Source organism: Dermacentor albipictus, chromosome 10 (assembly GCF_038994185.2).
Source record: "Dermacentor albipictus isolate Rhodes 1998 colony chromosome 10, USDA_Dalb.pri_finalv2, whole genome shotgun sequence".
NCBI lineage: Eukaryota > Metazoa > Arthropoda > Arachnida > Ixodida > Ixodidae > Dermacentor > Dermacentor albipictus.
The window spans coordinates 14,458,092-14,530,180 of record NC_091830.1 but is presented as its reverse complement, the minus strand read 5'-3'; the positions used below and the strand labels follow the sequence as shown (position 1 = coordinate 14,530,180).

Below are 72,089 nucleotides of genomic sequence, written 5' to 3'. Positions count from 1 at the left end.
AGAATGTTAATCGCAATAACTTCGACAGTCATCGCCGGAACGGGTTCTGCCCAAATTTTGCGCTCTTGGTTCTAGGTGAAATCAAAGCCTAAAATAACTATTTATTTTCTCGTGTTTTTTTAGCGCATGTCTATAAAAATTGTACGCGCACGTACATTAAAAATCGGCTGCAAGCACGGAGCATGTGTTACGTGACTTTCTGAACCACGCTGACATGCATTCAAACTGATTATCGCCGCTTCCTCTGCAATCCGGCAGCCCTAGAATCGAAACGTGCTTAGTACGAGGGTTCCTGCGATAAAACTTTGTGTGATTATTAAACGCACGGGATTTGAAACAAACTGTCTCTCGAGGCCCTCCAGCTACCGGGTGCGAACCGCTCATGCGCCGTCTACAGCTGTGTCTACGCCTAGCAGGCCTGTGCATTCTGCTTCATGACGTCATGCTACTTGGACCGAAACTCGCATTGCCAAGCCCAGCGTGACGAAAGCGGTGGAGTCTAGATCACCACGACTTACTCGGAAGCATGCCGACCTACGGGGCAGAAACCTGGAGGCTTACGAAAAGGGTTCTACTCAAATTGAGGACGACGCAACGAGCTATGGAAAGAAGAATGATAGGTGTAACGTTAAGGGATAAGAAAAGAGCAGATTGGGTGAGGGAACAAACGTGAGGTAATGACATCTTAGTTGAAATCAAGAAAAAGAAATGGGCATGTGCAGGACATGTAATGAGGAGGGAGGATAACCGATGGTCATTAAGGGTTACGGACTGGATCCCAAGGGAAGGGAAGCGTAGCAGGGGGCGGCAGAAAGTTAGGTGGGCGGATGAGATTAAGAAGTTTGCAGGGACAGCATGGCCACAATTAGTACATGACCGGGGTTGTTGGAGAAGTATGGGAGAGGCCTTTGCCCTGCAGTGGGCGTAACCAGGCTGATGGTGATGATGATGATGATGATGATGATGATGATGATGATCCCCATTAGATTCTGCGACAGTCGGCAAAGGTAGCATGACGTCACGGATCTAAGTGCACCGGCTTAGTGCTATCTAGAAGGCGGTGGATGCATACAGCATAGCTGCACCCAGTGGCAATGACGGCGGGAATGCGCTTCGCAAGTGTTATCGTAATAGAATGTGTCTTTGGTGTAAATACATGACAAATTTGACTGTTCATGCTAGAAAAAACCGTTAGTAGTTCTGACCCGGACATATGAGGAGGGAAAATGACAACGCAAACGTGTTTTTCTCTTCCACAAACCTCCATTTCCCTAGCTCTTCCTGTGCGGTGTCAGCACGCTTAACTTCTTTTTTTCTAACATGAATCCCTGCCAAATAGTTAAACTTTCTGCCGTTCTGAGCTATGTTTGGCTGACAGTTCTGCAACAAATTTGTGTTTATCGCGCTTGGGCTGTTTCCTGCCCCTCGTTTCCCCTTTCGGACATGAAGCGAGGTTGTGTTGGGCTTGGCGTGGCGTTTACAAACTCGTATGCATTTCACATGGGCACGGTGGGCAGCCCCGTTTGTGCAGCGCGTGGCTGTGTTGGAAACCGTAGAACACGGCTTGTGCGGTTCAGAAGAGAAACGACTGCTTTCTTTTTTCATAACATGAGAGAGAGAGAGAGAGAGAGATGCCGTCTTTAATGAAAGCTGGACCTGCTATCACCGAGCTGATGACCTGTCATGCTAATCCAAATAATGGGTGAAATATATAGCATACTTACTGGACAGCCTTCCCGTATAGCTTACTACCGCATAGGCCTGCTATGCACAGAGATTGCGCCCCTGCAAGGTAATAGTGATGTCAGCTTACCTGCAGTTTATAAATCGCTGAGTAAATTCTGTAACGTCTGCCTTCTATACCTTGTTCTCCCCGCATGAAACAAGCAAGCCCAACTTGCTCTTTTTATTTTTCTTTCCCTTCACTGCAGTAAGTGTTGCGCCTCACTGACAAAATTTATTTGTAGTCTGCCCCCGACCACAGAAACTTTAGGTGGTCCGCATAGGATCCAAGAAAAAAAAAACGTGATGTGTCTGCCCACAAAGGTTTAGGTCCGCTCCTATAATTGCTTTAATTTACGACATGCAGGCAATTAAAAGAACAACCTTGCAGCCCCCCTCCCAACCCTCCATATTTAACTCCTCTCTATTTCGCTTCCCCAAAAAACAGCCGCGCGTGCCAGACACGGGGAATCCCCGCGCCTGGATCGATAGTCACTTAATCGAATCCGCGATCTGCCAATTGGCACAAGAGGTGAACCGGCGCGAAATCGAATTCTCTTTGGTGGGCGTGCCACGCGCACGCTTTGGATTTTCGGAAACGGAATAAAATTCACAAACCAGCAAACCGGCAGCAACCCTTGGCAGGCTTTTTGACAAAACAGAGGCGTAGACGTAGACGTTTCGCTTGGGCAAATGGATACGCCAGTGGCGATCCTTACATATAGGATCTCCCGCCTTAATAGGTTACCGACATGTGCGTTGAAAGTGACCTCTCCGACTTTAACAAGCTGCCATTCCTTGCAAGTCCTTGAAAAAAAAAATGAATAGTCCGAGGCGCAGAGGTTACTTGAAATACGCTGATAAAACATGATGACACATGTATGGGATCTCTTGGATGTGACTGAATAATACGGGGTTAAGTAGCCATGAATACTTTAGCCAATTTTTTATTATTTCTAGTTCGAGTGTTGATTAAAACTTCGCTGATAAGAATTGAACCCTTGAAGCCGAAAACGATTACACATTTTTGGAAATCATGTTTAGTCCCTCCCTTCACATGTGCTCAGTACATGTGCATGTGCTTAGTACACAGATCGACCTAAGCGAGTACTCTCCTTCTAAAATTTGGTTTGATCCCACAATCAGTGAGTAGTAGGTTATGCTCGTCTGAATTCTGTTTAAAGCACCAAACCACCTCCATGCAAACTCTGAAGCCAACCCTATTTACACTACGGCTAGCAGGCTTTCAAGTGAAGATGTAGGTGTATTCAACGAAGAAATTAAAACATTAAAGGGATTCCTGCTGCGACTTGCTTCTCGTGCGTTATTCTCCAATTGCAACAGCGGGTATCGGAGTTGTCGTCCACTCAACGCACACGGAGAAACGGTAGGGTGTGTCCGTGCACATCGGTAAACGGTAGCATGCAGGCGCCCACAATTAGGCACCGTCTGGTCGTGCACTTATTAAAGAGACCGTGATACAGAGAGCTCTGCGCATCTCTGCCCTCCCCCCCCCCCCCTCCTCCGATTCTGTAATCGTCCAGCTCCCGGTGTGGCCTACCCAGAATACACGGTAGCATAAGCAGGCAGGTTCCACGCACGGAGGGAAATTATCCCTTTCGGCGTCGTCGTGTGCGATCGACCGAAACACTTGCGGTGCGCGGCTCGTTTTGGATTAATGAGTGGCCCACGAGTTCACGGAGCCTTGTCAAGTACCGAGCCCGTGCCGGCATTCGATTTCGGGGAAATAATGCCCAAAATGTCCTGAAGGCGCGACGCTCTCCGAGGCTGCGAAAATTCCTAGGCCGATTATAGGACAGCTTTCGTGAGGAGTGTTTTTCAAAGTCCGCTCCTCAAATCCGCTCCTTAAATGAAATCAATCAATCAATCAGTCCAGTAATTAATCAGCCAGTTACACTTATTGCGTTAACAGCCCAATCCACAAACAATCTTGCTTGCACTGCACTTCAATACAATAAACAACCAGTATCTTCAATGAATTCCATATACTTAGATCAATGAAATAGAACAAGAAAAGAGAACAACGCACGTATTCCATGATGAGTGGGCAGTTGGTGGCTCTTAGAGAAGCAATGATTGCCCGTGTCTCGATGTGCAAGATAAATAATGTGGCTCACCATATCAAATACAACAGCTTCCTCGGAAAAACCTTGCACGTAATAGGCTACGCCGCGACAGAATGGCTGAACGTTCCGATCAGCAGTGCAAACAGGTAAAATGTTCGAAGCGCTACAGGTGGCGTGAGGTATGCAAGTCTTCAGGGATCCTGGCAGGTACAATTTACTGTGCGTGATTACGTGGTAGCAGCCGTGATCTCGGTGATGTGTTATGCCCGCGCTCCAGGTTAACGCATCATGCAGGCGCGGAAAGATGAGCCAGGGCGGCGTTATATTCTCTTCTTTCTTGAAGCCGACGCACAAGGGTACGTTATAAGCACCAACAGCCCTTTCGTCCAACACACACACGTACTTATAGCTCCCCTGATTAAGCGCGATCTTATCTTTCGTGATCAAGGGGGAGGATAGGTCGTGCATCTGCCTCTAAGTGATCGCCGGCGCATTTGTTATCTCAAGATAATTGCGGGCCTTTATAACGACCACTTGTCGAGTTATCGATGGTCAACATGAGATCACGACTTTCGCTACTGGAAGGCACGCGCAATAGGGCTAATCTTCATGCTTGTCGGTTTGAGAAACGTGACCGGCGAACTTGTCGAGTCGATGAGCATTTGAACGAAAACAGGTAAGACAGAGAAAGGAAACTAAACGTGTTTCTTAGATATAAAGCCTAGGCGTGCGACGTGATTGTGTGGTCTCGCTTTGTAAAAAGGTTTTATGGTAGCAATCATCCTTCTGTTTCAGCCCACACACAGTAGCAATCACGCAATTGAGTCTGCATACGGTAGCGAGGGTTTTTTATTCCTTTCTTTTTGACAAACAGTGTAGGCAGAAGTGAGAAAGACAGCAGGAAGGGGATGGAGGCAGAGGCACCCTCTCCTGCATTTATGCCCAAGGATGAAATTTTTTGGCCAGAATGTACAGTAAGTCTACTGCCCAACTTCGGTTAGCATTTGTTTCATACAGTTTGTACTGCGCTGCCAAGGAAATGTCTACATGACTAAGGAGACAGCAGCAGTGCACAGGGACGCTTCTATAAGCGTCACTGATCAGTACTGTTAGATCAAAAGCTTGTGTTTCTGAAAGCGGCGACTCTCACACAATTCGCATTCACTAAAACGACACATGCGCATGTGCATGTGACAGGATACGTAAGATGTTTTCAGAGTGTAGCCGTTCCGAGCCATTCTAAGGTTTGGGCATGCCGGTGATTGAGCACGTGACGTTGATCGCTTTATCTTTATGAACCAGGCTAGCACGCTCGTGAGAACGCTGATATTGTGAACCGCTTTCGTACAGCAAACCGACTAGATCTCTGCCTAGAAGTGGACATGTACGATGCAATCTTGTCATGACCCAAGCTCCTGAGAACAGGGAGGATACTGGCACGACTAACGGATACGATTCCGTCATGGCGGGCAAGGCTGAACGCAAATTACATTCCGAAGGAGGGTAATGATCACCAGGGCGTGTCAGAGCCACCCCTTCGCTGCTTATCCGAGTAATGCACGCTCTGCAAACAACAGGCTTTTCCTGCCTTCGCCAAAGCCTACAAGCGGATCTTCATGACAGGGGCTGGGCACCCACGCATTCCCACTCACCCGTTGGTGATTTGCGGACCCTTAGACTCCGAGATGCCTTGCAGAAGAGCGCCCTCTGCCTGGCTCATTTCTCATTTCGTCCCACGCACCATGATTACGTCAAGGTCTAGAAGTGCGGCGTTCTGTTGGACGTGAGAGAAAAGGGGTGAGACGCCCTAATCCGGATAAATCGCTATCTGTTTGCCTTTCGAAGAAAGGGTACCGTCTACGTTCGAGGAGCACGCGTCGCATGCTGGCAACTTAGTGCCCCATCATTAGCTCCATATTCAAATGCCCTCGAAGTTTTGAATGAACTTTCCTGCACACAGTTCTCGATGCTGTTCCTGCGCGCACGTAGTAGCCCAAAAGTTGAGAGAGCTAAATGCGATGAACGAAGCTTTGCGCGGCCGCTCAGGTCGGTACTCCTGAATGCTCCATGTTTAAGCCCAATATTCAAATTTTTCGAAGTTATGAATAGCGCGTCCCTCCAGTGTATGTGGATACATACCAAGGGGTTCGAATCACAACTAAGTCCTGTTCATTTACAGCATGCACAGAGCACAGTGTTGACAACAACATTGGCAAGCAAGCTGTGAAAATACAGCTCGACGAGGCCAGATGGCCACCACCAGGCAGCAATAGCAGTGAGCATAACCTAGAACAATAAATGGAGGAAAGTGCAAACTTTATTTATTGCCAATAAGCACATCAGACGTTCCTAGTATATGTTCGAACCTTGGTTAAAGACAGAGACCAAATTGCAGTACGGCTTCCGTCAGGGGAGGCAGTAGAAGTTTATAGCACACTTCGAGTTTCCTGTTCCGCTAGGATCCCCGTTTTCCCAGGCATGGTAGAACCCCGCACGGTACGATGTGGGTTCACATGGTTCGAAGGCACTTGTGCCTTGAAACTAAGTCAGTGGTATCGTAATGCAGCAAATGCTTGCCGATCTTAGACACCTGTCCCACGGTCGAAATTGTACCATACGTGCACACGCACCTCTTCTGCTGGTTCACGCGAACGTTTACCCGTGTGCCTAAGTTCAATAATTTTCAAACTGATTCTTTTGAATTATATTTGCACTTGATTTCAGCGTTTGTTAATCATAGCAGGGGTCATACAGAATCATATTCTGTAAAACAATAGAAAAATGCGTTGATGGCACCACTGGTGATATACCAAAATCCTCTAAACTTGACTCGAAAACAGATGCAAAATGCGAAAGCGCATTTTTGTAGCCGTGTTATTGAAATGTAATATTTGTAATTTTTGTATATGTGACCCATTGTATTTGTATACCCTAATAGATCAGTGTTTCCACTGTTGACTTACTGCTGCCATGTGAGGGCCTTCAGGCGCATTCAAGCTGTATGTCGCAGCTTTTCGCCTGGAGTATCCCCACGAAGTTTGTTGGAAATTAAACATTTCATTGATTAATTGATTGATTGATTGATTGATTGATCTAAACGTACGCACAAAATTAAAGAAAGTAGCGAGGGTCTCGCCTTATCGAGCAATAGAAACAACGCAATTATTCTGGCCTGCGCACATGCCAATACAGCGGGCACACTTGGCACTCGTGTTCTCTCATTTTGCGACGACACCCTTTCTTGCAGTGCACGCATTGCTGTCCGTCATCGTGTGTGGTCTCGGCGCGATAACTATCTCGCCAGTGTAGGGGGATCCTTGCCATGGGAGCACTGGACACCAAAGGTGCGTCCGTTGCCACATTTACGACCCTCAAGCACGAAAGGTCTGCGTTGGGCGCGATCGTGCGACGCGTGTCGGGGACACGCAGTGTATGCGCATTGCAATTACAGAACGACGCACTGGGCGTCTCGGGGCACGCCCAAGTCATATTAGCGCGGACACCGCGTGAACCGCAACGTTGCTTCGCAGTGGAAAAAGCGTCGGCACAACCATTATGCAAACGAGGGCGGCTTCCAGTCAAGGAGGCGTGCATTGGCTCTGTGTCCACAGTTGTCCGCTCGTTGAGTCGAAGCCCCAACCACACGCGATGCTCTTTTCGGGCGTCAAGCCTTGCTTCAAGCCGTTCGGGGTCAGTTGGTCGTAACCCGAGATCTTGGCCGCTGGGAGGAACCCGTCGTAATGCAAGTGGGCCGTAATGATAATTAGCAAATTGGCATCATTTTGTTAGACCGCGTCGCACGGTGCATCTTCTAACGGTTTGCACCGGACAAAACCGCACTAGTGTTTGCGTTTAGGTTTCTTTTTTTTTTCAAGTTTTTTGGGACGTCCGAGGCACGTTTCTTTTATTGACAGCCCATGCGTGGCCCACATGTGGTGGCTTAGCAGGACTCCAGAGACAGGCAGTGCGTTTTGTATTACGTTGCTGGCAGGAGCGTTGCCCACAAACACGTCATAGCCTTACTTTTGAGGAGCTGTGCGAATCACACCGCGGTGAACATAGAGCAATGCGAATGGAATGGTTAGTAAAGGACAAGCTAGATTGCTAGATTTATCTTATCGTTCACTAGACCTTGACAAACGTCTATGGCTTTCTTTTTTCATCAGTCTCGTCTCGTGAAGCATCGAGGTGCGACGCCTGCAACTCGCCATGTCGCCTCCACCTGCTGTTACAACCCCGTGTCAGGAGCTTGAACGCGTCTAAACGTCGCTGTCACTCCCAGTGCTTCGCCATCGGGCAAAAATTGCCAATTTTGGGCGCAGAAGCCTTCTTTTGTTCTTTCGTCCATTTTTTCGTGGGTGGTGGGTTGGCTTATGCGGTTGAACCCCCGTTACAAAGGAGGCGATTCAAAGTGCGAAGAAAATTCATTAGAAATTTTAGTTTTACGTGCCAGAACCATGATCTGGTTATGAGACACGTCGCAGTCGGCGACTCCGGGTTAATTTTGCTCACCTGAGGTTCTTCAACGTGAACCTAAATTTGCGTAAAGGCGCGCTTTGGCACTTCACTCCCATGCAAATGCCACCGCCACAATCAACATCGAACCCGCGACCTTGAGGGCACGTGCTCTCGATGTCGCACTGCCGCGTAAAGTTAGAACACTCTACTATGAGTTGAAGCGCAGTGTTTCTGTCACTGTCATTGCTTCGATCCAAATGGTTATGCCATCCCCATATGTGGTATAGCAGGCGCCACCTCTTTAAAGTTCTCGGGCCATAGTGAGCATGCCTTCATTAAAAAGCCGGGGTCACAAAATCGAATAACCGAGGGACACCGAATGTTTTAAATGAACAACGGACTGTTCTACCCTGCGGGTGTGGCCAGCCTATGGTGTGACAAACATGAAGCAGATTTCCCGAGCTGGTCCGCCTTCAAGAGCGCCCTTGGCGATGTATTTGGTCGGCGCGTTGTTCGTAAGCTGCATGATGCGCAGCCATTGCGGGCAGGCTTTCAGCAGCCGCGTGAATCATAATACTGAAGACTAGAAGAGAAACTTGGGTGAGTTGGTGGTGATTCATGCTTAGGAAATTAACAGACATTCTGGATTTTCTCGATTTATGCAAGGAAGACATTCTGGAATACATCCTGGATTTATGCAAGAAGGCCAACTCGTCCATGGCGGACTCTGAACAGATCAGTCATCTGCTGAAAGGTATAGAGGAGCACCCACTATACCGTTCCAATTTTTCTCTGCATGTGTAATAAAATATTTACTCAACGACCGTTTTCTCCACATTATTATGCGTTATACGGGGCGTGCGATTGGTTTTTCCCGGTCTCATCGACGAATTATGCGAGGCACGTTGTTTAGGTTACTCCAAGTAGGAAGCACGTTGTCAGTGCCTACACACGTGTGTTTAACATGTGTGTAGGTGTAATCGCAGCCTCTACATAAAATTACTTATTCAAGCGTTCCCGAGGATAACACACGGTCGTTATCCAGCGTGTTTTACAGAGCCCCGGAAGAATTCTACAAGGTGCCGAGCTCACATTCGGTGTAAATGAGATGCATGTTAAGCGTAACGTCTGAGGAACGTCACTGACGATGACTCTGAGTAGACATGTATATGAACGTGAGTCTGAAAGGACGTAAGCATGCTTGCAGTGAGTGAGCTGCGGGTTAGTGCGAGTGGGTGCCAGCATTAGTGTGAGCGTGAGTGGAGGTGACGCTGAGCGCGAGTGAGTGAGTCTTGGTGAGCACGAGTGGGCGAGGGCAGGAAAGTGAGCGCACGTGAGTGTGAGTAAATATGTAGCCTGCGAAATAATTGGAGAGTGACTGCGAGTGAGTGTGAGCGAGTATTTTGCTTACTTTTGTCAGCGATACTCCACTGTTTGAAGTACTGTCAGCGTCAAATGAAAGTTGAACAGCGGAGCGCGTGGCCCAAGCATAAGTGAAAATATGGTGCGCGCCGTCCAGTCATCACCATTGACAAGCGCGCACATTCGATTTGGGTGCACTGCGCGATCCCTCTCTAGTGAGATAATTTCGCTTCTGTCCTGGTTCCTACATTTGAAAGGGAGGAAATAAAAAATAAAAACGAAGCTAAAATATTGCAGTTTACGGCGAGTCTTCTTGCACAGATCGCCGAAGCCACAAGTGCTGTCAGCGCGAATAGCGGTGCGCGCGGTGCAGTTTGCACCGTCATCGCCCACACCGCGCGGGCGAATCTACCTCTCGATGACGGTGCACGGTGCGGGCGATGACGGTGCAAACTGCACCACGCGCACCGCTATTCGCGCTGACAGCACTTGTGGCTTCGGCGATCTGTGCGACAAGACTCGTCGTAAACTGCAATATTTTAGCTTCGTTTTTATTTTTCATTTTCTCCCTTTCAAATGTAAGAACCAGAAGCGAAATTATCTCACTAGAGGGGGATCGTGCAGTGCGGCCAAACCGGATGTGCGCGCCTGTCAATGGGGATGACTGGACGGCGCGCACTATATCTGCACTTATGCTTGGGCCACGCGCTCCGCTGTTCAACTTTCATTTGACGCTGATAGTACACCGTAGTCAGGCTTGAGAGCAAAGAGTTAATTTGACGAGTTATTCCTAGCCACTGATGTACAGAACAGGCAAAAGCTAATCACGCGCGCCGATGCGCATGCCGTCACTGGATGTTATATAAGTAAGCCGGATGTTCACGCAGGAAATTGAAGACTTCAATTGAGCAACAGTCGTCGAAGAAGGCATGTCTCGGGCTGAGGCAGCTCTAGCTTGAGACATCCCTCGTTCGACCCCTCTTGACTAGTGCTACGCCACTTCGTCCCAGTTAAGTTACATTAAGTAAGCAAAACATATTTCAAAAATTTTGCGCCTAATAACTGGAATCTACGGGGGAAGGGGGCGAATACCTTTGTGCATCTGGTCTTCTACCAGCGGAGCTTTTTGCCCACCCTACATTTTTGCACTCTTAATTTCGGTTTATGTAAGTTCCATTAGGCGGAGCATATTTATTCTTGTTCAGCATAGGTGCCACTTGGCAAGTGGAACGTCCTTACAAAAAAACAAACGTTCCATTTTGTGGAACTATTGCGAAACGACAATAACGCGCTATACACATTTTCAGCATCCTGTTTGAAAATCTGCTCTCGGATAACTCACTCGGTCGAGCAAAGGCGGTGCGGAGATGGCGGAAGGTGCCAGCGAGAGTGACAGACTGTATGGGAGGGTCGGGAACTCGTTTTAGCTGAGATAAAGGCAACACGAAGCACTTTGACGCTTCGTGGGTGACGAGTGCGTTGTCCAAAACCATAAATCGCAACCATCGTGTGCGCGTCTATCTATACAAGACTTTATCACCCGAAGGTCGCAGCACATATATCCAAGTCTACGCGCAGAGACACACGGCAACACGCAAGCGGAGAATATCGACGCCCGATTTTTGGCGTCCACAGCAGACGTGAGCGTAGAAAACAAAACGTGACGGGGCTACACATGTGAGCATTCCGAAAGCGCTGGCACGCAAGTTCACCGCCAGCGAAATTCGACGGCGTCATTCTCTTATCGGCGTCACCTTTTGCTTGCCCGTTTGTTCGTCTGCGTCTGTACGCTGTTGCTGCTGGCTGCGGATGGTTCGCATATGGTGTGCTACTATTCGTCTGTCAGCATCCGGTGGGGCAGACGTACAAATGCGAACAGACATGTGCCGTGTGTCGTCTGCATGCACTTGCCGGCGTCCGTCACGGACTGCTTTCAAAGTGCCGCGCCGCGGTAATGGTCGAACACGGATTCACAGCTACCGCGCGTTATTCTTATCTCGATCGCGGTTTTCAAGCGCTGCGGGTTCGGCGACCCGTAATCTGGGACCGAGAGCACGCAATATTAGGAGCCGCTCTTCGGAAAGTCGCAGCTGTGGGCAACTTTTGGAGCTGCACCTTAGTTCCCTCCGTGTAGCGTTGTCGGGACATCGATCTACAGAAGCAAGCACATAACTCGCTCCGATGTTCTTACCTGCTTTCGAAACGCCGAGGGGAAAGCGATAAGCCTGTAGAGGCCATTCGAATGATGCTTGTCGAAAAGGACTCATGAATGCCGCATGAGCAGGCCAGTTTACAAAAATAAATGTGGCATAGGAAACGCACGAGCATTTCTCAATCCCCTCATTATCGAATGCACTCTTCTGGCGGCCACTTGAGTCCGTAACGTTACACAAGAGTGCATACATTGGAAAGTGCAGTAAGTCTGTACATGTAAGTGCAACATTGGGAATTAAAATGCATTGCTTTTAGTCAACTGCTTTTGATGTGAGCGCTGTGAATATATACTGCTTCCATTTTTTTTTTTTTGCTCAAGGCGGTGAAGGGTTCTATATAGCACTAGTTCTTGGGATGGTGCCGCTCATTCGAGGAATCCCCTGGAGTCTAGAAATTAACTGACCACTGGCCAGTATTCCCAGTAAGGTTGGTGTGTAGTTGTAACATATCCTAACCGGCAACCTAAGGAATGAGCTCGTCATCGTGATAGAGTCATTTGGCCCAGCTCAAGTTACGCTTAGGATTATTCCCTCTGCAGATTGCGAATCTGTTTACATCGGAGAAACGGGAAACTTCTAAAGGCCGCTGAACGAACAAAGAAAAAACTAGGTCATCCAGAACACTGTGGCATCAAACACCAACGCAGAGAACGTTCAAAACGCGCCCCACGCGATAAGATGAGGCGAGTCAGCGGTCATTATCACGGAAAGGAACATACAGGTACGGCTGCATCTGGAATCGCTGGTTATGCAAAACACAAAAGGCAAACAAAGTGGCCAGCTAAATGTGATGCAACCTGGACAACATGAATTTCAGGCCGCAGAACAAATCCTTGTTAACCGTACATGAGGTTATGTACCGAACGTTGCGGTGGTAGGTGCATTGTTGAAGGCACACCCTGTACGCTCCTTAACAAACTTGCACCCTTTGGGTCGTATTTTGCCACAGAACAATAATCGTCATCTGTCTTGCCCACATTTCCTCTTCTTAACGCTGCGAGCCCGGTACTTCCAATCCGCGAACTCGTTATCAGCATGACACAGCATTCTCGACAGGAAAGTAGCGAGCACAGCGTTTTAAAGAAAGGAAACGCAAGCAAGACAGATGACGATTATCGTTTTATGGTGCATATACACCCCAAAGGGTGCACATTTGCTTAAGAGTGTGCTGTACATATAGTTTTCGCGTGACGTCATGAACACAGCCTTTTCACTGTGCTATGTATAGTGCCTAATTATGGCGGATACAATGACGTCAACGCTCCATAATATCACGCGCACACTGTTTCGCATTTTCCCGGTGACCGGTTATTTTTTCAACAGATTCTCATTTTTATTGATGTTGTCGCTTACACGAAACCCGCATGTTGCGCTCTAACGTTTCTTCTTTACACTGCTTCTCCACCTAGAGTACAGCCAAGGTGACGGCAACGATGACGTCAATAAAAAGCCGTCTGCAGATCCCGAAGCGTCATTTCTTATTATGTTACTCACTTACGAAGTACTGCTAATTGTATGTTCAATAATTTTGTGCGTTTTCTTTTCCTTTTTTTTTAAATATATATCAGTCTGTCGCAGCACTTATACAGTTTCACGGACATGAAACATGCGAGCGCGAATTTACCGCATTTTACATCCTGCACAAGCACACGAAATATGTACGGTCTCTCCTGCCTCATAAATGTGATTGTTTTACCGGTTTCTTAAGCTCGAAGAAGCGATCAATAACGCGATATATCACAGACTAATTCCCTAGACACTCCCTGCAGATCTCGTTGACTACTATAGCTTTTATACAATATTATGCAGTCTTCACTGCTGAAATAAAAGCAAGCTTGGCTTTGTAAATAGAGCAAGGAGAAAGGGAACAAAGTGGTGCAACGCTAATGATCTGTTAAATGAACAGAAATATTGTACAGGAAGCCTTGAAAAAAGAAAGAAAAGCAGAAATGCTCATTTTTGCTACTCATTATCTGATTGAAGGTGTGCGTTCCTTGCCGGTAACATAGAACGGCTGCCCCATTTTATTTATATGTTTTTTTTTTCAACGGGCAAAAGCGTCCCCAAGTCTGGAAACACGAAATCTAGAACGGCCATTTAAGTTCGAGCTGCCGTAGGCTGTAAGGACGGCTGTTTACGGAATACACAGGGTCTCAGCGTGCAATTATCAGCGTGCAATTACTCAGCAACCAGCGGCCCTATATTAGGCTGCGGGACACGTGGTCATTGTGGACACGCCCCTCTTGGCGAATCGGTGTCCACAAACCGGAAGTCTTGCGCCCTGCATAGTGGAAACCCACAAGCTCGGCGGCAGAAGTACGGACTTTGTTCGCGACAGGAAAATGGCGTCCGTTTAAGGCGAATCTGTATTATCGTGAAGTTATTTTCTTTGATGAAATGTCGATAGATAGCATCATTCGGAACGTCCGATGAGCCTGTGCTGCGAGTTCGCTATGAACTGCAGAAAGTTGGAACGCACCTTGTATCGCAAAAAACTGCTCTCCAGGAGCATCAGATGAAAAGTGACAGAACATCTACAAACAATTTGGCTATGCTCTGGGTAATACCTGCCAACAACACGATCTAATATGAGGTCCCCTATAGTAGAGGACTCTGGAGTAATTGTGACGCCCTGTTGGTTATTTAACCGGCCCCTAAATATACGTACGCGGCCCCATTCAAATAAGTTTTCCGAGGCCAGGATGAAACCTCTGACCTCCAGTTCAGCAGCGCAAGATGCCAAGCGGGTTACATCTTACAGAAAGTGATGTTGGAATCACACTGAACGTTCCACTTAGTGAACAGAAAAAAAAACGAAGGCTTTTGGTTGCTGTCCAAATTAACGGTTAATGACGTTTCGGCTTAGATGCATAACTTGACACTGTGTGGCGCAGGACTGTACGGTGACACTACGTAAGACTAGGAATGCCTTTGCGGGTTGCGTGACAGTGCCCACAGAAATAGTTCGTGTGTACGTGCGTGTGTGTGCTTAGGTTTTTTTTCCTTTTCTTTATCCTTCTTTCTTTCTCACCTATTGCATACCCTTTCCCCTCCCCCAGTACAGGGTAGCCAACCGGAGATAATCTCTGGTTAACCTCCCTGTCTTTCCTTTGCCTTTCTCTCTCTCTCTCTCTCTTGACAAGCGTCTGCTCCAGAGGAACTTCGAGTTTCCGCCAAATTCAGCCTTGGGCTTTTAATCATAAAGACCTTCGTCGAAAGAATGTAATTGGTTTTAGAGCAAATACTAAACATTTTGCACAGTCATTATACTCTAGTGGAAAGCGTTCGTAATGCATAGTCGGCCAGGTACTTCCGCCCCTTGTCAAAACATTGACTCCGAACTGTAGCTTTCTGTATTTGCGGGCTATGTTCTCGTGGCTACAGCTGTATTAGGCAGCGGTTGTTCGGAAATCTTAACCAGAAAACTAACATAAACCAAGAACTACATGCTAAAGATTGCGTTAACTTGTCTAGAAGTGAAAAAAATATGAGCACCGCTCAAAGAAGGAAAAACTTGGCTGGTTAGGCCTGTCAGCTCGTCACGCACCAAATTGCTAAACCTATCACATTATCGGTGATTCATGTTGCAGTCGCAGCGGTAGCGCAACAATGTCGTGTTTGTTATGCTGCAAAATTGTCGGTTGAATCCTGCGATCCGAGCTTTAACATGAACAAGAGGCCCATTGTCACATATAGCTGCCGTTGACGTTAGAACAATTAAACGTCGAGAACCAACAGCTCACCTTCCGTTGTTGATGAGAGCGATCGACGACAGTCACGTCATTAGGGTGTCGATCAAGAAAAAATGGCTGTGGCTTAGCTAAGGTTAAGCCCAGGATGCGAAGCATACTAGTCTTTATTTTAGTTGTTGAACCACTGTTTAGCCTGGTGAACTGCTGTTGCTTGGCTATATTTGGTTCGGCTAGACGAAGAAACAACTCATGCGTTACTCTGCTTCGCCTTCAAGAGTGGAACGCGAGGGCGTTCCCGTCGACCCGCCAAGGGGTGTAAGACAATGGGCTACGGCGAAGCGACTACGCGCCCCGCATTGGACGCATTGGACGCAGCGTTCTGCGCGGCAACGAAATGTGCGCCTGAGCAAGCGACGCACGCCTGAGCCTTAGAAACAGCTCGTTTCTAAGGCAACACCGCGTTCACTAGAGGCGCTTTTGAACCGCTTTGAAGCATCGTACTCGTGGCTCAGTGGTAGCGTCTCCGTCTCACACTCCGGAGACCCTGGTTCGATTCCCACCCAGCCCATCTTGCAAGAGTTGAGCGAAAGCCACCTGAAAACAAGCGCAGCTGCTTATATACCGCCGCGAGCGACGGCGCGAGTTGGAGCACCGTTTCTCCTCTGTCGTGGCGTCACGGTGTCACGTGGTATGGCATGGGATCAAAGGTCATTGAAGGCGACACCGCCGCGCCGGAGGAGCTGGGTTGAGCTCTCGTAATATGCTTCGCATAAAAAAAGAAGGCGTCGATTCGGGACCAGTTAATGTGTACACCACTAAGTGAATCTCAATAAAAATACAGATATCATAGAGAGCTCAGAGGATTAACAGGTCGCACGAGCACGTGCGAGCTGCTCGATACCTATCACACAGCCTCGTGATAACCGGCTACGTTACTGATAAGGGTACGCGCATGCGCCGTGCGCACCAACCTGAGTCAATGTGCCGCCATCGCCAAACCCTGATAACGACGCCAGAAGTATGTATTTCGAAATCACTGCAATTGTGTCTGTGTGATTTCTCCGTTGCCACATCAGCGATTCGCTTACTTTGACAGTCATCTTCGATCGCGTCTACAAATATTTTCTTTGCGAGTGTTGAAGCTAGTCCGCAGAACAGCAGATATAGTACCCGCATACAATGCCCTCCGAGCAGAGGAGTTTTCAAGTTTTTATTTTTAGGCTAGGCGAATCACAGTCACATCTTATGCACTGGTTTCGTTGGGGTTTTCAGTTCATTCCTGTCTCGTTTCTATATGATCACGGTAACTTATCTAATAGTGATCCTTGGTCATCTAATTTCATTGCCTTGCAGGCGCATGCACACTAAGAAGTGCATGTAAATTCCTTTCCTTAATAAATTTTGGGTTTATCGTCGCTTGTGTAGTGTCTGTTACTAGCCTAGAATACATCAACAACCGCGCGATCGAAGGCGTTCTGGTCATCAGAACGGACACATTTTAAATTGAAACTTTCTCAGCGAAACCCTCAAGGCATTACTTATAAGTAATGCCTTGAGGGTTTCGCTGAGAAAGTTTCAATTTAAAATGTGTCCGTTCTGATGACCAGAACGCCTTCGATCGCGCTTGGTTGACTGTTTTTCGATTACGCCGTGAGTGAAATTGACGAGGTTTGATGTACAAACTGAGTCCTATCACTGTAAGATGATCTACACCCATAAAAGTGAAAAAGGGTGTAAATGTGTCTGTAACTCCCATCCTTAGATTGTCGGTTGTATAAATCACACCCTAAGGGTGGGAGTTATAGACGCATTTACACCCTCTTTTGCTTTTAGGGGTGTAGTTTGAAGTTTGAAGTTTATTGAATACTTAGTGCAGATACAAAAATATTGATATTTAGTACAGAAAAAGGTCCCATAGTGTAAACACTGTAGGGGGACCTTTTATAATGTTAAAAAAACACTAATACTACCTAATACTACTTATTTTTACAGTGTATTCTGGCTATATCACTGAACTGAAGCGCCTTGCGCGGCCAATCATTCTCACATATTCAGTGCCGAGATCGTCGCACGGTAAACTACACTGTAAGAAGAAAAACGAAAGTTTGAACGAGAAGTGCTCTGCACAAAGCGAACCAGTTGCGAAACGAGTGCGGATCGCCGTTTCAAGGGCAAATCGATTACACGAGACTCCGGTGACATCAGACTGTATGGCGGCATGCGAAATTGGCGGCGGGGTCTCAAGATGCCACGGCGTATCGTAGTTCATAGATCTAGCTTAGTGGACCGTGTAGGAATCTAAGAATTTCAAGGCTCTCGTTACAGCGTAGCGATGAAAAAAAAATCAAAACTGAAAGCACAAGTTTGTTTGTTACAGTATTGAGAGGCATGTAGGGTTGCCGAACGAGCGGTCGTTGGGTAAGAAAAATACCAGCGGAAGTGATCCGGTGAGACAAGGTACAAGCAAAGATTAAAGTGGATAAAGCTGCCCGATCGATTCGAATGCGAGAGAGAACGGCTGAAGCAAAAGGATAAACGACATGTCATGCTGCCACGGGAACGTCAGCTTCCCCGCTGGAGGTCGGCGGTCGCTTTTCTAAACCAAGGAGAACGAAGCGGAGAAATATTATTCCTCTATCTATTTATGTTCGATGAGAGAGGAACAAGGGCGACAGCAAAAATGAGCAATGGATATCATCGCGTCTATTCATGCGTTCAAGTGGATCTGACCAGTCGGAAAGCAAGTACAGCTGCGGGGGCTTTTTTTGGTCTGTTTTTGCTATGTTGACTGAGCCTGCGAGAACTGCCCGGATGCCTGAGTTCCTGGTGTGATAAACTGAATGGCATAAGAATATCACAAGGTAAAAAAAGGCGACAAAGTCAGTAGCGATATGTTTCGCTTGTTTCAGTCGTGTTTGTTTCTGTTGTCGACTTTTGTTTACTTTTCTTACTTTTCTTCTTTCAATAACCTCCTTCGATGGCTGTTGAAAAATAGAAAAAGTTTCTTCGTTTAAGAGGTAATGAAATGTTTTTTTACGAAACTTCTAGCCGGCGGAAAATCAGTAATGCTTTGAAGTCAAGCTGAAAAACTTTAAAATAACTCTCTCGCAAGTTCTGCACAGTTTTCAAGGGCTTAGAGTGAAATTTGTCAATTACAGTACAACGAAATAACCAAGCTTATTCTCTTCGTATACGTCAGTATCCTTGGTAATGATATGCATAGTACCCGCATCTCACTCCTTGGAAAAAAATATGCTTTTCAAATAAATGCACCTATTCAAGCTTTTAACCTATAGACCTGGCGTCAGAAAAATACTTTTGTTTTGGCTCACTATAGTCATCTTCACATATTGACTCCAGCATTATCAAAAGAGTGAATTATTCGTTCAGATACCTATTCGTTTTGGGATTTTCCTCCACAGGTTTGAAGGAGTTAACGAAGGTACGAAAGAATTAGGACTGAATAGAAGAAAGAAGGGAATGAACCATTGCGAAGATATCTTTTCTTGGCCATCAAAGTCATGGTAGCTTCAGGAATCATTCTCAAGAGTGACGACGTCTTTTTTTTACAAATAGTTGGACTTATGAGCCCCGGACCAGATAACCGTTGGATCACTAGGGTGACAGAATGGATACCAAGAGAAGGGAAGCGCAGTAGAGGACGGCAGAAGAATAGGTGGTGCGACGAAATTAGGAAATTTGCGGGTGCTAGTTGGAATCGGTTGGCGCAGGAAAGGGGTAATTGGAGATTTGGAGTGGACATAAAATAGGCTGGTGTTTATTATTATTATTATTATTATTAAATATATGATCTTCCTGATCATATATTTACTGCAACTTCGAAACGAAACTTGAAAAAAATGTTGAAGGCACTGTAAGATATGTATAATACTGCATTTCTCTTTTCTTGTTTCTTGTATTTCTTTTGTCACTGATTTCAGCTGATTTTCTGTTTCATTTTGTGTGATGACCTTCACGAGCTTGTCATTTCTGTACATGTTGCCATTTTGACTTTGTTTGCCGACATGCCGGGCCAAGTCACGCAAGCCACTTCGCTGGCTTTGACGGGCCTGCCTTCTGATGTACGATTATTGTAAGATGGCAACAATAAATATTATTATTATTATTATTATTATTATTATTATTATTATTATTATTATTATTATTGTTGTTGTTGTTGTTGTCTTTTTATTTTAAGCGGCAAGTCTATGCGTCTGCTACTCTGTGAATAACGAGCGTACGAGTAACCCCGCCAAGGCAGTTGTTCCACATTTGAGTCCATTCCGTGAGTGCCCTAACACTCCGAAGTACAAATCAGAAATATTTTACACCCTCTGGGGCTTATGCTGTCCCACCATAGTAATCGTCATGAATCTAGCACACACTTACTTTATGTAGCATATTGTGCTCACCGCTTGCTTGCCGAGAAGCTATGCTACGCTAGTTACAACGTGGCGTTTGCGAAATTCTGACTTCAGTGTACCAGTAGCCCGGCCGTTAAAGGGAGACCAAAAGGAAACACAAACCTAATTTGGAGTGGTAAATTAACATTTCCAAACAGTATTTTCATTGTACTGGGCTAATAGGTTTACTAGCAGAAAACAGAAGAACGGTTAAAGATACCTCTAAAAAAAATGGTGCCGAACTCCAGCACGAGTACGTGAGTGTGACGTCACACATTTCAGTGTCCGTTGCTGCTGAAGAGAAAGTTCTGTAAATGGGCCAACTTCAGTTTCTGGCTTATTCGCAAAAGAATACCGCCATGCTGCTAAGCACGAAGTCGCGGGTTCGGATGCCGGTGCTCGATACCGGCATTTTGATAGGAGTTAATGGTAGATGTATTGTGTTTGCGGCGTAAGCATACCGAAGATGCACTATATCGGGAAGTACAAGAACAGTCCAACAAAACAGGAGTCAAATAGTAATAAATGTACCGTGGTGGGGTAGCAGCTTCGGCGTTGTGCTTCTAAATCTGAGGTCGCGGGATCGAATCCCCGGTATGGGCAGCCACATTTCGATGGGCACGAAATGCAAACACGCCCGTGTGCGGCGCATTGGGTGTAAGTGGAAGAACTCCATGCGGTCAGAATTAAGCCGGAGTCCATCACTTCGGTATGCCTCACAATCATATCGTGGTTTTGGCACGTAAAAGCCAGGACATAGATAATAATAGTAGCAACAATAAGAAAATCAATACTGGTAACAATATAGTAATAAGAAGAACAGCTACCACCGTAGAAGAAGGAGTCTCCGCCGCCCTATTGTCTCCAGAAAGTTGACATGCATTAGGCTTGAACGTAGTGAATAATGAGCGACGTTGCACCGCCCTCGGCCACACCGCCTTCTCGATCAAACTCATTTACCGCAGTGAGGGCGTGACCCAACATCGTACCCAGTGGGTGGATCTTGAGGCCGGCGATTGCGTTTCGTGCCCACTGCGCTGCGGGCCAATAATTGATTCCCTTCGGCGTTTTCCTCTGCGCTCGCGTACCCCGGCTCCGCACAGAGTCAGAATGATGTTTTCCCTCTCTCCCTCTCTTTCTCTTCGATGAAGCGAGCAGATTACGGGAAAGCGCTGCCTTGTTGGCCACTGCTTTTGTCGTGGTGACGACCTCGTCAAGGCCAACGCTAGGCCCCGCACAACCAATAAATGAAGGCTTAGCGGAGGGTAGAGATTACTGCAAAAGCTTCAAGAGGCAACTCAGATGCAACGATCGTTCGGTTACCGTGACAACCATGGTTAATCACTATATATACACGGATTTGTCTAAACTACGTGCGTGTGGCTTCAAACCTTTTTTGTGTGAGGTTGTTTACTACGCTTTCTTTTTTGGCTCCGAAGAAGTGGTGTCCGGATCCACGCCACAGCGACGGCTCCCACCGAGTAACGGGAACCAATCTCGAAGTCTATGCTATTGCTGGCCGCACACGCCGGAAGCGATCGCAGAATCGGAAATACGTCATGGGCTCCAGTTGTAGGCATCACCTAATTGCAAACACCGTTAGCTTCGAAAAAAAAAACAGCACGACAATTAGTCTTCATTCACGGGCGCATTCATTGCAAATTGCTGCATTTACAAAACCATGTCTCGCTTAAGGTGATCGATTAGCAGAGTCACAGAGCTATTCGAAGCCGGAAGAATGATGTTTAGGCACATTCATGCACTGACATTGCCATGCTGGCTGAAAGCGCTGCTTGGTGCTACCTTAGGCATGAGCTCCTTAGGTCCTTAAGTCGTTTTTGTTGGACGCTCTAGAGTACAGAGCACTACATAGAACGTTACGGTCAATGACGCAGCCAAGAAACAACTTATACACACGTGGCTATGCATTCATGGCTTGTGTCCTCCATAATGCGCTGCATAATCGCAAACAATTTGCGTAAAAAGGGCACTTTTTTATGCGCTATAAAGCACTGAAGTTTTATTGTACGTGAAAGTTGAAGTTTATCATTGTAGGAAAGTCAGTCATACTGTGAAGAGCGAAGACTAGGTGAGAAAGTAGCCTACTGAGTGGATCTTGGTCTGGCAGGCTGCGACAGCGGCAGTGATTCTAATAGTCATACAATAAAAGAAATGCTTAGATTCAAGTGACTGTTTGATATCCCATACAGAATTGCTGTTTAATGTAGTCATTGGCCCTCCGACTGACTACTGGGTGCGCACATGGTCTCTCGTGGGACCTTAACGAGAACCGGCTTGCACGGCAGCGAGCCACAACAGAGTCCCGCTGTTTGTCGTTATTGGTCCCACGCCACTGTGTTTAGCCGGGCGTTTACAGATAAGGGCGCTCCCTTCCAGGCGCCGAAGAAGCTCAGTAGACGAAACTAACTCTCAAATACAACAAACAAAACAAACGGCCCATTGCAGTTCTGCTACAACCAAGGAAACGGCGCGTTGTCTTTCGTTCACGTGTCCCCATAAGTCACGCTGCTGGCATAGATAAACATTGGAGCCTAGGTTCTGGTAGCGAACTAGGGACTGACAAATTCTTCCAAGAATATATATACATATACATATATCAAGAGGCATGGGCTTGTGCGTTTCTGACAGTGACACTGCTTTGCGCAAACGTCAACACAGCCGGAGCATACAACGACACAAGAGTGTAGATTTCAGGATGATAGAGGTATATGGCTTTATCGTATGCTGGAATCGGTGGTCCCGGAAGCATTTAGGAGTGAGTCTGCAAGCGCAACCGCACAGTGTCCAGTGCAGCAACGTATGTTAATGCTGCTGTGTCGTTGACGTAATTTATTAGTCTATACAATATCTGTACACGCGAAGATAGCGAAAAGCCAGCAATAGTTGTTTAAATGTCCAGTATGGGATCCCACTATCTGAATAAAAAAAAAGAAACAGAATAATTTACCTGGCACTGCATTCGACTTGCTTTTAAATAAGATGAAAACAAAAATGGAGGGCCAATGTAGGCCTCACAAGCTACGGTAAGTTTTTGTTTTCTTGTTTCGAAAAAAGCCACGGTGCCGATGTCGTCTGCTTTGTTATCTGTATAGAAATATCCCCAATTGAAAAAAACACCAGTGTCAGTGCCGCGTGCGTGGTAACCTATAAAAAAAAGCAGTCATGCTACACGGTAATGCTACACACACTGTGAGCAAAGAGCACACTGTTAGTAATTCTGTGTACCACATTGTAGCTTAGGGATGCACATACATAATTTTGATGCCCCTTCCCCATGCCAGCCTCAGCAATCAACGAGCTCACGCAGACCCCATTCGTTCAGTTATCTAACGTACGCACTGTGCACAGAATGCATGCCATGTGCATGTTGTAAGCGAACGATGGAATGCGATGTCAATAAGCTGGCGAAAATTGCGATCCGACACGGACATGCCACATCGCATTGTTCGCCAGCCACTTCGAAATACACGCGGAGATCCGGGTAGCTTTTGAGACGAAAAAAAAAGGCAATTACCTTTCGAACAGTATGAATTAACATGGCCCTGACGGGAGTCCTGAATCCACTCCATAAATGCCCGGCTGGCGTGCGCAGAAGAAGAATAAGTGCGCGGATGAACGTATTGTTGCCAGCAAATGTTCCTCAGTTCATCGAACATACACTAAGCTCATCAGTACGACAGTGCATTTGTCTTTCTTGCAAGGGGATGGAGTAGTGTGGCAAGCACGAAAGCGGCCACACCCACGCAAGTTGGGAGAACGCATCTTTCTGATAGAGGCACTAGAGGGCGTTGCAAGTTTGCATTCGATGAAGGACAGTACGGGTAACACACACAACTCACGCGACAGCACACAGCACACGCAGATAAGAACGTGCAATGCCATAGAGCACCCTCCTGGTAATGTATCGTGTGCGTGAAGACGCTAATGTGGAAATATAATGACGCAAAGATGTTAATGTGAAGATGTAATGTCAGATGGCTTGCGAACGCCTTGGAGAAAGGTGCCCTTGCATGTGGCACCTATCGGATGAACCACTAGCAGGCCACGTGTACGTCCGGTGAAATTAGGAAATGAGACGATTATGATGACGATGAAAACTGTTATAATAACCACGCTGAGTACATTGACTTCGCAGAGCCAACGCAGCTATGGAAAAGTGGAGGTAAATGTGCTAGCCTGCTCGTCGGCTGGCGATGCCGGATACCATATCGAGCTTCGTAAATATCTTTCCACCCGTTTTTCAACAAACAAGCAAGAACGAAATTTCGGGCATAAGCTACTGCACTTAAGATGAAGCTTTAACAAGCTCAAATGTAATTCCGATTTTCATCGAAAAATACATGTTAAACGCAGAAATTCCCTCCTTAAACGTTAGACACCAAGTCAACCGATTTTATTGAGTGTTTGAGGTGTTTTTGGTGTACATTTGGGAAGAAAGGCAAGATGCTACCGATCGTATGGATCAGATGTTTGATTTATTGCATTAAATATGCTCAAAAACTGCCGTAGCTGGGGAAATTTTTAATAGAGTAAACAACAAAGCTTAAACATTTCCTACCACAAAACCACAGGAAGAGATCACAATTCAGTAAAGATGCCTCCGCTAGAGCGTACAAAGAGATAAAAGCCGACGTATTAGAAAGTGTACGTCACGTTGTCTATTTCGATTCTGCTATATCCCAATTTCAGATGTAGACTACACAAAATTTGTCTGATGCATATTCGTGAAAGAGGCCGTCTGTAGAAATATGCCAGAATTCTTTCTGAGTGAAGCAGTACTGTACTTGAAGCTTCAGCTTTAGAGTTCTTCTTTTTTATTTCAGCAAAGTTTAAAAAAAAGGATAACCTAAATTTAGTAATCGTTCATGTTTTTACACCTAAATTAAAAAAAAGAAACGATCAATAATAAGCTGCATGGAGCCGGGGAAATCCTGAAATTTTAGCTTAAAAGTCACAAACCTCCGAAATTTAAGCTCCACTGGCAGCCGAGCAAAACGATTCCTTCTGTCCCATGTATTTCCGCCATCGCATCTCGGTGCGTTTGTGAACATTGCCGGACACGTACCCGCTCCCCCTGCGCTGCGAATCGTCGATAGCTCAGTCGTGAATTCCAAGAGCTCTGGGATGCGCACGGCACTCAATTGCGCCTGGACGAACAAGAACAAGCATGGCATGTAGCGCCATCTGTAACACAGCTGCTGCATTGGAAGTAGTTCGCCTCTTGCCCCCCAAGCGACAGGAACCCGAACTCTTCTGGACGCCGCGGGTCATACCAGGCCCCGTACACTCTCAAGTTCAACAAATGGCCACAGAGGGCGAAAAATCAATCAAGGCGCGTTTCAGCGTAAGCGCGCAAGTGGAGTTACTGTAATTTGGTCGAATACTTTAATTTGTGCTTTCTCTGCTAGGGGCGCTAAACATGCTGAATTTTTTACTTTACACAAACCATTGACATAAACAATCGAGGTGTCTAAGGATGTTTTGTTACCTCAGGCAAATAGGAAGTTGATTTTTTTAAAATTTGATTGTTGAAGCTGCTTTTTAGTCATAGCGTCAAGGTTTTTGTACTTGATTAACCACCGACAGCCGACAGCCTATTGGCATCGATGTGTTTCCTGGCCGTTGGCGTTCGAATACTACGGCGGTAAAACATTTTCGAAAGCATGCTGGTTTCGTCTGCGAGTCATTACATAGACTTGCTGTAAAGAGGTCTACTCTTGGCAAAAAATAGTGCCTCATTTTGTTTAGGCGTTGATTATCATAATGAATGCGGCGGAGGTTGAGGGAGTACTCTTGAAGGTACGTTTTTATGCCGTTGATCTCCATAACACCGTAAATACGCAAAGCGATGTCACAGAACACCCGATCATTGCGTGTTCTCCGTCATCGCTTGTTTGCTGTACGCCTACTAATTCTTCATTTCTTCAATTGTTGTATCCTCCTTTTGTCCTTGTTCTCTTGTGCTTCACTTACAGTATGTCGTTCCGTCAGCTGTAATGCGCATTTGCAAAACCAATACGTTTGATAAGACGCAGTGGTTGTCATAATTTCACTACCCATGTATTAAGCTGGCACATATATGGTTCAGATACAGATGCCTGCATGCGGACTTGCACGACGTTGATGCGGAGATAATTATGACAGAAGCAGCTGACGGCCGTAAGCTGTTGCGTTCTTTCCGCCAAACTACCCGGCCTGGTAGTGCTGTAAAGATGCTGTATAAAAGACACACGCGGTGACAGGGAAATTATTATACTTAGCAGCCGACCGTACGTTTTGTAGCTTAGGTCCTCTTTCTTGTGCGTTTATGCTGCCCTTATTAATGAGCCATTTCTTGGCTATGTTCTTGACTATATGTAACCGCGTTTGTGTGGATGCGTAGACGTGTGCTTTCTGTTGTACTTGTAAAATGCAAATAAAATATTTTCAGGCTTACTCAATCTTTGGTGTCGTGTGCGTTTATTCCAGTTGAGGCCATCGTGCCACCTGGAAACCGCATTTTGTCAGTAGCCCTACACGAAATGCAACAGCTGGAGCGCGGCGGCACAACTCGGCGTAACGGCGGCGTAATAAACGAAAAACCGCTCGGGATGCCCTTAAAAGTCAGTTCAGAGTGTGCCTTAACTCGATATGACTCAGTGCTACATGTATTCTGCGCCTCGATCGTGCTCCCGCCAGTTTGGTTGCTGTGTGGCAAACGTAGCGCCTACATAGGCGCTACGTTTGCTACATAGCAACTAAACTGGCGGGAGCACGATCGAGGCGTAGCAGCCAGAAACTCAGTAAAGCCACAGAACACCTGGTAAAGCGTGTGCAAAACCCCATTTCCGTTTCCTGTTGTACAGCGCCACCCGTGGTCACATACTTTAGTTCACAACGCCACCGCTACGCTTATTTCCGTAGCACTGTGGAAGGTACAGTTTCCCTTCTCTAAGTTTGTATAGGTGTTCTGTGGTCATACTCCTTCGCGAGCCTCGATCTATCTGCCGCATATAGACAAGAACGGCACCGAGAGCGGCGCTGCTGCGCCGGCGTTGAGAGCGCCGCATGCGGAGCAAAATTCTATTAGCGGTGGTGCCCCTCTCCCATCTCTCGTTCGCGCCGCCTTGATTGCCTCCTGCACTGCGCGTGTTTGGGCACGTTTCGCGCCGCGCGCGGTGTGTGCGCGTGGACATTTCCTTCGAAGGGCGGTGTACAGTCTCTCGCACATTTAGGGGAAAACTCGAAGCGCAGCAGCTCGCGCAGATGCTCGAGGGGCGGGATCTTGAACGGCGTCGTCTGCTACGGCGGCGCACGCTGGCCGCATTGTCGAGAAACGTTCTACTGTCAGGTGCAGGGCGCTGATCACATCGTTACTGCGTGAAAGGAGCCGGTATTCTTTGCTAAGCGTTGCGCGACGCCCACTGATACGCCTCGAATGTAAGTTCATCGCTGCATGGCAGTCATAGACGACGTACTGATTCCATACATTCTTGACGGCCCGTTTCTGGAAGGCGACTATATATTCTAACGCGATAGGACGCCGATCCACACTGCTCGTGCTGTGCAAGAACTGCTAGAAGAGCGCGCAGTCACTCTCTTGGAGCGGCCGCCTCAATCCCCGGGCGCCAACATCATTTAAAATGTCTGGGGCTCGTTGAAAGTATCGCTGGCGCAACATCCCCTCTATCAGTCGCCCGAGGATAGGCTTCGCTCCACCATCGTCAGTGACTGAGATGTGCAGCGAATGAACACATCCCTGATCAAGTCATTCTACACTTCACTGCCTTCCAGGATGAGCGCTGTCATCGCTGCCGCTGGGGACATGACGAGATACTAACTGAAGTTCCGAGCGTAACGTGTCCAATTCCCCACCGGCGGGCAGGGTCTGTCTGGTGTAGCGAATGATTATCGAGAAAAATCACTTCCAGCTCATTGTCTGAACCTAAAACGTTCATTTAATCGTGTCCGTTTGTTTCACCGTGTTCGACTCCCATTGTTGAGTGCTTTGTTTTCCTTTCGAGTCAAACAAAGACTGAGCACGTTGCGCGCACATCTTGGTGCGTTTTGTCGCTGCTCATTACGGTAGCACACACAGTGAAGAAATATACGTGCACACGCCCAGTACTCCGGCCCTTCGAAAGAACAAATGAACCATGTTGTCAAAAGAAGTTTGTGGAACTCCATTATCGCCAATGAAGGATCAGAGTGTGGCGACGCACAACGTTTAGTAAAGAATATCAGCTCAGTTCCCGCAGTACCGATGAAATCGGTGCACTGCCCCTGACAGTACCACGCTTCCCGAAAATGCGGCCAGCGCGCGCCGCCGTAGCAGACGACGCAGATCACGACACCGCCCCTCAAGCGTGTGCGCCTGCTCGAGCTGCTGCCGCCGCACGACTCCATTGCTTGTCGCATCGCGATGCAATACGTTCCGAGTTTTCCCCTTAGTGTGAAACAAACTGCACACGCTATATTTGCCTTTAAGAAGATCGGTACGCTTGACGATTATTTTTATGGCTGCAATGCGGCGAAAGGGCAGCGTCTGCTTAACCATGTAAGGGACGCTGAGCAGGTAATTGGAAACGACATCGTATGTGCCGCCGGAAAAATCGTCAGCACATACGATGCGGCACATACATACGGCACCTACGAGCTAAAGTCATTTTTGCAGTTTCTCACATTATGTTTGCTACAAATCCGTGTTGTCTCTGATGGCGACAACGGACTTCTATCGATACTGTGCGGAAATAAACAAGATATATCGCTGAATAGCACAAGTACGACATGCGCACACAACTTTAACTAGTACGTCCCCTACAATATGGAATAGAGGCAGCAATGTAGACAGCTTGGTCATTTTTTAACAGTACTCAAGAGACGGAAGTTGAAAGTATTATTAATCATTCCTGCTTCAGCAATGCCGGCGCGACCAAGACGCGGGTGTGTATCGTCCAGTAACCCGATCGATCGGTGCGATGGTGAAGCGGGAATGAACTCCGGTCATGTTCAATGCATCATGCACATATTCAATTTCTCGGCACGCGTGAACTTCGGCCACTGCTAGCGCATACAACAGACGTGGTTTCCATTCTTAGACAGCGCACACACAAACGAAACACGAGAAAGAAGACAGGACAAGCACTCGTTGAACTTAAAGTTTTTGTATGAATAAAAGGACTATGTACCGAGTAATTATTAATTTCACGTGGGTTAGATATAGAAACCGTCATACACTCAGGAGTGATCAATAAACGATCTCGCTTCGTTTGCCAGATGTTTACTTCGCTCGGCGCACCGCAGTAATCCATGTCTGTCGTCTGCTTCTTTCGTACCATTTTCTTGTGAATCGGTATAATTTCACTGGTGGCATCAACCTTTTCATGTTTACATTGCTGTCGTGACAGTTAACAACACAATAATAATTTCCGGTCATCCGAAGAGGCGCCGTCGCAAACAAGAGACGTATCGCGCGCAGCGCGAACTGAACGCGGGCGCGACCGCGAAGGGAAGCGGCGACGGAAACCTACACCTTCTCGCGTGCAGCGAGCGCGAGAAAGCCTTCTCGCGTGCAGCGCGCGCTCAGCCTGGCCTCCTCTGGCTCAGCGCGAGCGAAGGGAACCGGCGGAAGCAAACCCCCGGGGGATTGGAAACCGTGCCGCCAGGGGAGAAACGAGCGCTGGCGTCTCGGGCGAAACTTGGCGTGCGCTCGTCTATACGCGGAATCGAAATGGACGTCGCGCAGTAAGCGTTGCAAAACGCTTCGCCAAGAGCTAGTTCATTAAGCGGTGCGATCGAGTCGAAGATTGTACCGCCTCGCTTTGCCTCGGATTATTCGAGGGCAGCGCGAATGCTGTACCGCGGTAATAAAGCGTACGCACGCGCGTAACATTAGACAACACGCCATTACATTGCCGTCGGCGCTTATGCGAAGGAAGGATTGACTGCACGGCAGCACACGTTTAGGTGAGACTGCAGTAAATTCCTGTCCACTCGTTGCATGACTTCCTCACCGCATTCCTTGCGTAATGAAAGAAGAGCATGGTTGAAGGCGTACACTGCGCACGGAAGGCAGTGTTGCAGAGCCACTTCTTCGCTTTGGCGGCCATTAGGTTGTGCCCACCAATGACCAGTGTTGGTGCGCGACCCACCGCTTGTTGTGTCGGTAGCCTCTTAGTGTGAGCAATGCATTGGAGACTCTTGGCAGGATCATTCGTGTATACCTGACAACATTAGATTTCGGAGCAACAGCTGTCGCGTACACTGTAAACGAAAATAAACCCACCTGGGAGTTTTTAAGAGGTGATGTGCCCTAAAACCTCCCCTCCTCAAATATTTACTCCGATGTATGGGAGCAAAATAGCGCCATTCCCTCGTTTCACTCCGCTGGCTAGCTGCGGGAGTATTAAGGCGACATGACGCGATTTTACTCCGCTTAAAAATCTTGTTCTCCCGTGAAACTCCGACAGGGAGTTTTAAAAAACTCCCCTCCGCCGATTCAGGTTCGTCACGTGGCGCTTCCCAAGAGGCTGTGCGCCTCGCCAGCGACCGGGCGCGTTCGGCGGAGCGGGCAGTGCTCATGGCTGACGGTTTGTTTACGTCTGTGAAGTGTCGTTCCGTGACAGCGTTTCGTCAATTTGTTTCCCGCATTTCCTTCCAGAAAGTGTTATAGGCATGCCTGAAGCTCACTGTATCTCAGCATCAAGTACATTAGCTGTGATCGCTTTGCTGACAACGATGATTGCAAGAACCACGTTTTCAAGTGCGGAAAAAGGCTTAGGTATACCTCGAAGCTGCTCACTGGCTCGTGATGTCGGTTCAGGTTCTGACTGTGTTTTCGTGCTGCGTGACCCTGGCTTGTGTTCTTCAGTACGTGAAATGCGACTTCTATGTCCTTTTGAGTACATGCTGACAACGTCCAGTGTAGTGTTTGAAAGGATCGCGTAGCAATGGCAACAGCAGCCACTGTTCGATCGACGACATCCGTGCTAGTCGCGCATGAATGGCGTAACCCAAGTTCGTTGCGGTGCTGTGTTGCCAGTGAGAAAGACCGGAGTGCAAGCAGTTTTTTTTACGTATCTGTGAACGGATATCCTCGCCCGAAGAAAAACGGTAGGACATAAGTATGCGTACTGAAAATAAAGCTTCTTATTGAGCGATGTGAATCGAATTGTTATCGCGCATATATGTTTTGGTCACGTCGTTGCTTCCGATATTGCATTAACATTACGCTCTATCCGAGACACTGATTTAGACGCATGCCTGCTGGCTCCGAGTTTAGGGATTCACTCGACAGATCAGCGATGTAGCTCCTTTTCGCAACCGAGACAGATTGCTCGGACGCAGAGCAAGTAGTGCGGTGTATAAAATGTATGACTGCGCATTTCTCGGTGTTATGTCGGCTGCTGCGGGTCATGCTCACACGTAATAATTTCTTGCTACGCTACCACTATATCACAAAAATTTCATTTTGCTATGCAACACATGCACTTACATTTTTCTTGCTTACTGTAACTAACGCACTACTTTTTGGCCGCGAACGCCGGCAGTGTGCGAAGTCGCTTCAGCACTCACAGAATGGCATGATAATTTTGAAAAATTACGCCATTAACTTTTTTCTCTCACTATTTTGGATTAACAGTTTTGTGTTGATTAAGGTATTCTGTTCATTTCAGAGAGGCAGATCTCGTATGAACGAGCATGTGAGTCGTAATTCTGAAAACAGCACAGCTGCTCCCTAGGCGGTTTCGAGGCACACAATATCGTGGCTATATATACTGGCACCGTGGGATGTCTTTCAAATTTCTGCATTGGGCGTTTCTGAAATGTTTATGTATGTCATGATATGTGTGCTTTCATTGAATTGTTCCGTCGAATTCGACGCGGCCTCGTGTGCATATTTCGGAATTTGAGCAGCAGCCTCTGCATGTAAACATGTTCGCGCAAACTCACGCGATGCCTCTTTTTATACTCCCGTTGCACCTCGAAAAAACTCCGTCAAAAGCAAAGCAAAAAATAAAGAAAAGACAGAAAAAAACTCCCATAATTCCACGCAAAAATTCCGCTCGTACGGAGTAAAAATTCTACTCCGATCATACGGAGCAAAAAAAACTCCGAACCGGGGGGTCGCTAGAGGACAAGCAGTATACTCCCACCTCGGAGTTATTTCCGTTTACAGTGTACGCTCTGAAAAAAAAAAAGCTTTTGCGCCCTTTTTGGGCTTAGCAACGAGAGTGTGCGGGACGCGGCGTTAAAGGAAAAAAAAATTACATTCTGGCGTTTTTTTCGGGCCACAACCACAATTTGCTTACGAGGCACGTAGTGGAAGGGGACATCGGATTAATTTTCACCACCTGAAATTTTTGCACGAGCGCCTCATTCTAAGTAAACGAGCGTTTCTCTATTTCGCCCTGAGCGAAATGCGACTGCCTCGACCGTGTTCGAACCCGTGAGCTCGAGCGCGAAAACGAAAGGCCAGAACCACTAAGCTACTAGATAAGAAGTCTTGTCTGGGAACAAGGAAAGCACCAAAGGATAAAAAATATTTCTCGGATATTATGTTGCAGAAATAATCTACTGCTTGAAACACGGCGTTTATTACATAAAGTAACATGCGGTCTGCAGTAAAGGGCCGAATATTGTATCTGAGAAACAGATCAGAAATTTGTAGGTTCTTACAGTGCATGTTTTCTAGCTTGCAATGTGAACGTCAACGAACTGTTAATAAAGAGGCGGTAGACCACGTGGTAGAACTCTAAATGCTCGGGCCAGCGTTACCCAACACAACTTCAACTCAAACTAGAAAGCACATGGGCGCTCAAGTGCTGCTTTCGTGCAGATATCTGTCGCTCCTTGATGTATGCTCCCAGCGCTCGCCCATAGACAAACAACATGCACGCTTGGAAGTAGAGGCATTGAGTGGGCAGAATGAGCACGCGACTTCGTTGACCCATATGTCTCGCACTCTCCTCCGTATTCAGAAATAACGTTTATCGGGTAACTTCCGAGAACAGTCTTAGAAAAATCCTCAAAGCACCTTATTTCGAGGAAGTAACACTTAATACGGTACTCTTTCTTTCCGCACAATATCGATGAATGGCTAACGAGTCATATATCATATCCGCAATACAACCGAACTGTTCCTGTTCTTCATCGGCCATATTTAATTTGTGATTATTTGTGTTTTGTTCTGTATTATGTATATTTTACCATAATGCATTCATTGTACTTTGCCCTTCTTCTGGTTCACTGCATCTACTGACTAAATAAATAAAGCACGCGAGTCTCTGCATGGAGCTTTCCTTTTTTTTAAACATGTGATGGCGGCACCACATGGTACTCATGACGTCACGCTTTGCAGCTGCCTTTACAACAAGCTTAGGACAGCGACAGAGTGTAAAAAAGTGTCACTTTTTTGTGTTAGTGCTGACAGGTGTAACCTTGCCTAAAAGGGAATGTTATGCTGCGCTAACTTCTTTCAAGGGCGTCATCCTTCTGCATCAATCTGCGTAGGCTTTTTCCTTATCACTGTGGCATGAAAATCATCACCAAGAGGCTGCTTCCAAGTACAAGTGCATTCAGATCCTTGTGTTCATTTTGCCTGTTGCATCCCGAAGGAGTCATCATGATTAAGCACGTTCTTTAAGTCCACTGCAGGACGGATCCTCTTCAAACGGCGTCCGACTGTACCTTCATCTTCTGCCATCCTATTCCTTTCTTTGCCTGCGAATTTCCTAATATGATAATACTACATAACCCTCAGTCATCGTCGACTACGCTCGCTTTTCATTAGCGGCATTTCTTTCGAGCCAACAGTTACACGCTCTGCAATTTTCATGACTTGATCGACTACGTTTAATCTCTGTTGTAGTACGAGACGCACTATTTGCACTCTAATCCATAATGCTCATGTAGTGTCTTCCTGTCTCATGTTGCACCTATCACTCGCCTCTCGAATATTGGGAAAGCGAAGTGTACCGGTGGTGAAGGCGAATTTATTGAGAGAAGGCTTCCTTGCAACAGCCGATATTAGAACGTTGTGAAATACATTTCGCACTCAAAAGGAGCGCCATACAATTTTTGGCAAATAGTCCGCTATTTATTTATTATGCTTTCGTCTACCGCTCGGTGGAACCTGCGACATGTTAACAAAACATTTGGATTGTCGGAACACTCTCATGTTTTCACGGCGGTGCGGGCAGACATAGGCACACATGTTTTCGTCTTGAACAGGAGGAACTCAAAAGGATGGACTTCCTGTTTTTAGCGCCATTCCGCATAGTAGACGTGGTGCGCCATCTACCGTTTTTCCCTGCGCCTACTTTGCGGACACTTCTCCGTCACGGGGAGAGGTGGCGCTAGCATTAGCTGCACGGGTAAAGTTACTGGTTTCTGCACGGGCCGAGACCGTTTTGCCGTCACACTCATAATGACAAATCATGACAAATCCAATCTAGCTCGCTAAGTTAGATTCGGGCTTAGAGGTCACCAGTACAGTTGCCAAGTTGCCAAATTATTAACACACCTCTGGGCTTTAGAGATTGTCTGTGTGCGACATTATATGTTCGCATTTTATTTAGGTAGGAAACGTTGCCTTTTGTTACACAGAACTGAGGTGCGTACACTTGATCAGCATATAGAAGGGCAATACGAGCAAATTCGCTGGTTCTTTCATTCGGCACACATATAACCTTTGTTTATATATCCACAATCATGATAATGACAATAATGACCAACCCAGTCGCGTCAAACCCGGGATAGATGCAAAGAAAGCTTCCCTTAGAAAAAAAAAGTGCTTTAAATAATAACCGGCAACTTGGAATTTGGCATTTCCGATTCTTGGCGGCATGCAGAAATGGTCCCTATTCCCAAACCCGGAAAACCCCAAGATAATATCGCTCATATGCGCCCAATAGCACTAACCTCAACGTTAGGCAAGCTGATGGAGCGTATGCTCGCGACACGTATTACATGGTGGCTCGAGCGGTACTCATGGTATCATCCTGGCCAAATCGGGTTCCGTGCTCATCTAGGCGCAGAGGATGGCCTTGCGCACCTATCTTCTATGGTTCTCATCGGAAGCCGCTCCCGAAGAATTCGCACGATTCTGGCAATGGATATTCGTAAAGCATACGACCATGTGAGTCACGAAGCAACTGTCGGAATTCTCCATTGGCTTCAATTCCCTAGCCGTGTCTGCACATTCGTCGAAGCCTTCCTGTGCGCTCGCACCTTCTCCATTCGCCTGGCTGGCCAAGCAGTAGGTCAGTTCGTCGCACAAGGATCTGTGCTCGCACCAGTCCTTTTCAATATTGCTCTCCTTCCACTAGCCTGGAAGCTAGCCACGATACATAACGCACAGTACATAATGTACGCAGACGACATCACTGTCTGGTCAGTTGATCCTGAAATCTGCCACCAAGAACAAGCGCTCCAAGAGGCCCTAAACATGACGCACAACTGCTGTGCTCAGATAGGCCTTGACATTTCCAAGGACAAGACGACGTACATGTCAGTATCGAACAAGTATGGGCGCCGTCTACTGGCACTCCGGCCTCTTCAGTTAACTCTGGATCAGCAACCATTACACGAGGCTTCAACTCTCCGTGTACTCGGCGCTGAAATGGATTCCTCCGGATCTGCGGGACCATGGGTCAAGAATGCAAAGCAACAGGCCGCAGAAACGATACAGTTAAAACGTCGGATTGCGAAGAAATCTGGCGGAGTGAGCACCAACATGGCTCGCCTTCTGGTCCGTTCTGTATTGCAACCACGACTTGTCTACAGAGACCAGTTTCATCATCTTACGAAGGCACAATGGGCTCGCCTTGAGGCCATTAATAATGAAGCTATGCGGGCCATAACGGGACTACCACGTCTCACTCCGTTGCCAACCCTACAGGCTGAGTCCCAACTCAACACTATTGACGAACTCGTACACCAACGTCGATGCGCGCGCGCCCTAAAACCATCATACATGGGACACGAAATAGACAATCCAGCATCTACGAGACCCGATGTAGCTCCGTGGAAAAGGGTACAATTAAGTGACAATAAGCCTCTTGGTCGTCTGTATAGCCCGGTTCCTCGTCAGGCGAATGCCCATGTTTCCCGCCTTCATCGCGCCGATGACAATCAAGACGATACGACTCTTGTAGCATACACTGATGCCAGTGTTAATGGCACCATGATTCACACAGCTCTCGTGTGTCCATTGATACCAGAGGCAGGCCAAACGTGCTCGTGTGTTGCGGATCCTGCACCACCGGCCTACCTTGCCGAGCTTGCTGCCACACGAGACGGCTTGGCCGCGTTGCTACCTACTGTTCAAGACGCTCGATACTCTCAACTCATCATTCGCACTGACTCGACTCAAGCCATCCACGACATACGTAGGGTATCTCGGTCCACCCTATTGTCAGATAGCAGTCACCGTCTTGCTGCCACTACGAATATCCTCATACGCGTCCAGTGGGTGCCTCGAGCAGCCCTGCCGGGTCTCCTTGAAGCAGATATGGCAACCCACCCACAGATTACAACATACCCACTTCCACATTTTCCTGAAGACGCCTGTGGACGACTGATCCGGGAAAAGGAAAACCTCCGACGTACCACACGAGCTCTCATACCTCCGTGTGGGTCAGACCTCCCTGGCGGGTTAACCCGCCAAGAGGAGGTTACGTTAAGGAGGCTACGTGTCGGGGTCGCACTCACCCCGTCTGGGACCGCTCTCTGGCCACAAGAATACCATGGTCCTTACGGCTCATCGTGCCCATTTTGCAACACAGGAATCCAAAATGTGACAGTGACACACCTATTATGGACGTGCCCAGGGCTTCATCTAAGCCGTCTCCGCCATCTCCGGGCAACAGGCCTTCGGCCTGGCCGCCCACCCGACCTTAAACGTTGGATTCATGGACCCCATCATCTTTCACTCCTAGATTTTTTGCACGAGTCGAATCTGTTCGTGTATTTCTAACATCTTTTGTATTATGCCTAAGGGCATGCTTTCGAATTAAAAAAAAAATGTATCCTTTTTTTACTTCAGAGATATAGATGAGCTAAATGGAGATCCATGATTTTGGTGAGGCAATGCGCTTAAGAGGAACAAAAAAGACAGTCGCACAAACATGAATAATGTTTCTTTTTATCCTCAGTCGTAGTTCGAAGTAAAACTCAAACAATGAAATTTTTGCCTACTGGGAAAACTGCCAACGCTAATTCCACCCAGAGATACTGATTCGTCTGAGAAAAAGAGTCCAACGTGACAGCAGTAGGACCGGCACCACCTGGATGCTCATATTGCCGCAATAGCAGCATCCATATGCCGAATCACACATCGCGTAATGTAAGAGAATTTTTGGCCAAGCACAACGTGGCATCGCTCACGCAGACTCGCAATACCGTCCAGTCTTGGCCCCAGCCGACTTGTTTTTGTTCCCCCAGTTCGAACATGGCTTGAAAACAAACAAACAAGCAAACAAACAAATGCTTTATTTGGAAAACGCCAAGACAGTCTAAGAAGCCGTGCCGCATTCTTTCAATGGAAGTTCCGCTTGCTGGCCTTTCAGGAGGCGTGCAAATCTTGGCAGAAGCACTGGCAACTGTGTATCGACGACAAGGGAGCACATTTTGAAGAATTGAAGGTGTTTGCATTCGAAAGTAAAAATATTAGTTGCTTACCTTCAATAAACCTTTTGCTTTCTGCACACGCCCTATATCCGCATTCAAGGATTTCCGAAATGACACTGATGAGAAATTCGCAGTAGACTTCACGTAATTGTTCCTGGGCTTAGGCAAACTGGGAGCCATTGTCCATGCTCTAGCTATTAGTTATGCATCTTAAATGAAAGAAACCATTCCATTCTCTATACTTTCTTTGGCTGTATTGTCTGTCGGCTTTCTTTCGTTGTTATAGAGCATTTATTAAGCTCCACGCTTTCCGTGATGCTTCGAATGCAAGTAGTGTTTTGCACTCCCTCTGCAAATAAGCGCCTTCTTTCTATTGAATCTCGGCTGGGAAAGCTGGTACGTATGTTGCAATCGCTAAGCCAAGAGAAGCAGCGAAATTACGCCAGAAGCTTATGCGTCTCGGCGTTGCCCACTGCAATGTATAACGGCTTTACATAATAGGGGTCTCGAGGACTTTCAACAATGATATAGCTTTTATTGTTACGTTGGTGGCACAGATTCAAATTGTGATCAGCGAAGTGCTCCTTTCAATGGAGCCCGGAAACTCACTGCAACAATGGCGAGTCTCAGGTCGATGCGTTTAATCTTCGTAGATGTTGGGGCCGAGCTTGGCGTTCTTTAGTCAACGCTGGCATTGGCCTTCGGTCACAACGGTATTTCAGGCTAGGCTGGAAACCAGCGGGCCTGAAGAAACTGGGGTCCAGAATTGCCGATGTCAGCGTTTGTCAGGAAACCTGACAAATTCTGCATGGACATGAGTGAGTACGGAATTCACTGGTTTCAAAGAACATGGTCTCGCTAAATAGAATGTGTTTTTTTTTTTGCTTCAGATCTTATCGTAATCTACAAAACATAGCTTGCAACGGATCACGCAGTATAGGCTACCTGGCGGAGATTAATCGAGAAGCCGGAGAATAATTTGCATGAGAAGTCAGGTTAGTTACGCAGTTATCAAATATTTTAAATATATTTCAAACAAATGAGACTGCGACATGTGTGGTGGCGATCAATTGATACAGGTGTATACATAAGCCATGCGCATTTGGAGCGAATGAAATCATAGCAGCATCTGTTATGAGATGGGCGCCTTGAAACTCGCGGAAAAATACAGTGTTGTTCACTTTCTTTTGTATCAAAACGCCTTTTGTAGTATTGAAGCACAAGTTTAGCTGTGATACCGATGGGATTCGTTATGCAGTTTATTGGAAGGGTTATGTTGAGCTGGTAGCAGCTTCATTATTTTTTTTGAATGAAAATGCCTTGCGAACTCGCCGGTTGGAATTTGTGGATTGTAAAGCTTGGCCTCAAGAGATTTGTTAACATTTTATTGATCATATCGTACCATTTAATATGCATATCGTTTTCTTGTGCAAGTAGTCCGTCAATAAGCACCAAGAACAGTAACCTAATGGTTTTATTTATTCTTACCTGGGTCTCAAGGAATGTATATACACCCCATAACTTGCACTATGAAAGAAGGGACTGAAGAACAGCTACCCCAAACGTGTTAAAAATAATCGGCGGCAGACAGGGAAGCTTCTGTTTATATTTCAGTTTTAATAACTATAAAAGTCCATTCTTTTTCATTTAAATAATACACCTTAGAATACAGCATCGCTTGTAGCATCGCTGAAGATAAATTCAAGGAATCGTTCATGTGTCTTTTGACAGGCCTTTTCAAGCCTGTCATTTGGCCGGCGAATATGCCGACGGAGAAGCGTGGTTGCCTTTGGAGGAAGCTTCTCAACTGTAATCCTGCTACCGTTTGCAATCACGATGACAAAGATTTGCGACGTGAACATGCCAGTGGCACAATGTCCCTCATGGCTCGAAGCTTCCGATGCCACGCCCTGCTCTGCCGCATCGGCGGTTGCTTCTTCATTCGCGACCTGTTCAGAAAGGACGGCAAACGCTCACCTAGGGTCGTCTGGAAGAGCTGGTACACACTTTACTCCGGCTGCTGCATCGGCTTCCTCGTATGGATGCAGGTCGGCAACGTCGCGCACGCTAGCCACCAGGCCACCAGGACGAATCACAGCTTCGAAGGCTCGCTCAACGTAGTGGCCCACGTCGTGCTTTTCGTCAAGGTCATCGTCAACGCGGCGTCCATGGTCGCCGGCTCTTCCAAGATGCTGGAATTCTACCTGCGCGCCTCCGTGTTCGAGAAGCGGGTCGGTATCCGCGGGTGCTCCTGCTGCGCCCCCAAGCGGTACTTTTGGTCCGACGTCCGGCGATGCTGCGTCTTCGCCGCCTACTGCGCCGCATTCTCGGCAGCCGCACCGCTGGTGTCCCAATCGCACGTCCTTTCGAGCGTTGGAGTGCAAAGCTCCTGGACGCGGGTCTCGTCCTGGATCAAGGTCCTGTTACTCGTCATGCTCTATTTCATCTACGATAGCGTCCACATCGTGGCGCTGCGATCGGCTGGCAAGGTCCTTGTCGAGTACCTCAAGAACCAGCTCGAGGCTCTCGAGGAGTGCCTCGCTGGTCACGTGCGCGGCGTCGAGTTCTTGTCGATTCGAACGAGCGACGCTGTGCGCCGCGTTGAAGCCGTCCGGTTCAACTTCTACGAGATACAAGAGCTGAAGGACGCCGTCAACCAAGTATGGAGCTGGTCTCTGGTGGTGTCCAGCACCTGCACGCTGCTAGTGCTGTGCACGTCACTCTACGAGATGTGCAAGAACGGTCGGGCCGTGTGGGAAAACTACACGGCGTTCCTGTACTCGGCGTACATCACGTACGATTTCATCACGCTAGCTAGCACCAGCCAGTCGATGATGGACATGGTGAGTCAAAAGTATTTGCAATCTCTTGAGAAAGAAAGCAAATTGCAAAAAGGAAACTCTGCCAGAAAGACCCAACATAGTATCAAATTCAGTTATTACACGTTAACATACGTGGATACCATATAAAACACCGCATGTTACCATATATCTTATGAGGCATGTCCCATATGTTACAATACCTGTCCCATATAACATATGGAAAAACATCAGTTTTTACATGAAATACCGGTATGTTGATATAATCGTACGGAAGATGCCTGATATGATACATGGTAAAATAGGGACTTTTATGGTGGAATCCCCATATGTTCATGTGGGATTATGTAAAACTGTGTATATGCTATTGTTTTTGATAGAGATGTATCAATATTAGCAAAGATGTGTACAGGGGACTACCCTTCTCGGGAAAATGGCAAAGTAAGTATGGAAAGATAGAGTGAAAGAAGGAGTGCGTTACAACAATCATGCGGTAACAATTGTCACGTAAATTGAAGTTCTTTAGAAACGGAGCCGAGCTATTGGACCCACACTGTAGACTTCTCTCAAGGCCACAAGTCTAGCAAGAACTGAAGATTTAAAAAACGCACTGCCGTCCAACTTATCCAGGACAGTCTCTATGCGTCCGTCTATGTGCCTGTCTGTGCGTTTAAACGGGAGAATTCGGTCATAACATGTTCGATCATTTCATCAGCACCATATGATTCCTTAACTATTCGATTGCTTAAAGTGAGCTTTATCCTTTAGCGGTCGTCCTGAGCTCTACAATATTGGAAATAGCGACTGTCAACAATAGACTTGTGGGCTACATTTTCTGAATGCACGAGAAAATGCGCCAACAGTGGCACTGTCTCAAGAAGCAGTAAGTGTTGCTCGTGCATATCGTGAGAGCACGCAGTTCTTGAGTGCCTGCAACCGTGTTACAGTTTATGGAACAGCGAAGCACTAGAGGCGTCGGCAGCCCGCTGGCAGTGCCATCTTATGGGCTAAAGCGTTCTTGCCTTTCATGTGCTGCTCAAGTCGAAGCCAAGATATCCACTAAATAATAAAGATGATGTTGCCGCCGACGCCTTTATGCCATCATCTGTGTGCTATACAGGGTCCGTCATTGCAATAATAGTTGTATAAGCTTTCTTGTTGAACTCGGAGTGAGTACATGGCAGAACTGGCGCTGGTCTTCATTGTTCAAATCGATGCACTCAGTCTTCTGTCAAATGATTACGTTCACAAACAGGCTAAAGTTCCTGAGAACAAACAAGCATCAATGTAAACGAAATAACTACGGTTTCGCGGTTCGAAGTTAAAAGGGACCTTGAACTTGTCTTTAACCTTATCAGCGGTTACGAAATACCAATTCAACTGAAACGTTGACGGTTGTAGTAACGCTGTTGGCGACATCCGGCGGCGAAGAATTTAAGCAGCCAGAGCACAGAGCTAGCATTGTAGTGACCAACCACATTCATATTGGTTGCTTACGTAAAGTTTCGGCAGCATATAAATCGATAAGGCGCTGCCTTTTAAAAAAGCTTTTTGCGATAAGAAAAGCTGCGTAAGGACATCTATAACGGGAAATTATTCGACAAAGCGCCCCAATCTGTCGCTAACAGCATTGTTACTACCGTCCGCTTCTGTGATAAGCCGGTATTCTGTAGAAGGTGTACGTACAAGCCCACGCTCTCTAAAACCACCATGAGAATGCGCATGAGCAATGAAGCATGAAAATCTGCGTGTTCCAAGCACATTGTTTGAGCCCTCCTGCGACTGATTACAAAATTTTGTGTGCTAGATTTGTGGCGCGCAATAACGCAATAGTTTTTGTTGAAAATGCAATGTGTTCTTGATGAAATCAGTCCTTTCTTGTTGATTGTTTTTGTTTTCTCGATTACTCTGCAGGGCAAAAAAGTCAAAGAAGCGTGTAAGACTACCGGAAGCCTCAGTGATGAGCACTACAGATATCAAGTAACTTTCATTATCTTCCCGAAAAACAAACATTACTAGATTTCTACGTCTGCGTATAGAATATCTCGTCTTTGCTACACACCACAAGCATTTCGGTAGCAGCTATGCCACACCAGAAACAAGAACAATAGGCTTTGTGTCGCGTAGGCATTGTCGTTTTTGTAGTTCGAGAAGCTCATATATATGTCTCTACGTGCATACTTCCCTGAATTACAAAAATGTCAAGTGGTCGACATCGCTCGTTGAAATGAGTTATGGTCTAGATAGCAACAAAAAATATGTGAACCTTAGTCCTGACGTCACATGTCTATTCCTCAGAATATAAGTATTAAAAGTCCATACAGTGAGAGAGAGAGAGGATGGATGGATGGGGAGTAAGGAATCTAGTAAGGGTTAAGATGGCGGTGCTCCAGGCACTACTATACTAATATACAGGCATGCTGGGCCGCACACTGAAAATATTATATTCACATACTATACATAGTCACAAGGACTTACAATATTATTGCGGCAACTATCAGTTATAATTTGGCAGATAACACGCGAAGGCACACGAAGGATCGATCAGACAGGCACGACGTTCCATTTTACTATGGCCATGAACCAAGTAGCCCAGCAGCAAAAAGCAGTGACTACCAAACACACCAGTCATACTGTTATCCTCCCCTTTGTCTCCCTCCTTCCCCGTACTTCGGGAATGCAGAGCATGCAAGCAAATTTGAGCTCGTAGGATAGGAATGAACTCAGGTCTGGCAAGATGTAGTAAAAAAGTAGACATTAGAAGCTACCTGCCTCGAGAGCATTTGCTCATTTCATTACGGAATGCAACCCAACTTTAATAGGAAAGTGTGGTGCTTCGACTAAGTTATATGGTCCAGTTGCTGTTAGGTGGTCGTTTTGCACTGACCAACGCAGATCGAGTACCTTCACAGCTGCATTGATCCGGAAGAGCTCAGTTTGCATGGTGGGGACTTCTTCAAGCTGAACATGTCACTACTCGTGTCGGTGAGTACCTGTACGAAGAAATTTAAATGCGTCGGAGCCGTGTGCAACGTTGCACGTAAGAGACTGCAATTCACAAGCTAAATGCACACCCTAGTTTGCAAATACAACAGTCGTGTATAAGCACAAAGATAGAAAAAGAAGAGAAATTGTAGAGGCCCCCCGAGATAAAGAAAAAGGGGGCAGGGTGTGTCAGTCATGCTTCTATAGCGCTTCATCACACTGAAATATATTTTCTTGATGTGACTTAGCACGTGGCCGTTTTTAGGCGTGCTAACACCGATTATCAGTCAAGGTGTTTTTACGTGCTCTTTTCATGACGTTTTCGTGACGTTTGATGACGTTGGACATGTCGGGTTTATAAAGTCTATGGTCTTTCCGATAAACTTTCAGTTGCAAGTGCTTCCGCACCAACTCGCCCATTTTTCACTTTTGATTAAGTTAAACATCAGGTAATTGCAGAACGCCGAGCCACAGATCCGTTCCGGTGGCTGCCATCTCACCTGACAAGGATTGTCGTACCTCCCTGGAGTCAGTCAGCGTGAGGTTGCATGTCGAATGACCAACCATGGTGGCTGCTGTTCAATGGGGGTGGAATGCAGCAATACTAGTGGGCTGAGGGGATGACGCACACAGAACGTCAGATCGTGAAATATTATCCGGAGCCTTCCGTCATGGCGGCTCTTATGGCTCGAGTGTTCGTAACCTCGAAGTCGAACTATAAATAAATAAATAAATAAATAAATAAATAAATAAATAAATAATCAGCTATTCAGTCACTGAATCAATCGATCAGTCAATCAATCTGACAACACTGGGCACCTGCTGGTGACACTTGGTGAACGAACTCAGGAAAACGCAGAGAGCGTTCCAGAACTGGTTATCCCAAAATTACGTTAATATGACATTTTATGTGAAAATTTTCTCACGCTACTTTTTCTTACTGATATCTCCCCTCAAAAAGAGGATTGCGCCTGAATGACCACCCGTGTGTGTAAAAAAAAAAGTAATAATAAAGTGCCTTTTCAGAATTGTTTCGCGGACTTACGCGGCGTGGTTCTTCGGCACAGTGGTGGAGACGCGAGCTCTTCTGCGAAAATTGTTGCTTGCCGCCTTGTGTTTCTGACCACGCTCCTTCACCTGTAGCCTGTGTCAGCTAGGATGTTGCTGTACCACAGCAAGAACAGTTTTATCGTAGAACGCTCAACATAGTCGTCTTTTCTGTTAATTTACTTTATTTGACATCTGCGTTTTTGTTATCGTGTTGTTGAATGTATTTGACTCCATTACTAATAACTAAATAAACAGTGGCATGTGCGTATAATATATATATCTTCAAAACAACCGTCAACTGTGTGTCAGCGCTTGTTTGTTGCCTGCCTTATTTTTCGAGAGTTGGAGTTAATGCAGTCGACTGCCCTTAATGATCTTTGACTGTGTTTTTTGCAGATGGCGGCGGCGATAATTACCTACACCGTCATACTTGTGCAGACGAGCCAGAGTGTGAGAGAAATTCTTCAGCAGAACACAACCTGTCCGGTAAACAACACGGCAATGGATTGATGGATGTCTCTACAAACCTGTTGCCACGCAAATGAAGTGAAGACAAAATAGATGAACGCATTGCGTGTATAAAAGAAAATAAGGAGAACTGGAAACAGCCGCTTGAAGAGAAAATCTCATCCGCGCAAGGAAAAGGGACAGAGTAATAAAAATGAACGGAATGTTATGAAATGGATGCGCGAACAAATGTCGCAAAGCTCGTATTTTGATCGTGTTGCTTGACATTAGACTTATATGCGGTTTATATTTTATCTCCTCTACTGCATCTGCCTGAATTTCTTTCGTGCAATATCCGATTAGTGTACTTTTTTAGTTCTAATGCGCACAATTTAGCTTATATTATTGCTAACTACATCTACTTCACATGCTTGCTACATGTGTTGCAATGCGTAGGATATTGCAAATAGGTCAAAGTTGGATGCTGAATATGAAAAATAGAAATAAAAAGACATTTCCAAAGATGTAGGATTCAGGGTTGCCAGATTGGGCAAATAATAGGCAAATCGGGCTACTTTTTGCCCGAGTTGGCGTCAGAATTTTCCTTTTGGCTATGTGGCTATATTTTGACTACGTCTTTTTCCTGTGTAAAAAAAATAAAAAATATAGTTCTGCACAAATGAAAAGCACACTGGAATCAAAATGCAGACGAGAGCAGGTTAAAGAAATTGAGCGCGTCCACTACAAAGTCAAAATTTGCAAGTTCTATGTTAGAGAACACATATGCATGTCAAAAAGTCAACGATCGCGTCCTTTCGATAAATTAATAAAGCGGGCCTCTGGAAACACGTCTCCATCCGCGAACTAACGCTACCCGCACGTGCCCGCCAGCGAACATAGACTGTTGCTGTCTCCAGATGTGAGCTTTCAGCGTCCTACGTTTTAAGCATGAGATTCTTTTAGCTCCCGTTGACGGTGCGCCGCGGGTGACCTCGGCGCCAGAACGGAGTAACAACACCGAGCTCAACCTAACCAAAATTTGCCGAATGTTCTGCCTGCCGCATGGCGCCTACGTGGCGATTCGCTAGGACCTTTCCTGCCCAAATTCCCCTGCTCCGACGCCAACGTAGAACATATCCTCTACCGTTGCCCCACAGCCACCACAGCCATGCGTTCCCTACACAAGTCCAAACCCTCCTCCTGTCTTTTCCATCACTGCCTGTATCAAATGCCATCGTTGAACGAGTGTTCAGCCAAGTCTCGCTCATTAAAACCGACCTTCGAAATAGAATGTCGAACGAGACATTGGTAGCGCTCCTTCGCGTGAAGTTTGGTCTGGACAGGAACGGAGGCTGCTGCAAGGATTTTAAACCGGGCCGAGAATTTTAACGCGACAGCGTTGAGGAGCTCGTGTCGCAGAAAAGCCGGTGTCGTCGGCGTCGGCGTCGGTGTCAGCGTCGTCGGCGTTGGCCGTGAGCGATAAATCCCAGCAGGCACTTCATGAATAAAAAACAACTTGCAACATGGGCTGGGTGGGAATCGAACCAGGGTCTCCGGAGTGTGAGACGGAGACTCTACCAGCCACGAGTTCGACGCCTCAAAGCGGTACAAAAGCGTCTCTAGTGAATGCGGTGTTGCCTTAGAAACGAGCTGTTTCTAAGGCTCAGGCGTGCGTCGCTTGCTCAGGCGCACATTTCGTAGCCGCGCCGAACGCGGCGCTGCTCGACGCTCACCGCGTCCGATGCGGGGCGCATAGTCGCTGCACCGTAGCCCACTGTCTTACACCCCTTGGCTGGTCGACGGGAACGCTGTCGCGTTCCACTCTTGAAGGCGAAGCTTAAGCGTCCTCCAATTTTTTTGTCCCGTTTCAGCTCTGATTCTTGTATCTTGTATGGACCAAGCAGTTCTATTTCGCAATAAGCTCGTGATGCTTAATCATAGCATACTTTTTTATGTCTATATACCGTGCTAGATTTTGTACCAACGCCATCTATTGTGTTAGACTTTGTCTTGCAATTTTTAGTAGTTTTTCGTTTAGTGCGTTTTGTGGTGTTAAGCGGAACTATCGTGAGCTGTAAGTAATAATACTGAACGCCTGCATGCATGCCTTTGCTTAGCGTGTTTATTGAACGGTGCTATTTGTGTGTTGTTCTTCTTGAGATCTTTTGTTGCTCTGGCGAAAATAAAACACTGCATTTGCAATGAAGAACCACATTTGCCTTATCATAAATTTACCTCCATGCCTGCATTTCTGCGATTCTTGCGCTTGTGCAGCATCTGTTTTCCGTGCCGCATGGCCTCCGTTACGATGCACTGGGAGGTCATGCGTTGTCATGCGTTGTCATGCGTTGTCATGCGTGGTAAGTCTAACATTTAGATATTCTTGCAGAAAAATGATTCAATATGCTTAAGTTCAATATGCTTTCACTGCCAAGCCCTAGCCGTACTTGGCCAGGCTTCTGTTTTGCTTGCAGGAGCTGAGCCTGCCAATTCACTTCGTGCCATACGCTTCAACTTAGGCATTTGAACATATTCTTGAACGCTTTCGATCGCTATCGCTGTCTGTTGAGTTAACGATCGAACAATAAACGTCTGCCTAAGAAAAGCCTTTTTTAGCAATATGGTTTCATAGGGATTGCGTGAATCTTAGATATAAACCCTAAACGTAATATGTTTTTTGCATCTGGATATAATGTGAAATTATTTAAATTGAAAGGTAGATTCTGTATAATATCCTTACGAACAAAAACCTTAGGAGATAAAGCGTTGACAGGTCAGAAGTTTCGGTGCAAGATGATTGACTGTTATTTGTGATCCGAGGCCAATGTTTACGAAGAGCAGAGGTGGTTCATTGCTTCTGAATTTGCATGATTGTGTGTGCTTAGTCAAAGTGACGGCTTCCTTGCTTTTGACCTTATCGTTGGTGTTATAGTCATTCACAATTTACAAGACGCTCGGAGTTAGCCTTGCCTTACTACTTCGCGAGCCTTACCCTGCATGCGTATGAACTAGAATCTAGCTATAACTCACTCACTCACTCACTCACTCACTCACTCACTCACTCACTCACTCACTCACTCACTCACTCACTCACTCACTCACTCACTCACTCACTCACTCACTCACTCACTCACTCACTCACTCACTCACTCACTCACTCACTCACTCACTCACTCACTCACTCACTCACTCACTCACTCACTCACTCACTCACTCACTCACTCACTCACTCACTCACTCACTCACTCACTCACTCACTCACTCACTCACTCACTCACTCACTCACTCACTCACTCACTCACTCACTCACTCACTCACTCACTCACTCATTTTATAGCACGCAATCTTGGTGACAGCCACTTACGCTATCAGTTCACCCAATGATACGCACGAATGTAAACGAACACGTCGTCCTCAGAGAAAGGGCATTTCTTTTGTTGACATAATTTTGTCCACAACGAACAAATGCGCTATTTCTGTATCGCTTGCCTAATTGCATTACTTAGGACGTCAGAGAAGCACAGATCTCCTCCCACTGGCATCGCGATGCCATGGCGCTAATGGAGTAAGTCAACAAACGGGCCGGCCGCACGCATTCAAAGAACACGGTTACGTAGGCACCGCCAGAGCGGTCAATACACGCACTACAATCACCGGTCACATGTTCGCAGCTTCCCTTTTGCATAAATAACGCACGCGCAAGCCCTCTCGGAACCCTCCTGCGTGACTCATTCAAGAGCGTCATGGCAACGGCTGCCGCTCTGTCCACACCGGCCACTAAGGTTAGCAAGAAGATTCATGAGGCATCATTAACTGTTCCTCATTACTTCGCTCGCAGCCGCCCAGGTGTGAGCAAGCCGAAGGTCCTTTCTTCTGCATTCAGACACGAAGCGCAAAAGAGAAAGTATACGTACAACAAGTGACAAGCTTCGCACGCATGCGCTGTAATGGGCTCCTCGCAGTTCGGATGCCTGTGGAGACAGGGTTTTCACCTTAGCCCGTGCACAACGCCGCGAAACACTGCGGGCTGGAGGGTAGATTGTCACGCGAACGTGGCATTCAGAGAACGATGGTAAGATCTTCACTAGCCGAGCGTCACTCGGTTTGGAAGAAGTGTGGCTGGGACGCTGTGAGTGAAGGACTGGTTCCCGTCCTTCGTGCTGGACCACGACGTGTTTTTGTGAGGGAGCTCGTCGAATTGGTGTGGTTCACCAGCAGTTTCTTTGGGGGCACCCTCGTTCTACAAGCGTGCGTTCTTGTCGACGAGTAGAAACGTGCTCAAAATAGGACTGGATCGAAGGCGTCCCTGCGAAGGTATGCATCTACATACGCTTGCTCTTTCATTGCGCGACTGTAGAAAAAACAGTAAGCACCAAACGGCACTATTGTGCCTTAAAAAAAAAAAAACGTGTATGTTTTCATACAAGAAAGGCGTATTTTTACATGGTGTAAATAAGTTGAGGTAAAAAATGTGAAAGACTCGACGCACGACCGTATAAATGAAAGGAACAGATTTAAAATACCAATCATAATACGACAAAACAGAATAGAAGCATCATATAATAGGATAAAGTTATGGGCACACCAAATATGAACTAAACGTTATGATGCGAGCGTATGACCGTCGCCACATACAACGCCGAAGTTAAGAATGCATGTTTCGGAAAATCGAAGAAAATAGTTGATTAGCGTAAGCAAGCCCCAGCTGTCAATCTTAATTCTTGCTCTACAATTTTCGACACGCCTAGGTAGAATTCAATATTTAGGATAAGTTTAAACACGTAAAGAATAAATCAAAGGCTTCAATGCATCTTTACTCTTGTTGATTTGATGTCTTGGTGGCCAACGATGTTATTCAAGCTAAGGTAGATAGTTTTAGGACTAATGTCAACAACTTCTTGCTCTTCTCGGCTCCTTTCATAAATAAAAAAATCGGCGAATTCCATGTCTATGTGGGAATCCGTTAAGCGGTGCTTTCTTTGACGCTTGCGTAAGTGTTAAAACGTTACTTGAACGTAACGCTAACGGGGGAAGAGTTTGTTTTGAACGACGCAAACGCAATGCAATTTTGCACAAGTATAACGCTAATGAACGCAATGTGATTCAATGTATATTCGTGTTGTCCACCTCTCATGTTTCGCTAGACTCGGCTGCTTGCTCTCAATTTATTGATGTATTGATTCAAGTTTGTAACCTCCCTGCTGTAATGCCCTACTGGGCGATGCAGGTAACTAAATAAATTGCCTTTAACATATGGATGGGTGTTTCTATTGCAGACAATTTCTTCACCACTTCTTTCCTAGATGACCGCAGGCTGAAGATGTGCTGCTCTGCTAAAACAAGCTGCAGCAAAGAATTTCACTTGGGCGAGTGTTTAAATGTTCCTTTTCGAAGCAGAACGTCCCAATCATCACTCATAATCATTCTGGCAGTCATGCCTTTGGTTTTGCCCGCTACGTTTCGGGCTCTACTATATTACGCTAGACAAGCTCACTTTACTTGCACTTCCCTTTTGTCAATGTTCGTAAATATTTGTATATGGCATCATATATTGTGTGTTGGCTTTATATGCGCATGATGAAAAAAATTCGAGCCCTTTGGTTTCTCTTCTTCTGTTTACACACACACACACATATATATATATATATATATATATATATATATATATATATATATATATATATATATATATATATATATATATATATATATATATATATATATATATATATATATATATATATATATACAGGTAAATACACAGTGATGTAAATACACGTATACACAGTAAATACACAGTGAATATACACAGTGATGTAGACGCACGTATGAAGCGGTTTATTGACGTGTAGGCCGGGGTCCGGCCTTCATCAGAATGCATTGCATGGTGTCAGTGATGGTGTCTCACACACACACACACACACACACACACACACATATAATGTGTGTGTGTGTGCCCGAGAAGAAAGGGAACCGATGGGCTCGAGGTTGGTTAATCACATCAAAAGAAGGGAAAAAAGAACGAGCCCCAGGATAAAATTGGAGAAATGAATTGTACTTATGGAGTTAAAGAAATGGCATATTAATGTAAATGAAAGTGAATGAAAAAAATAACTGGCCCCAGGGGGGATACAAACCCGCGTTTCCGCCTTAAGAGTGCGCTGCTCTTGCCAATCGAGCTACCGCGGCACAGTTTTCCCATCCACTTTCTGAGGCATTTATGTTTCACTCCTAGAACTAACCAAGGGAGTGTTAGCCAGCGCCACCACACACCAACCTTGGCGGCTGATGTGGAGCATCCTTTCTGCCGCAGGGTACAGTTACACTGCACTCTGCGAAGGCTGGTCCACCAGCCGAAAACTTTAAGTAAGCACGTCTTACTCCCAAAAGCTTCGTCATTTCTTTCTTGCATATGTTTCGTCGGGTCCTGCGTGCTGAACTTTGAAGACCCCCCTCCCCATGTATATATATATATATATTTATATATATATATATATATATATATAAAACGAAAGACGGGAAACCCAAGGGCTCAATTTCTTTAATCATGAACCACACACCTCTGAGTGTGTTCAGCTCTCCTTGAGGGTTTTGACAACGTTTTCGATGTAGAATAGAAAAACCTTCCTGCGGAAATGTCACCGCTTCATTATGGCGGTGTGAATAAAGCTTCATTCTTAATATTTCATTCACAGGTTCGCCATGAGCGCTAACATGCACGGCTCGTCACCTCGCGTCACGCGATCGAAACGTGCTTATACCGTGGACGTTGTGCCCGTCCAAGGCGACATGCAGGGCTTCTACAAAGCGGAAAAACACAAGCGATCTCCGTACAGCAACATGCTTCGAAGCTTCGCTCTCCAAGCCCGGGCATGTCGCCTCTGTGGCTGCCTGTTCATCAAGGACCTCCTCGCAAAGCCGCCGAGGTATGATCGAGATATTCTTTTGTTGCACTCGTTTAATAGCTTGCCCCCAGCTCAACCTCTTCACCTACACTGAAAACCGCGTTTGATTGCTGGTTCATCACATTTTATTTCCGTTTCTTAGCGTAACGCTCATCGAACAGCGAGGTAGGACTTTCACCAGAGTTCTTTTCTTCTTTATTTAGTCCTACCACTTTGTGAACACTGTCTCAAATCCCGGAAATACTGTGGTAGCTGTTTATGGGGCGTGAAAGTTCGGACTCGGGACTAGACAGCGAGAACATCAACCTAATCACCACTTACCGGTTGCGAAAAATTGCTCGAAATCGTTTATCCCACAAAAGAAGTGATGATTGAAAGCACTGCCTGCTTGGCTTTGCTCACAGTATGCTCCGACGCCTTAGATTTTGTTGCGTATTCTACGTGGTGTTTTAACGCGACAGCCTTAACCCTTTCAGATGCCACTTTATCCCATTGATTGAAAAGTTGCTTTCACCACATCTCTTGCGCCTTCAGAATCGTCGAAAGTGTGCAGCTGCAGAAAATATTAAGAATTTTCAATTGTTTAGCGAATTTTGTCAAGTTTACAAAATTTCGACTCCATGCGAAAGCTCACTACAGAAACACAAAATATGCGAACATGTACTATTTCATGTTTTGAAAAGCTTAAAAAGCACTTATCCAGCCACTTGAAAAGTATGCCTGGTGCATGACTTTGTAAAAAGACAATGAAAGAAGTGAGCCCGCTACATACAACATATTTACACAGAGTAAAAACACCCAGCCGTCTACCTTCCCACTCATTTTGCTAAAACATTCTGCACGTTATTCAAAATTGCAGCACAGTTCCAATAATATGTGTTTCAAGATGTATGAAACACATTTTAAGTACCATTACTTTCATCAGTGCTTTTGCTATTGATGCACTCTCCTGCTGTGCACAATTGTGTAGACAGCGTCTGAAAGGGTTAAGGACCCCGAGTCGTAAGAAATTCGGCGTCTGCGTCCCGCGTCCGGCGTCGGATATCGCTCCAGTAAAGAAAATTATTTCCAACCTGATTCCGAACCACGCATACCCAAGCACTCTTCTACCACCAAAGTTTCTCATACCTTGTCTTTCATTCTTTACAAAGTTATTCCTCGGAGTTTTGAGAACGGCAGCCCAGAAACAAACGTAATGAAAAAGGAAACACCGACAGCGCATATCTTTTATGTTAGTTCCTTTCAGACTGAAATAATAAAAGTGCGAAACAATAACAGCCGATCGACCCGCGCAAGAGGCCGCGTTTCAACTAGACAGCTTGCCTTCGTGCATAGCGTTCGCCGCCAGGGTTTCCCGGGAAATGTTACGATTACATAAGCTTCAGCTGTTCGGAAGCATGAAAAGCAGTGAATGGTCTTTGAATGGCTATCACGTTCCACTCTTAAAGGCGAAGCTCAAGCCTCCTCCGAAGTTTACTGTGTTCTCTACCATTGCGCAAATTTGTGGACATTTTTTTAAAGCGAAGTTTACTCCTGAGCGAAAAATTCACAGACAATCAAATTGCGCGCCTATCCCAGCCTGGACCATGGTTTACTCTGCTTCCAAAAGAGGTCACTATATTTCGGCTGCGGAGAAGTGAAAAAGAAAGCTTGAAAGTTTTTTTCCTTTTTCTTTCCTACAAGGCTTGCACACTGTTCGTGAACCGCTCTGTCCGGTAAAAAAACCACGAAGTGGGGAGTTCTGCGAATGGCATGACTGAAGGGCTGTGGTCACTAACAGCATCATTTAGAACACAGAAAGGTTTAGGGCACTTCAATAAAACTCTAAATTCCGAGAGTAGGGTAGTTCCCTTCTGAACGCCGCACTTCTGGCTGCAGGTCGCCGAGAATTGTCTGGCTTCACTGGTACACGCTGTACGCCGCGGCCTGCTTCTTCTTCTACGTCTGGTTCGAGATCGACGTTGTGACGCGGAACGCGATTGAACTCAGCGACACGCACAGATTCTTCACCAAATCTCTGCTCGTCCTGCTGCATGTAGTGGTCATCGTCAAGGCGTGCAGCAACTTCCTCACCATGCTGCTGGGATGCCGCAAGATTCTCGACTTCTTTGCCATGGCGGGCAGCTTCGAGAGGGACGTGGACATCCCGTCTTGCAAGTGCTGCGCCCAGAGGCACTTCCTCTGGCACGACGTCGCCGGTTTCCTTACCCTAGTCGTCTACTTCGTCAGTTACACCGTGGCGCTGTTTCACCAGGAGCAGAAGGTGGACGCCGACGGCGAAAAGTGGGCGATCCGCGAGATCGTGGACAGGGTCTGTAGCCTATTCGCGGCCATCCTGTTCTTCACCTACGACAGCGTCAACTTCATCGCCCTGCGACACTCGGCTGAGGTGCTGGTCGGTTACGTGACGCACCTTAGGGAACGCATGGAGGACTACGTGGGAGACAGGGCGTTCCCCTGCGAGATGGAGGCGGCCAAGGAGGTGCAGGCGATGCGACTGCACCTTTGCACTGTACTGGAACTGAAGAACTGCGTCAACGGCATATGGCAGAGGTCGGTGGTCGTGTCCAGCGTCGGCCTCTTGCTGGTCACGTGCATCTCGCTGTACACCATAATCACCGAGGGGCTGCAGAGGACTGAGCTGTGGATCGCCATCGGCTACTCGGCTTTCAATTCGTACGAGTTCCTCATGTTGGCGCAAGTGAGCCAGTCCTTGTCTAACGCTGTGAGTACTCGCTACGGCTCCGTTAGATCGTGTGTATATACTACATTTCCAGTATTTGAAGGGGATATGTCGCATGACATGTTTCAGGCATTTTAGCACTATAATCGACATGATATTCATTTTAACGATTATCATCACTAAGAACGACAGCCACTACCACTATCGGTACCCTCCAGCACTACGATGTTGTAATGTACGTTGCCAGGACGCAAAAAAAATGTGTTGTGTCCTGTCAATCAAAAATAGCACAGGGACATAATTGATTTCAAGTCGATTTTTATTACTTATTTGTATCTAAATGTGAAATTCTTTTTAAATAGACCTTTGTTAGATACCAAAGCAGCATCTCCTTGCATGAGGACAATGTAACTGTCTCGTCCTACTTGATAGAGTAAGAGCATTTGTTATAGTGATTGCTATAGTAGAGAGTCGTTATAGTATAGCTTATTTTTAGCGAGAACATCCTAGTTGGTTGCCACTTTAATGATGTATTCTAGATTTTTCCGTGCCGATACAGTTAGGATAACGTGTTTCACAGCGGCTTTCTTTTTTTGTATGCGTTGACACAAAGGTGCTGACTAACCTAGAGTAAATTTTTATCAGAGCTGTTGGCAAGAGCAATAAATCACTTTCATGCAGTTTCGCATTGATGCAACCTCACCGCTGCAAGTGAAATTAATACTAAGCATTTGGGATTCCATATTGAAAATAATCGGATGAAGCAATGTGAAATTAAATTACAACGTGTCTCAGTACGTTACGGCAAGAAACAACGCGGCATGTGCCGCACTGATAACAGAAGCGTAATACATTCAGTAGGGTGATTTACTACTGGCAATAACTTTCCACAGTTCCAAGAAATCAAGAATTCGTGCCGAAGAACTCTGACTATGGAGCGCACAATCAGCTACAGCCAGCAGGTGGGCAAGTTTTCCGGAATATGTCAAGCTTACTTGAAGTGTGAAAGCTGATTTCGGTGATCTGAATTATCATATACAAAAGAAAGTGTCCGTGAAATACAAGTTTATAGGTTACACATTTTTATTTCAATATCATCTCATTATCACATCAGCCTATTTACTTCTGCATGAAGGATTTACAATATTGCACTTCCGTTTTACTTGCGTTTTATAAGAACGCCATTTAACCTGACTACAGGGAATAAGTTTGGGCACGTTGGTGAATTGAGTGATTTCTTCAAATGTTAGATTAGGAAACGAAGAGATGACGTCATGAATGCAGTAGAAGTGCTTGTTTCCGCACTCCTGCGAATGCCGGACCGAGAATGGTGCTGCCGAATTTGCGTCATCTATTTGATGGGAATGGCCTCCGCCTAAGTGAGCCTGTTTTCGCTAAATAGTTACTCACCTATTAAGAGTGTTGGTGGAGGAAAAAAAACAGTCTGCGCAACAAGAAAAAGAACAGTAGGTGTCCTATGCCTAATAGCACAAAATTAAGTGTTCTTTGTCGAACAGGATCTTTAACGCGATCGAAACCTCAAAAGCAGGCGCCTATATATGGATCACACCATGCACTGACAAACAATGACGAATGTTGCAGCGTAGATCCGGCTTTTCCATTGATTTTTTCCCGGGTGTTTGATTTTCAGTTTGGCATTGTATTGCGCGTGTCACATTGCACGAATTGCGTCTGCCGCCACTATCAGCCAGAAACTAACGTCTGTGCAGGTGCAGTATTTACACAACAGCATAAACCCAGAAGACATCAGTCTGAATGGGAGCGACTTCTTCAAGATCAACCTGGCTCTGCTCGTTTCCGTAAGTGCTCGTAAACTGTCGATCAAATCAAATGAATCTAATTATCAGCGCTGGCATGTAGTCCCTGTGGCACACGCCATTTACTGCATTTTGGAACTTACCGATAAAATGTCCATCACCTTGTGGACGCTTATGCCCCGTACACGTTCAACGAGCAGTAGTTCAGTCGTCACTTTAATTCTGTAATTGCCTATCGCTCACAGAAAACTGTGCCGACAAATGAGTGTTCCACAGTAAAGGAAGGTTACGAGGTGTGTGTTTATTTATATGAAGCAAAGCGGCACTCATTCTAGTGCCACTAGCTTTGCTAGGTCCTGATAACATGGCTCCTAATACGCTGCATTCGTGAGCAACCGTCGACTACGCTGCGTTTGAAATACTTAATGAAGTACTACTCAGTCCATTAGTCAAGGCACGACAGTGCATTTGTACGTGTTTGGGTTGGCACGTTCCTTTTGTATGCGTACTATGCACATGGCTTTGTTGTGTCGACCGTCTAGACTCCCCCACGTGGATTTTTATTGGTAACATTTACTAGTGACGGAACAGGGGCATTACTCTGCCTCGTTGTCATGGCTGTTCCATTACTAAAAAAATAAAGAACCAATTGCCTTGAATATTTGTCCTATGCAACGGATCTTGGAGCGGTTCGTCAAAGAATTCTAGGCGGTGCATGCAATGGCACACTTTTCCATAAGGTAAGAAAATATAAAGACATACTATTCTCTCAGTAATGTGGTTTCGCATATGGTTCTTTCTTTTTTGTTTCACGTCTGACCCACTTCGCCTTTGAAGCGTTAGGACATGCGAAACTCAATTCCGAACTGTATGAGCCAAGCTGCTAACCTAGCCATTAGGCGTTAGAGGAACAGGGTGAAAATGGAGAAGTAGGACATCGGCATACCAACCGGTGGTTATAAACACGGGCATTGAGCCAGGATGACGGGCGATATCTATTATGCAGGTGATGTCAGAAATGCTTACGGTTTACCAAGCACGCATGCACTTATATGTATGTATATATATATATATATATATATATATATATATATATATATATATATATATATATATATATATATATATATATATATATATATATATATATACATATCCATGTTACACATGTACAGAAAGCTATTCAAAATCAGACGAAGAATGGGCCAGAGAAAGATGGAAACGAAGTCATATCTTGTCTTCGTCAAAACTTGGTTGAAATGTAGGTCATCTTAGCGGGGACGAAGAGAAGTGGCTTTGTCGAAATGTTGGCGCCGGTTTAAGGCTTTCCTGGCTAGCTAAGCGTTGCTCGCGTGTAGATGAAGGGTCATTAAGTGACGAAGAGGCAAGAACAAGCTAGCCCCGAATCGCTAACGCATTCCCCAGAAAGCGGTCAATTTAACCTGTATGAAGTAGTAGCTGTGGCATTTCACTACTAAGCCTGATGGCTTGGCATCGAAACCCAGCTGCGGCGGTACGCATATTGGGGGTGTAGTACAAAAATATGTTCATGTACCATGCATTGACTGAACGTTCAAGAACCACAGCTGATCAAAATTAATGCGTAGTCACTCACTACGGCATGCCTACTAATCGAATAGCGGTTTCAATACGTAAAACCCCAGGATATAATGTTCTTCATCTATTAAGTTACGTCAATTTATGTATGGAACAACCTGTAATGTTGCGAGTCAACATGAAAATTAGCAGATTGAAGTAGAGAGAATCGTCAATATTTCTTAAACGTTAACAATTATTCGAAACATGGATTTGCACTTTGACCAAAGCAAGTATACCTTATTCATGCTGACAATGCAAATACACGAGCGATTTTTTTTTACTCGTGTACAAGATCCTGGTGCTGCCTTACACTATCGCGTTTCCTGCGCAGATGGCCGGCTCAATCATAACGTACACGGTGATTCTGGTGCAAACAAGTCCAGATCTTGAGGCTACAACCACTTGCGGACCTGACACCACAACTGTGACTACCGCGCTTTCCACCTGAACAATCAGACAAATAAAAAGAATAAAATCAACATCAACATGCTTTGAGCGTCTACTGCGGAGGTGTTACAATTCTGGCCACACCTAAGAAGAAAGCTTTTAGCCAAACTAATGGAACAAATGTGGAACGTTCTAAAAGACGTCTCCGCGACATGACGCCAATTCACGTCGACATGAACAAAACTAAGAAACGAACCTAGCTGTACTTTACCAGTTTGTGTGTGCGAAACAATAAAAAACACAAAGTAGATAGCTGAAAGAGCTTAAGGAAACGTGTCTACCTCATTCTGTGAGCCAGATGACCAGGCCGTCGAGTTTCGAAGCCTTCTGCTCAGCCGCCATTATGTTTTGGCAGCAAAATAAGCGCATCATTTTTTACTTTCATACTTAATTAGCTAAGCTGTCTTTTTTGCTGGCTTCGTCAGAACTGGAAGAAGACTTAATATGGGAACTGTCTCCTTAGCTGCCCATTAAGCCGTCAATGGCGAGAGAGAGAGAGAAAGAGAAACAAGAGGCGAAAGGCAGAGAGGTTAACCAGATCGAGTGTCCGGTTGGCTACTATGCACAGGGAGACAGGGTAATGGCAGAAAAGATGAGAAAACAAGAGAAGATAAGAAATCAGAAGCGAGTATTGGAACACAGCATACTTTTGAGAACGAAAAGTAGTTTATCAGCAGTATTGTTTAAATATAAGTTGTACTGACCACAAAACGAACGGTAAGCAATGACTTAATATTCTGTTTCAATTACGAACTATGGGCGATCTCCCGTCCTGGGTACGTGTCTTATGTTGACGATGACAACTACCACAACAAGCTTATACGGCTTGTTCTCAAAGACACATTTAAAACTGTCGGCTTCTGCAGATTCGCTGTAGTGGGTAAGGTTCATAAAAGCCTGCTGATGTTCAGAGCCATATAGGCTTGTTGTTGCTGTTTCGAGGCAACAACACCAAGCCTATGTGGCTCTGAACTTACAGCAACATCAACAGGCTTTTATGACGCTGACAAGTATAGCGAATCGGCAGAAGCTGACAGCTTTAAAAGTATTGTGAATAATATTTCAACAAAAATAACACCTGCAATTAATATATATGCGTGCAATGTGCTTCTAATGAGACATGAAAACTATGGCCGACGTTGAATGAACCTTAAGATGAAGAATGAAAAAAGAGATGAAAAAAAAAAACGGAAATAACAAATAAAATGGTAGAGAACAAATTTTCCACTGCGATGCACAAAACGTCGTCCTCGTCTGCAACTGTGGTGCCTGCTGTCGCCTCTGAAATACATGTACGCAGGCACTTACCATTTCGGAGCCTGCTTGGTGAGAAAGCACCGCACAAATTTCCGCGTCCAAAAGCTGTGCGACAGCTAAGCCATTAGCGTGTCCGACTTTCATCTGCGCTATGTTCCAGGAGTATTTGTTGAGCTGAGGATGAAGTGGTTGCCTAAGGACGTCAACACGAGTAATGATGACAGAAAGGCGGTGTGGGATAAAGGAGGGACGGACATGCCAAACCCAGGTTGGTGTCATTTAACGTACGTGATTTCGCATTGTTCCGATGAATGGTGTTGTGAACCGATGAACGGCGTAATTAGGGTGTCTGTGCGGCGAACCAGTTCATCGCTCAGTTTGGAAGGGATCGACGACAATGCAAGCTAAAAGCAGCACAAAGGAGAAAATGCTTAGCTCAGAAATTTGTAGGACCATAGCTTAGACAAAGCGCGATCAATAAGACACGCACATTTATGCTATGCTACGTGTGTTTATATTTGCAGGTATGTTGTGCCACACCAAATGGCTGAAGTTTACGGCCTATCGAACCAGAAAGGTCCCAACGACCTCAGGCAAGATTGCTGCTTTGTTTGGGAAACGCTCATTTCCGCCGCGTCCCTTTGCCGAGAATGAGGATCAATACGGTGCACAGGTTTCCGGTTGTCTTATATCTATAGTTGACGGGTCGTAAGCCACTTAGGAGGCCGAGATTGTCTTGATGACGGCGGGAATAAGAAGGACACCAAAGAGAAGTTAATTTCCGTTCTGCTAAATAGTTCGCGCATGCGAGTTTCGCAGCTACCGTTACGACATGGATGTGAGGTGCACTTCACATCAATAGCGTACTCAGGCGCACCGGACTCACGGAATGTCACGTGTTACACTATGAGGGTGACTGCGAATCGCGTGTGAACAAACAGACAAGTACTTTGTGCCTTATACACGGCTACATGCAAAACACACCCTCACGTGAAGCTGCTTTCTGAGAAAACGAGCAAAGGCCATCGTGAAACGAAAATGACGCATTTCGTGGTTTCATGAACCCTTGATTTCTGGGTTACTCATAGGGATAATAGGTTTACGGCTGTCTGTGATAGTGTCGATGTTGCGAAAAATGAATATATATATAAAATTCCGATCCGTTAAATGGCGACAACTTGACAAGAAGAAAAAAAATATTCTCTTCAGCAAGTCAACTCGTTGAGTTGAGAGATCAGGTTCTACAAACTCATAAATAGTGCTTCAGCATGGCATCACGTAATTCCGTCCTGTAGAACAATAACAACAACAATCGTAGCAACAAAACCCACCAGCAAAAAGCAGGCCGACTCGTTTTGTGAGCAACCTCTTTTGTCATTGGCGAGGTATTTTTATTTCAGTAGCTTTAATTTTTTTTGCGTCAATTTCACTCTATATTCCCATACAACATAAAGCCCAGACGCATGCAAAGTCTTGTGTGATTATTATTTTTATTTTAGTAAGTGAAAAAATGGCGTCCCCTTCGCGCTTACCATAGCATTAATTTTTTTTAAAAGTCTGCGTATCGAACAAGCGCTAAGTGTTTTTTTAATGCCCATTTTGAACAGCTATGCCGCAATCTCAGGGCGGATATTAAATGCCGCTGCTTGAGCGTGCCGTGCTGCGCACAACGAAATCTTTCATTCGGACGTTTGTTCCCACTCTACCCTGCGTTTAGAATATGCATGCACGTCAACAACACTGATACAGCAGGACGCTACATTTTGTTCTTATCGACACCGCTCTGGTCGGCAATCAGAAAACGAAGTTCTTCTACAGAGCAAAACCCAAGACATAAAAAAGAAGAGTTCGTGACAATCTGAGGAACAGGCTTCACTTCTTAGCTCTTGTTCTTTTGAGCGAAGTGTCTCGCGTTGAAGCATTAAAGCATCTGGTCCCTGCCGATGTTATGCTAGTGAAGGGGTCAACAGCACGGAAAAATACCAACTACACTACAAGCCTTCGCTTCTTTCGCGGTTGAAGTGTCTTGCCTTCTAAGTATCATGCATCCTACGAACGTCATCCCTGTTATTACGCGTGAAGCATTTCATGCTGTCGAACGCCTGACACAAGCTGCCCGTATCATATCAACGTGCCCCGTCTTCCTCTACGGCACGCGGCATGATGCATGCGCCACCAATCCAACAACGTGTAGTGTCTTCTGTTGTATGTAACTAAGCCGCCCACAACTCTCCGACGTGCCCCTGTTTTTTTCTTTTTTCGGAGCCTCGTATCATCCAAGGTCCTTCAATCTCACTAATCGGTCGTACACTTCATCAGATAACTTGGGTGTTCTAAATTTTACCAGCTCACGAAGTGGCCTCCGCCGCTGCCCTGCAAACCTCAACTGTGGCATAAATGAACAAAACCAGGTCGTCACTGACACAGCCACCCACAGGACACACGCGTGAGAGGTCTAATCATGCCTAATGACATATTTAATTACAGCAAATCCTCGACCAATCCTAATCGTAGCATGCTTATACGTAAGCACAAGCCACCCAGCTGCTCTTCGCTAATGGCTCGTAGCTTCAGGCTACATGCCCGACTGTGTCAGTTGTGCGGTTGCTTCTTCGTTCGGGACATCTTCAGGGGCGTGCACCACCAAGCACGGATGGTTCGTTGGAAAAGTTTGTACGCCCTCTACAGCTGCGGATGCGTCTCCTTGCTGGCATTGCTGGGGTACGAAGAGCTCGCTGCTTGGACTGACGAATGGTCGGGACATCAAGAACATCTCGAGATTGTCATTCGCATCACTCTTCACGCCATGCTTTTCCTCAGGTAAGTATACCTTATCGCGAAACAAAAAGAACAACCAAAGGCCAGTCGGCAATTGTCAGCAGTGGGAAACTTCTCTAAATACGTTTTTGCGTTAATTTGTATGCGTGATACAAAAACGTAGGAGTTATCTATAGAAACTTCTTTTTCTGCAATTCACAAGGCCCTAAAGCGTGTGCTTTGCCGCGGGAGCTAACGTACATGTAGTTGTGCGTTAAGAAGACTGCAACTCATTGTCTTCATTTGTAAGAACTTGCATAAATTTCAGATTTTTGTTTTGCTTTATGATCTTTATATGTTTCGGCCATGGTCGTCTTCATTAGGTATTACTCTCAGCTTCCCACTTCCATGAAACTAAAAGAAATATCGAATCTACACCAGACTCTATGGTGTAAGAGCTGCGAGTTATCGTGGGGAGCGTAAACATATTATCCCAGGCCGTCCAGGCAAGAAACCGAGGAGACATTCATGAGCTGAAGTGACTCATTATGCTTCGCTAATCCGCAGTATTTCTTCACCTCATGTTTCCACCTTAAATGTCACCAAAATCTTGTTAAAGGCGCGCTACGCGGCAACATCCATTGTTGTTTACAAAAAAACATCAATTTCTTTCTGTTTTTTTTTCTGAACCACGGAAATGTCATAAAGAGCTCTGAATGGCTGCCAGTACAGTTATTTGACATCGCCACACTTGTACTGTCACCGGAGACTGCGCGTGCAGAACAAATGATTAACGAAAAGTATTAACAATCACTTGAACTGTTTTCTTAATTTGTTTCGGTTCACTTAATCGTGAAAGTGCCAGATACGTTTTTATTCCATTTAGTCCATCATTTAGTAAACACCATCCATTACATGCAGGATTATCGTGAACTACCTGTGCATGCTGTTGGGCTCTTCCAAGCTGGCGTCATTCTACCAGCGGGCTTCTGCCTATGAAACGAGGGCCAAGATAACGTCTTGCGAGTGCTGTGCTACCATGGACATCTTCTGGTGTGACTTGCGAAGATGTTTCGTCTGCATACTCTACTCCATAGCAATAGGACTGACAGAGCCTCGAGGATCAAACGGACCAGCCAATCCCCTGACGGAAACCTTCTACTGGTTTCAAATTTTGCTCGCCACGCTTTTCTGGCTAGTCTACGACAGTATGTACGCCGTCGCCTTGAAGTCGTCCGGTCAAGTCCTCTGCCGATACATCGACCAAGAAGTGGAAGCTTTAAGGGTTTTCGAGGGTTACCACTGCATTGGTTTCGACCACCGCGCCGACATGGCCAGACGAGCTGAAGAAGTCAGACTTAACGTCTTTACGGTGCTCCAGTTGAAACGCGAAATCAACGCTATATGGATGTGGTCGCTCATCGTTACGAGCGTGTACGTCCTGTTACTACCCTGCATCTGCATACACGAAGTCTGTTATTCATCGTATGCTGCCGAACAGCGCTACGGCTTGGCCCTGTACGCCGTGTACATTGCCTATGACTTCGCCACACTCACCCACGCGAGCCAGTCACTGATAAACAGAGTAAGCGTTAGCAGTGTCTTTTACGGGACTGTGCTTCTATTCGCAGCTGAAATCCCACCTAACACACCGCACATTACCGTCGCAAAACTAACATGCCTTCAAAAAGTTCTTGATCGTTTTTAGTGAAATGGGTTTGGTCATTGACAAAAAAATTGCACTTTTCTAAACCTGGCTCACATCCTTGTGTTGTTGTCGTGTATAATTATTAACAAAGCGCTTAACATGCTTATGTCACTACTACGGTACAAGCGTGCCGTGTATAGAAAAGGCTCAGCTGCTCGCAGTGTATCGCCACATGCGGACATTGCTTACCTCAAGCTGTAGCGAAATTGTACGCTCAGTTCTTTATTGGTTATTGTGTTCTGTTCGAATAAAAAAAGAAGCTCTCTGCTAACAAATGTTGTCATCTCAGGAAGAAGGATTGCGTCCAATGTGAAGGAGGAGTTCCCGCCTGCTAAAAACAACATCGTAGGTTAGAGGAGCTGTTCAGAGCAAAGGGGATTCCCGCGTGAAGTTGGCTAAATGTCGAAAATCACACTTGATAATGAGCAGAGATTTGGTCTCGGACGGCTGTGGTCTCTCGAACAAATCCCTTCTACAGAAAAAAAAAACGGAGTTGCAATCACCTGCTGCTTCGAGTGTATAACTTTTTTCCATTCCTTTCGGTCGCCTCGAGTACACTGAAATTCTTTTGCATTTCGCGAACGAGGAATAAACACTATTATAGGCCTTTGCTTCTCAAACACTTACTCCACTTCTCCTTGCTCAATAAACGTTTTTGTTCAAGAACTGTAAATTGTAAATTAGAAAGTGTAAAATATAAATTTGTAAAGTGTAAACCATAAAATGTAAGTTTAAAGCCGAACTAATGATACAGAACCCGTTAATATTAATTGTACTATGATCCGTGGCACTTCAAGCTTCTTGCTAATTGAAGAATGTTCTATTCAGCGACAAAAATAAGCAACGTTAAAAACGTCGTACTGTTTCAAGAATACAGTAAACGTGTTTTTAGCCTTCTACCATTCACGAAGAAAGTTCAAGAACTAAAATGAAAATTCGGGCACCCTGATTTTCATAATCGCTAAATCGTCTGTGCGTTGCAAGAGGTACGAATGCAGAAACATGACGCCCAGCATTGGGTGGCTTCGCTTTGTAGTCGTCTCTTGTTGAAAGTGTTGTGATTTACCATTAGTTAAAGAGCTATTACTTTATCAAACCATATAAAATCTCAGGATCTCCTGGCGTTATATCACGATCATTACATTACACAACAATGTGCATGTGCATATGTGCATACTACGTTATCTTGCTTTCTTTTAGGCTAAAGAGTTGAAGAATGTTTGCAGGAGAGCTCGAAGTTTTGGAAATGCTGCCTTAGGATATCAGGTGGGTAACATACAAGTGACAACTATCCGGGAAACATATTGTGGTTCTGCCGAGCAAACTAAAAGCACGCCTTGGACTTATTAACTAGTGGTAGTTACAAATGACGCTTCTAGCTTGAATTAAACAGTGCTGCAGCACATGCTAAATCACATTCATGCTTACTCCACTGTCGGATGAGAAAGCCGATAAGGGATTATTGGTATCGATTGCCACGTAAATAAATCATGCGCATAACGTCAGAACAAGTTAAAAGGAAAGCGTAAAGACAGTGGCAAGACACTGTGCGTTTCTGGACTACTTCTCTCGCTATAGAAGGCTCCAATTGTGCTCTGATGAACAGGCAATCTGTCAGATAAACGCAATGAAAGCGAAGAATATTAAGAAGAAAACACAAAGGCGAAATCCATTGGCTATATTCTATACTCTATTTCAGCAATGTATGGTGCGGAACACGTTAACCCTTTACCTGGCAGCTCAACAATATTGTTGACCTTACAAAAGTAACTGCAAAGATCACAGAAAACAAACTATTAGTCTGTGCCTTTCTATTTAGTTTGTTTACCTGCTCAACAGTGATAATCAGAAAAATGTCGACCGTCACCAGCAGCAGATGTTTTGGCGACAAAACTCGATGACCTCGTCGATATCATCGTAACGGACATGGCGATCTTATCGTTAATGCTAATAGTTTTTCTTTGTTCAAGAAAGCTTAGTTTCCCCCTTTGAGGTGGATCTCAAGAACTCATATCTCCTTGTCAAAGCAAGTACCAAATACTAGTTCTGAACCGTATATTAGTCTCTAATCAGCTGGTCAACAATATTTTCGATCAGCTGTATGTCACCTAGTTTTCAGAGAAACCCTTTTATATTTCATTTGGTATGTGTTTGAACAGTATCAAGAAGAAATAAACCACTAAAAACATTCTAGATCAGGCCTTTCTCGCCAGTTAAAGTGTTAAAGTAGGTAAACCTAAATCTGAATAAAGTAAATCTAAAGTAAATCAAAAGCGAACGTATATATAAAAACGTATAATCAAGAACGAATATTTGATGGTTCTGAACAAAATGTAATTTAAAGGAGCCGTATGCAGAAAGATCCCTTCTTATACTTCGACATCTTCTGCCACGTGATGGCGACCATATCCAGGCGTTCCGTGAAACACATTGCTGCACCAGTGCATTTAAATGCATGTTATTCTCATATTTCATTTCTCTTTGGAACAATCTGCCTGAAATGGTTACTGATTGCGGTTTTGAGGGCACGGAACGTGCATGCTTTTCCCAGTACACCTTTGCTGTTCAATATTTTTATTGTTTTTCCTTAGCTTTGTACTTGTTGTATTTGGTGGTCCGTTCAATTTGGTGCCACTCTCCATGTTACTTCTGCGCTAATGCCTTGTTGGCGCTGAAGGAAGCGTTAATAAATAAATACATTGCTGAATAACTAACTGCACAAAAAAATAGTAAAGATTCTAAATTTGTGCCTATTTTAAGATCTCTGCTAAGCAGACTGGACGTTCTATACATTTAGTAAAACGAATAATCAGAAACCTTATCGGTAAATCTTAACTGGAGACTGGCATTTTTCGTGTAGGTATAATGTCCGCCTGTTCAGGGAGTCCACCAAACTGACCGAAGCAAGCTGCAGCCGTCATGCATTTCTTGAAAAATCTTCTCAGACTACTTCAGTCGCACAGTGTACCAAAAACACTGTAGTCTTCGCAAATTTCAATCGCATATGTCTTTTTCTTGCGTTCCAACGTTGCCAACGTCTAATTGTTCGTAGAAGTGGTGGTTTAGCGAATAATCAGCGCGATCGTGATGACTTTGATAACTTGGCGAAAAGAAATGTGATCTTGCTTATCTCGCAGATTCAACTCCTCTATGACACCATCAATCCCGAGGATATGGCTTTTGAAGGCGCCGACTTTTTTCGGCTCAAGGTGTCCCTATTAGTTTCGGTAAGCAACAGATTGCTTCGACATTTCGCTGACGACGCGAAATTTTTGCTTGCCGAATAGCGCGGCATGCAGCGAAGGAGAGAGATTTTAATGTTGTAAAGATTGTCAAATCAGCTTTAAGGACGTGTTTCTTACTTGCAACTCCACACGGAGGGGAAGCAAGAAATGCATAGACCTCTTCTGTATGATGTCTCTTACAAAAGTTTATGTTGAGGGATGAAGAAAGTAACGTATGATGTCACATCACGTGTGGTAACAATCGTTCTGGCTCACAGAAAGCAGCCAGAATTATGTACTCGGCACCGAGTACTTTCACTTGCCTTTTAGTCACATGCATGTGACTGTTTGAAACCAGAAAGTAGCTGTGAGTATGTCCTTGACGGCGTGAGCGTAGTCTGTACTGAGAAATACACAGGCCTTTTACGAAGTATCCATTATACCCGCTGCAGTTGTCAATAAACACTGCTGGTTCACCGACTGAACGATGCAGAATGGATGAAATTAATTCGTGAAGCTGATTGGACACAATGGTGTCGGGAGGTTCGCGAAAAATATACTGTGTTTTGTTTTTTGGATAGCTCAATATAATGCCGTTGGCGGCAAGCAAGTTAGTCATGGTACATACAGCAGGTTTGAAGCCGCTGCAGCTTGTGTAAAGCTGTATGTGCTTGATTACGTGCGTTATTCCGTTAATGCTTCACTTCGACAAGCACAGCCTGCTATTAAATAATCTCGTAGACCTAATGATAATTCAGGTGAGTATATGGCTAAATCATATGAAAAAAAGTAATTTATATATTACTCTTGACCAGCATATACGAGAAGAATGGCAAACGTTTTGTTGTATTATGCTGGCGATGAGAAATATTCGTTCTGATTGAAGTTTCAGGGTATCGATTCAATAGAAAAAAAAGGTAACCTTCAGAATATAAGACACTCAAGTGAGTACAATTTTTTTCCTGTTTTGTTGTTCCAGATGACGGCCTCCGTGATAACGTATGCTGTAATACTCCGACAGACAAGTCAAGGTATCAACAGGTCGCGTGACGCTGTTGTATGACACTTCTTTAAATAAAAGCGACAACATACAGTGAGGGAGAATTGATGACAACTCAATGTAGCGCTAATTCTTGACTGCCTAGCAACATATCTGCACGCGTGTAAAAAATATTTGAGTTTGGTTGTGGTGTTTCAGCAGTATTTCGTCTTCGTGAATATGAAAATTCGGAACTTGTTTTATGCGTTCGGAAAGCTCGCGTCAGATTCCGAGGCTTCATGAGTTCGATTATGTAATAATGAAATGGACCGGTTTCAAATTTAGAGTCATCAAAAGATGTACAAGGGGTCTGTACTTTATTAAAAGAAAGAATACAATAAAAGATGAAGAAACTAAGTAAAGTAACTTTAATACTAATCTTACTTCAGTAAATGAAATACTACAAGTAGCAAGCCAGTCGATGTCATAAGAGCTCGAAGGGTGCTATGCCTAGTAGAGAACAGACAGCCTCACCAAGTTCAAATAAAAATGAAACACAAGAATCATGTACAATAATACAACTGGAAAATACCATGGTAACATATTCTATGAAACAAGTCATCGTCACAACCATAACGTTGACCTAACGCCAAAAATACAGGTAAGAAACCAAAACGCAGGCTGAACTGGCAGGTAATTAGGAAGAAATGGTGATTAAGCAGTACAATTGCAGAAATCTGCTGAATAATTCAAGCATTGTTCAAATTCAAATCAGCTGCTGCTTCTACCAATCTCAATCATTCATGCACGCACTTCATTTTAAGTCGAAGACAAAATGTAGTGTTTAACGTTCCAAGGAATGAAGTGCTCAAGGTCATACGAATCATTTCATGAATTGAATTTAATTATGGGGTTTTACGTGCCTAAACCACTTTCTGATTATGAGGCACGCCGTAGTGGAGGACTCCGGAAATTTCGACCATTTGGAGTTTTTTAACGTGCACCTAAATCTAAGTACATGGTGTTTTCGCATTTCGCCCCCATCGAAATGCGGCCGTCGTGGCCGAGATTCGATCCCGCGACCTCGTGCTCAGCAGCCCAACACCATAGCCATCGAGCAACCACGTTGGGTGATCATTTCATGGTGCAGGCTTGTTCGCTGTTACGGGCAAAATTTTACAAGAACCTACTACGTAGAACTACGATCAATATACAGGATGTTTTAGTGAACACTTAAAAAAATTTAAAGGTTGCTTGTGCCAGATAAAAGAATTCTAGTTAATTGACTGGCCTACTCGAAGAGGCGGGCATTACTTGCACAAAAAGCTAAAACGCATGATCGACTAAATAACAAAAATTTGACAATTTAGTTTTTACTAATTACCGTATGACCCATATTTCAATTTACAAGTTCTAGTCATGGAGAATTCGCAGGGCGGACCCACTCGGAACGAATTCTCAGGATGACACCAGTTTCGATATATTAATGCGCAAACATTGCGGAGAAATGCATTGGCGTTCTGGTTACTTTCTTAAGAAATTTCGCAGTGTAAAGAGCACAAGGAGGTGAAAGAGAAAACAAACAGCCATTTAGCGCCTGTGTGCGTCTGTTTTCTCTTCAACGTCCTTGTTTTATTTGCACCACAGGAAAAAAGTGCGAAATGTTACACCAACAAGCCCAAATATCTACACTGAGGAATCTTGTTTCTTAAAAACATGCATTGAAGCACAACAGTGATGGAGTTGCGCTAAAGCAAGACAAGAACATGTCACAGGCAACTGTTAAAATTGTTTTGAAAGTGTTTCCTTAACACTTGGTATATAGCATACCCACCAGCGCAAAGCAGACACATGCGATGTACCCGCCATCCCGGGAGAGCGGATGGAAATTAAGCATGCATTGCATTCGAATGACGACAAAGGGAAGGCGCTGAGTTTTTGCTCGCGCACATGAAAATTTCACGGCAGGCTAGCCATAAGCAACTTCACTCTAGAAGGACAAAAGTAAGTAAGCACTGTGAAATAGGCAAGAACTTCTTTGCTAAAGAAAATTGTGTTGGGCAGAACTCATCGCCTAGTGTCTGTGCTTCTGAAAGCGATTAAGCACACACTTCTACTAGATAGCACGTACGTTTTCATTCGCTGTCACCTTTTCTCATTCTCCTGCTACTTCCGATCGACGTATCGAGCCACGGAATTGATAAGGTTGACCACTTCTTTGTGAATGGGCAATGTTATTTCGCAAGCGAGTACAAATGGCAGACGTGTTTCTTATCGATTGGGCCTGCGCACACTTACGGCCAATGCCAATGGCCTTCGCCTTTAGACTGGTACATTGCGCGACGTTTCTCATAAAGAAGCAATTTTTCATGTCGCAGTGCCATGATGAACGTTCGACATGCAGCACACAGATGTACAGTTTGCCTCAACCACTTATCCAATAAAGGCGAGTGGTTTAATATGGTGGGAGAATCACCTTGACTTAGGATTACAGCATTAGCACGAAAATAGATCATATGCATGCTAGCACTGAGATTTTGGCTGTGCCAAAGCCCGATATTGTAATATGGTCGCATGGGAGCATGTGTAAACAAATTTGTCAGCTGGATTAATTGACACTTTTTGACAAAAAGAAAATTTGGTTTTGTGATAAAGTTATACAATGAATCACAAATGCACAGCACTGGTTAACAACAATATGCTTTATTTTCGAAAGCAGCCCATAGATGGTGCCTGCTACGTCAGGAGCTAAGCCGATAACATAAATTAAGTAGCTGAAGATATGTTCGTTGGTCTCGTCATAATCACAAAATCCTACTCACAGCCTTTTCAATTCTATTGATTGGAACACAGCGGGTTGCACACGTATTTAATCTGCAGTAGTGATTCAGGGCTTCTTTTTGACCAGAAAAATGGCGCAGGACGAGACGTTGTTACTTGGTTGTTGAAGTCGGGCTTACACTTTCACTTGTTTGCACAAGAATGACAGTGTAGGTGATCACGGAACCTGCGAGCTGGAAAAAAAAAGCCACGGGTACTATGCGAACTATGGGTTGAAGCTGGCGGAACTATATCCAGATGAAAAGAGTGTCCAAACACCTTTTGTAACATTTGTTTCACCTGATTGCTGACACATATTTTCTCAGTCATGTTTACTTGTCATTACGCATGTTCTTGCTGTAATAATTGCAAGCTAATGTTATCAGAGAAATTGATCTGAGAGCAAATAACTAATTAGTTTCCGCCAGCGAGTATCTTCGTTACCCCTAATTGACGGAAGCTAGCAATGCTCATGGATAATAGATATCAATATTATATAAAGACAGCTACCACAATTTTCAAGAACTGATGTTTCTGAAAAGGTGTAGCATCTTGTTTACAAATGCATGTGTGCATTCATAAGAAAACACTTCTTCGGTGCAAGCGTCAAATATAAAATTGATTCTAGAAAGACACTCTGGTAAGAGGGCTATAGCCATGCATAAGAAATGAGCTTTCAAGCAAGTGTTTTATTGATGTCGTTCTGACGTTGCACGAACTTATTCGTGCAAGTGACAGAACTTTCTTACGTAACATTTCGGTTCATGCTCGACTCACGTTTGGGACTGGTGTCCCGCTCAGCAACGAAAAATACTTCTTACTTAGAAATACGGGCTGTCGCTTACCGACACAATCAATGGCAGATTTAGCGTGAAAAAGTCAGCTCCAGATATTGCCATCTCCTTGGGTTTTATGGTATCTCGTAGATAACATATCTGTAACACAATATGAATGACCACGCAACGAGCGATTGCTTCGCAGGTATGCTCTTTACCATAAAAGAAGTCAAAACAAACACTACGCACCTGATTAAAGTAGTCCCCTTTCTGAAAGCACATTTGTG

At 45.4% G+C, this 72,089-nt stretch overlaps 1 protein-coding gene and 1 long non-coding RNA gene across 4 annotated transcripts; both read left to right on the top strand.

Annotated features, from left to right (window-relative positions):
- Positions 1-42,300: 42,300 nt before the first annotated feature.
- LOC135915836 (uncharacterized) lies at positions 42,301-45,020 on the top strand. The gene is made up of 3 exons (XR_010568763.1): positions 42,301-42,367; positions 43,283-43,372; positions 44,819-45,020. It is a non-coding gene; the product is annotated as an uncharacterized lncRNA (long non-coding RNA).
- A 6,556-nt stretch (positions 45,021-51,576) lies between these two features.
- On the top strand, positions 51,577-68,312 carry LOC135915845 (uncharacterized). Of its 3 annotated transcripts, XM_065449037.1 has the most exons (6): positions 51,577-51,795; positions 53,653-54,499; positions 55,351-55,419; positions 65,204-65,269; positions 67,141-67,230; positions 68,207-68,312. In XM_065449037.1, exons 1-6 carry the CDS (start codon positions 51,584-51,586, stop codon positions 68,288-68,290), a joined length of 1,368 nt encoding a protein of 455 aa, XP_065305109.1. In that variant the 5' UTR covers positions 51,577-51,583; the 3' UTR covers positions 68,291-68,312. The 3 variants fall into 3 exon arrangements, with proteins under 3 accessions (XP_065305109.1, XP_065305110.1, XP_065305111.1); XM_065449038.1 differs by lacking the exons at positions 65,204-65,269; positions 67,141-67,230; positions 68,207-68,312 and adding exons at positions 56,188-56,277; positions 58,166-58,304; XM_065449039.1 differs by lacking the exons at positions 51,577-51,795; positions 53,653-54,499; positions 55,351-55,419 and adding exons at positions 61,315-62,358; positions 63,217-63,880.
- The last annotated feature ends 3,777 nt before the right edge of the window (positions 68,313-72,089 follow it).

Excerpts from the sequence above, each read along its gene's own strand:
- LOC135915845 (XM_065449037.1), top strand. The coding sequence starts at position 51,584 with ATGCACGGCTCGTCACCTCGCGTCACGCGATCGAAACGTGCTTATACC. Across the intron at positions 54,500-55,350 it reads GCCAGTCCTTGTCTAACGCT|TTCCAAGAAATCAAGAATTC; the intron begins GTGAGTACTCGC and ends AACTTTCCACAG. Across the intron at positions 65,270-67,140 it reads ATGCTGCCTTAGGATATCAG|ATTCAACTCCTCTATGACAC; the intron begins GTGGGTAACATA and ends CTTATCTCGCAG.